The sequence below is a fragment of the Rosa rugosa genome, chromosome 1 (assembly GCF_958449725.1).
Source record: "Rosa rugosa chromosome 1, drRosRugo1.1, whole genome shotgun sequence".
Taxonomy (NCBI): Eukaryota; Viridiplantae; Streptophyta; class Magnoliopsida; order Rosales; family Rosaceae; genus Rosa; species Rosa rugosa.
The window spans coordinates 51,237,721-51,309,066 of record NC_084820.1 but is presented as its reverse complement, the minus strand read 5'-3'; the positions used below and the strand labels follow the sequence as shown (position 1 = coordinate 51,309,066).

General features: G+C 39.6%; 4 protein-coding genes and 2 long non-coding RNA genes across 6 annotated transcripts; 5 read left to right on the top strand and 1 right to left on the bottom strand.

The window, feature by feature from the left end:
* Positions 1 to 59: 59 nt before the first annotated feature.
* LOC133740411 (uncharacterized) lies at positions 60 to 13,255 on the top strand. The gene is made up of 7 exons (XR_009861209.1): positions 60 to 399; positions 696 to 733; positions 844 to 911; positions 1,097 to 1,204; positions 1,310 to 1,365; positions 1,446 to 1,589; positions 12,931 to 13,255. It is a non-coding gene; the product is annotated as an uncharacterized LOC133740411 (long non-coding RNA).
* Positions 13,256 to 34,179: 20,924 nt separating this feature from the next.
* LOC133730095 (mediator of RNA polymerase II transcription subunit 6-like) lies at positions 34,180 to 36,764 on the top strand. The gene is made up of 5 exons (XM_062157771.1): positions 34,180 to 34,574; positions 34,949 to 35,142; positions 35,328 to 35,332; positions 35,420 to 35,489; positions 36,368 to 36,764. Exons 1-5 carry the CDS (start codon positions 34,333 to 34,335, stop codon positions 36,646 to 36,648), a joined length of 792 nt encoding a protein of 263 aa, XP_062013755.1. The 5' UTR covers positions 34,180 to 34,332; the 3' UTR covers positions 36,649 to 36,764.
* A 923-nt stretch (positions 36,765 to 37,687) lies between these two features.
* LOC133740403 (LRR receptor-like serine/threonine-protein kinase IOS1) lies at positions 37,688 to 42,092 on the bottom strand. Its single transcript, XM_062168352.1, has 13 exons — positions 41,958 to 42,092; positions 41,311 to 41,848; positions 40,732 to 41,207; positions 40,494 to 40,626; positions 40,297 to 40,368; positions 40,114 to 40,185; positions 39,954 to 40,034; positions 39,611 to 39,765; positions 39,245 to 39,477; positions 39,026 to 39,152; positions 38,843 to 38,911; positions 38,566 to 38,755; positions 37,688 to 38,409 (listed from the first exon to the last, which is right to left on the bottom strand). The coding sequence occupies exons 1-13, from the start codon at positions 42,037 to 42,039 to the stop codon at positions 38,001 to 38,003; spliced, it is 2,637 nt and encodes an 878-aa protein (XP_062024336.1). The 5' UTR covers positions 42,040 to 42,092; the 3' UTR covers positions 37,688 to 38,000.
* Positions 42,093 to 52,948: 10,856 nt separating this feature from the next.
* Positions 52,949 to 56,267, top strand: LOC133725328 (mediator of RNA polymerase II transcription subunit 6). The gene is made up of 5 exons (XM_062152542.1): positions 52,949 to 53,297; positions 53,636 to 53,810; positions 54,066 to 54,135; positions 55,474 to 55,583; positions 55,767 to 56,267. The coding sequence occupies exons 1-5, from the start codon at positions 53,056 to 53,058 to the stop codon at positions 55,926 to 55,928; spliced, it is 759 nt and encodes a 252-aa protein (XP_062008526.1). The 5' UTR covers positions 52,949 to 53,055; the 3' UTR covers positions 55,929 to 56,267.
* Positions 56,268 to 61,804: 5,537 nt separating this feature from the next.
* Positions 61,805 to 65,101, top strand: LOC133740393 (inositol oxygenase 1-like). The gene is made up of 11 exons (XM_062168343.1): positions 61,805 to 62,031; positions 62,218 to 62,323; positions 63,351 to 63,432; positions 63,542 to 63,746; positions 63,838 to 63,897; positions 63,989 to 64,041; positions 64,127 to 64,249; positions 64,341 to 64,410; positions 64,510 to 64,588; positions 64,714 to 64,795; positions 64,898 to 65,101. Exons 1-11 carry the CDS (start codon positions 61,989 to 61,991, stop codon positions 64,925 to 64,927), a joined length of 933 nt encoding a protein of 310 aa, XP_062024327.1. The 5' UTR covers positions 61,805 to 61,988; the 3' UTR covers positions 64,928 to 65,101.
* A 482-nt stretch (positions 65,102 to 65,583) lies between these two features.
* On the top strand, positions 65,584 to 66,396 carry LOC133740389 (uncharacterized). Its single transcript, XR_009861187.1, has 2 exons — positions 65,584 to 65,911; positions 66,002 to 66,396. It is a non-coding gene; the product is annotated as an uncharacterized LOC133740389 (long non-coding RNA).
* The last annotated feature ends 4,950 nt before the right edge of the window (positions 66,397 to 71,346 follow it).

The window sequence follows — 71,346 nt, the reverse complement described above, 5'->3', positions numbered from 1 at the left end:
CATGACTTCTAGATGTTTACCGTGCCAAATCTATAGATAAGAGAAAATCATCGGAGGAGAAGAGGTTTTTCATCGGAGGTGATGTTTTATTGATGTTTGTAGTTTTGTGGTTTTGAATCGGTGGATTTTGTTGTGGTTGGGTTTCAATTGATCTTGGTTTTTATGTTTTGTTGAGGTAATGATTTTGGTTTCTATGTGTTTGGGTATGGTTTTGTGGTTTTCAGTGGGTGGTTTTTGTTGAGGTTTGGATTGTCAGTTTTTATAGATGTTTGGGTGTTTTGTTGTTTGAATGGTGATGATTATTTTGTTCTTATTGTGTAGGTTTTATGCAAAGGAGTATTTGGCTTGTTCTTTTGGTGTTGTTAGTTGGTTTTACTTGATTGTGCTGCTGTGAATCAGGTATTTAAGTTTTGTTTTATGATTATTGATGAATCTTCTGTTCTTTAAATCAGAGGAAAACAGAAAGCGAATAAGCTCGATGAGAGTTTCTTCTATTGAGTTGGAATGACTTGGAAACAAGGAGATTGAGCGATGAGCTCGCTAGCTATGTCAAATTAATGTCTGACAGGAATTGAAGTACTATAGAAATGTAGGAAATAGATTCTATATATATATATATAGAGCACATATATTAAACCTCTTTCTTTGGTTAACATAAATGATCTCTCTTTAACTTGACGTCTTCATGATTGTAGGTTTGGATTTCTCACTAGAACAACATCACTGCAAGAAGGTGATTGTTACTTTGATAATTTCAATTATTGGTTTAGCAATTGATTTTGGTTTTTTTATTTTATATATATATTTTTTATTTATTTATTTTTTATTGAATTCTGATTCCAGGTTTTAGGAATTGATCCGTTGCCATCTCACTATGTGGACTTGCTGTTTACAGTGTTATAATTATAGATGTGATTCTACTTCCTCTTTATTTGTTTGCTAAGGCTGTTTTTTTTTTCTTTTTCCCTTTTGGTTCTTTGTTGAGGGTTTTGTTTTCTTCTTTATCGTTAACAGTTAAGTATATATTGCTTGAATTAGTTATATGTATTCATTTAAGAAGCATTCTTGCTTACATGTATGTTTTGACATGTCTCAGGAGTGACGAACTCAGTTTATCATGGGGCTTTGCAATTCAGGTTTGAGCATATAAGCTTGGTGTCTATTGGCTTGCTGGTGAAGTTTTCAGGGGCTTAAAATTTATCAGGTATATATGAAGAAGCTATATTGTATGCTACTTGGGTGCTGAGAAGTGAAAATTACAAAATACGAAAACTTTTTTATAGTCTTATGTACAATTGCATGTTTACAGGGTCTCGAACTTGATATTGACCGGTTTGATCTCCAGAAAGTAAAATTACCGGCCAGGTAAATATATTTGTTATTGCCTCTTCTATATATATTCTTCCACAATCTGATTTTAGTCTTAATATAGTTATTGATCGTAGGTTGGTAAACATGAACATGAAATCCCTATATTTTGGTAACAGATGGATTCAAGTTGAGAACTTGAGATCTAAACATGGTCTTTGATCTTTCATTCTTTCATATAATGCAGTTCAAGCTTGATATGCTGGACTGTTTGAAGAAAGGTATGTTATATATGTTAACCTTATTCCATATTCCCATTGCAGTTGTCAAAATGTTTTCTTGATTATTGTGTCTTACTGCAAGTAATATAGTTTGGTTTTTTATTACGTCCTTCAATTTTATTCTTCTTTAGTATGAGTCATGTGATTACAGATAAAGAAAATCACCATAATACATTTATATGCTATTTACTTCTGAACAGATGATGAGGAAGATGGTACAATATCTGCGTTACATGATCTAGAAGCTAAAGAGTCTAACTGAGTACATACATATTAACACCTGAGTTTCAATATGTTATATCGGGCCACACTTTAACACCTGAGTTTCAATATGTTCTCTAAGCTTCTTTCCAAAGCTGTTTTCTTCCATAGGAACTACTTGGATACTTACAATTTCTCTACCTTCATGTGGAAGAATTTATCATCTCTGATTTATATTGAGTTTGGGGGGTTATGTGCTGGCTTTTATACTTCAGTTTTTTATGCTCTTGCAGATGATATGAAGACATTGGTGTGATGCCAATGGTGTCCTCCAATTTGGCTGAAAGAAGGTAAGCTTTATTTCATTTTCTTAATATCTTTGTCAATCTGCATATTAAGCTGGATGAGGGTGTAATAACCTCGATTTTCAATCGAGCAATACTTGGCGGCAGTTTTATTCAATGAAGTATTCATTTCGATTTGGTGGAGATTAATTTTACGTCAAATCTCAATTGTTATTGTTGTAGCAAGGATTAATCAAATTTCCCCTACATTAATAATCAAATCCTATATTTCTGGTTTTAACACAAAGTAGTGGCAATCACTTTGTTAAAAAAAAATGGAGGCGTGCTATGTGTTTCAAGCATTAAGTAAAGTAGTGCGACACTAGTTTGCTTTTTATTATACAATTGTATAGGATTGGTGGTATACCGGCTTTGGAGGAAGAAGAAAAAAATTCATTTTTCTCTCGTTCTCTCTTTCTGCCGAAACAACACCAGATTTTTCTTCAAGCTTGTTCTCTCTCCACAAGCCATCGATCGACCCCAGACCACGTCCCACGCCTTCGCCTCCTCCTTGCGCAGCTGCCAGTGGTAGCCTTTCGCTGTCTCTTGAGCCGTACACGGCGGTGGAGCACGAGGCCGGTTTGAGCGCGTTTTGGTTCCAAATCGAGATATCTCACGCTACCGGCCACCGATCCTTGCCAAACTTCATCCTCGTGCTTGCCTCAACTTCCTGAAGCTCCCAGAAGCAGCCTTACACGGCTTCGTGGCCCGTAGCAGTGGCTGCAAGTCAACCCCGACCAAGAACGAGACCGGAACTATCGATCCAAATATCTTGAGCTACAGGACGTCGTTTTGAGTGATTCTTGAACCAGTGAGTTCTTCTTGAGTTTCTTAACAACTCTTCAGAAGGAATCGAAGCCTTAAATTGAAGTTTTGACGTCGAAATCGAGCCTTGCCGGATTCTGCAAAATTCTGGAATTTTTCCGACCACCGAAGCTTTCGATCGGTATATCTCGAGCTACAGACCATATTTTTCTGTGATTCTTGAACCAGTGAGTTCTTCTTGAGTTTCTTAACAACTCTTCAGAAGGAATCGAAGCCTTAAATTGACGTTTTTACGTCGAATTGGAGCTCGCCGTTTTCTGCAGTTTCTCGCCGGATTCTGGAAATTTTCCAGTCACCTCGACTGTTCTAGGTGATTGACGGTTTGAGTTAGTGGACGATTGTGGATCGTATTTTGAGCGGAATTGAAGACGCAGCGGGATTATCGAGGTGAGTAAACCTCACGTGGTTCATATTACGAACCGAGTACTTTTAATTAATTTATTTTTTGTCGTCATTGTGAACTATAGTTGGTATTAATGGGCATTCCTGTGTGAATGTCTATCTATATATATATTATTTATGTGAAATAATATGTATTGTTGAAATTGTGAGATATTATGTACTGTTATGGTTGTGTCGAGTTTATTGTTGAAAAGCAACAATATTGTGAGAGGTATTAAATTTATTGTTGAGAAACAATAAATTGTTGATTTGTTGAGATATATTGATCTGTGGAGATCAATAGGTCACGGGGGTGACCATGGCATCTATTAGTGAACCACGCCCTTGTACCGGGTAGGTGGAAACTAATAGCATTAAATCGTGAACCACGCCCTCGCGCCGGGTAGGTGGAAACGATCAGTTAGAGCTCTAGTCTGTCTGCCAAATGTTGAGTGACCTTATGAGGGTAACGGGGAGTGACTCATAAGTGTATAATATTTATATATATATATATTTATATATATATGAGAGTGAGAAAGTGAAGTGGTTTTGTGGTGATCATTGTAATTGTGATGTTTCTACATTTCTATACTTGAGTTAAAGGAAATGTATTTTATTAAATCAACAGTTCTTCTTGTTTACTCATACTGGCTGTAAAAAGCTTACCGGGTTTTGTGTTGTTGCAACTCCCGGTACACTATTCAAATTGTGTAGCGGGTAATCCTACAGGACAGGAGAACCAGGACGGTGATCGTGCGGTTAGAGCAATTGTTAGAGTTTTACAGCAATTGTACGTTGTGAGGTGTGTTATGCTCATTTGAGCTTTACAATATTGCTTGTGAGAGTGAATTGTAATAATGAACTCGAAGTTTCGAGATTTGGATTTTGTAATTGTAATTATTCATGTTTCGGATTTGAATTTATTATTCAAAATTCGGGGTGTGACAGTTTGGTATCAGAGCGTAAGGTGCATATTTGGTGATGTGTCAATACCTTCCGAGTGATGGCCCGTCTGCAGCGGATCCCCATCGTGTGCTCTTCGGTATTGGCTAAGTCATTGGGTATGCGTGAGTGTTGGGAGTTGTTTAGACCGCTAGGTCGTTTTAGGAACGTGAATACCTTCCCTATAGTATTGACTTGGTTAATATGAATTTGTATTTGACTTATACTGTGTTTTAAGTGTTATACATGTATTAGCCAAGCATACTATACTCCTTAGGTGATGGATATTCGAAGGGGTTGTACTTAGAACCTTACAGTTGCCTTCTAAGTTCGTATTAGAATAAGTTTAGTTTCCGCGAGTTGTGATCTTCGAGGAATGGAAACCTCCGGATTTAACTCTGATGAGTCAGTGAGGATTGTTTATGGAAATGAGTTTCCGTTTGTATGTAGAAGTGTTTGGTTGAAGGCATGGTGTGAACCTATGCTTGTATCTGATGTGGATACGAGTATTAATTGATAGTAATTTTGCCTTCTTAAGTTGGACATACAGATGCATTTGAATAGATTCTAGACTCATGTGGAGTTGTGAGTAGTGTTGCGGTTAGGGAAGAAATTATTGTGGTTAATTCTTCCATGTGCTTGTAAGTTGTTGAGCAGAGTTTGAGGTGCGAGAACGGAGTTTGATCTCGTGTTTGAGTGATTGAGACGAACGACTATATATTTGAGTTCTCTCCGAGTACCTAAAATCTTAAGGGCTATTTGAAGTGGGACTAGTGGTAGTTTTAGTATTTCTAAATTTAAATCGAGATCCGAGGAACATGTTTTGTATACGTGGTTGATGTTGCGAGCATCATTTTGATTGATATTTTGCTTTTCACAAAGACAACTGGATTGGAAATTCTCCGTTTGGACACCTTGGTCTGTTGACCTGACTATGACTTGTGGACATAGTTTTATTTAAGTGAAGGAAATTGATTTTGTGAACTAGTTTTCTTAAGTTTTGGATCGTAGTATGGAGTTGGACTGAAGTGAATTTGAGGTTGTTTGTGTTTTAAGTTTAAGTAGGCGGGACACTTAAAGTTTTGAAATGGAGTTTGATCTTGGTCGGTAAATAATGGGGAGATTTAGAGTCAACTCTCTGTAAATGTTATTAGATGAGGGTGTGTTTCTGTGGTGATGGATTTTAGGAGAAATGGTTAAGTGCAATTTTGGGTATTGATTGTAGTGACATTGTTGGGTATCCATAGTGGTTCAAGTGAATTACTATGCGATATGGAGTTTGATTCGGTTTCTAAATCGTAAATTCATAGGGTATGAATTGTGGTAAGTTTAATGGAGCAATTAATAGAGGAAATGGTTGAGATTTTATAAGAGTTGTAAGAGTAACTCTAAAGACGTGGGTTTTTCCTAGCTAACTCAGGATGTGTTTAGCTTTATAAATCCCTAATCCTATCGATGAAATTGTTATGTTTGGTTTGACTCAGAGGATACTAGCTAGACCTCGATGCGACTTAATTGATTGTTGGATTCTTTTTGAGTGATTGTTTTTATTGCATCATTATGAAAGATGTGTGCAGTAGAGTTGTTTATGGTTTTGAAAATAGTATTGGGTGACCAAGGTTCGATCCTTGGTGTTGTTGTTGGTTAAACAAAAAGAAAAGAAAACATGCACACCATCTTATTGATTTTACATTACAAAAAAAAAAAAAAAAAAAAAAAAAAAAAAAAAAAAGGAAAACGAGGACCATGCTATACTAAGCCTAGTCAGCAGCTCCGGATGGATTGAGGCTGAGCTCAAGAGAAACGTTTGAGCCACTGTGGTAACCGCCTGAGCCACCAGAATAGTAACCAAAAGCGCTACCTTCCTCGGAAGTAGCCTTCAGGTTACCAAAGACGTCCTCGCCGTGCACGGGGAACAGAGGAAGAGTTTGAACCTCCTGGTGATCTCCTCCTCGTTGTTGCAGGGATGTTTGTCCTCCTGTTGTGCCAAAAGAGTTGTACTGGTATTAGTGTTGAAGTGTGAGGAAGAATATGAAACAAAATTTAAATCAAGAAATCCTTCATTACCAGTAGAATAGGTGGAACCAAAGTTGAGATCAATGGATCTACCATCATCAGTAGAACTAGTGGACCCAAAATTGATGTCAATGGATCCACCAGCTGGCCCAAAATTGATGTCGATGGATCCACCAGCACCAGTAGAACCAGTGGACCCAAAATTGAGATCAATGGATCCACCAGTACCAAGAGAACTAGTTTCCATGGGCACTGGAGCAGCCTGATTACACCTATTCATCTGCTTCTCTCGAGCCCTGACGTTCTGGAACCAAAAGTAAATGTTCTTACCCTCAACATGTCCATACTGGTTCAGCTGGAGGCAGATCTCGTGAATGTGCTCTGTAGTTGGGCACTTAAATCCCTTGACGTAGTAAAGATCCTTGAGGATTCTTATTTGTTCTGGAGTAGGAATCCACCTGGTACGGCTTCGCCAGAAATCCATGTTGGCACTACTTCCAGCTGCTTGGGTGTTTCCTCCCTCCTCTGTTGGTTGCTGTTGTTGTGGTTCCATTTGTTGCGGGGTTTGGAGCTCCATTAGTTGCAGAGTTCGTGGCTCTTGGGTCATGGAGTGAGAGGATGTGAAAATCGAGGAATACATGGTTTAGTGTTTGAGGGAGATTTTGTTAGAAGGATTGGAGTTGTTGAACTGGTGATTGGAGATCTGAGATTCTCAGAGGAAAGATGAGATCGAATCTTCAAATGGAAGAAAAGATCTGAGAAAGAAGGATTGAAGATTTGGAGGAAAAGATTGAAGATCTGAAAGTTCAGAGGAAAGATGGGATTGAATCAACTAGATGGGAGAGAAGATCAGAAGAGAAGGATCGAAATTGATGAAGAAAGGATTTGAGAAGAGAAAGGCTGAAGAGTTGAGAGAGAAAGACTTGAGCTCGGAAGAAAATTTCTTTTCTTTTGGAGTGAACAGTTTTTCTCCAGAATGCACCTATTTATAGAACAAGGTGAGCAGATCTCCACCGTTGGATGAACGATCTCAGAATTTGAATCCACGCGTTGGATTAAAGTCGCCCCGAAACCCGGAAAAGCTGTTGGCGCGTGTTGAGCGTGTAAGGGGACAGGCCGAACCTCGAGACGCTGTGGCAGACAGCTTTAGCCGAAAGTGATTTGTTTTCCTAAATCACGGAAGAGACGTGTCGTGGCACGTGGAGTGTACCGACAGTTTGTTGTTATTCTATCGCTTATGATAGAATAAATAAAAGAAGTTGCATGGATAGTAACGAGAGCAGCTGGTGCTCTAGTGGTTGAAGAGCAAGGCTCTTGTACAAGAGGTCAGAGGTTCGAACCTTGCCTCTCGTTTATTTTTATTATGTTCGCTTATGACATAATAAGTATAACATTTGTACACATTATATTAAGCACAGCTTGTGCTCCAGTGGTTGGGGACAAAAGTTTTGTGCAGCAGGTTGAGGTTTCGAACCTTGCCTTCCCCGTTATTTTATTTATGTCGCTTATGACATAATAAATATAACACGTGGGCATATATTAATGAAGGCAGCTCTTGCTTCAGTGGTTGGGAGCAAAACCTTCGTGTTCGAGGTCGGGAGTTCGAACCTTACCTCTTACAAATATTTTTGGATCTCGTATATGCTTGATATACGGACGTATATACGGTATGTACGGTATACATACGTATATATGGTCTGTACGGTATGCATACGTATATACAGTTGTACGATATGCATACGTATATACGGTCTGTACGGTATGCATACATATATACGGTATACCTACGGTATGTACAATTTCATACCGTAGCCGAGCTGGAAGTCGGTGGGCCGATTGGTAGGCCCAAATAGTAAGCCCAATTGTTCGGCCCGAATGGTAGGCCCAAATGTTAAGCCCAATTGTTCGGCCCGAATGGTAGGCCCAAATGTTAAACCCAAATTGGTTCGGGCCGGTTCAAAATGTGAATGGTTCGGTTCCTTCAGCCCCATTGGCCAGCCCTAATGCTTAGCCCAAGGATTGAGCAAGCCCACGTCATCATCACTGGGTGACATATTTTATTGGTGTACTTTTGGGGATGATTTGTTTTGAGTGATGCATCTCTATTGTTGTGTAGAATAGTGCATGCTTAAGTTTTACTATAGAGATTTACCGTGATGCTAATGGAGTAGCGAAACGCTTTGTGGGAGTCTTTACTGTGCTTGTATGCCAGTACAGGGTGATGATCTATGTGAGGATCTATGAGATAATCTCTGTGAAGATCTAAGTGATGATCTCTGTGATGATCCACGTGATGATTTTGTGTAATTGATGTGGAGTGATGTTGAGCAGTTGTTTTTGTGAATTTACATCGTGACGAAAGGATTTAGTGGCCATAGGAATGTATTTTTATACAAAGGGCTGTGGCTTTGTAGATTACTACAGCTTTCGAAAGGATGGAGATTCGATGGTTAGGTCAACCTTAATCGTGAGGAATTGACTTGCGCGTAAATTTCAGGACGAAATTCCTTTAAGGGGGGTAGATTGTAATAACCTCGATTTTCAATCGAGCAATACTTGGCGGCAGTTTTATTCAATGAAGTATTCATTTCGATATGGTGGAGATTAATTTTACGTCAAATCTCAATTGTTATTGTTGTAGCAAGGATTAATCAAATTTCCCCTACATTAATAATCAAATCCTATATTTCTGGTTTTAACACAAAGTAGTGGCAATCACTTTGTTAAAAAAAAATGGAGGCGTGCTATGTGTTTCAAGCATTAAGTAAAGTAGTGCGACACTAGTTTGCTTTTTATTATACAATTGTATAGGATTGGTGGTATACCGGCTTTGGAGGAAGAAGAAAAAAATTCATTTTTCTCTCGTTCTCTCTTTCTGCCGAAACAACACCAGATTTTTCTTCAAGCTTGTTCTCTCTCCACAAGCCATCGATCGACCCCAGACCACGTCCCACGCCTTCGCCTCCTCCTTGCGCAGCTGCCAGTGGTAGCCTTTCGCTGTCTCTTGAGCCGTACACGGCGGTGGAGCACGAGGCCGGTTTGAGCGCGTTTTGGTTCCAAATCGAGATATCTCACGCTACCGGCCACCGATCCTTGCCAAACTTCATCCTCGTGCTTGCCTCAACTTCCTGAAGCTCCCAGAAGCAGCCTTACACGGCTTCGTGGCCCGTAGCAGTGGCTGCAAGTCAACCCCGACCAAGAACGAGACCGGAACTATCGATCCAAATATCTTGAGCTACAGGACGTCGTTTTGAGTGATTCTTGAACCAGTGAGTTCTTCTTGAGTTTCTTAACAACTCTTCAGAAGGAATCGAAGCCTTAAATTGAAGTTTTGACGTCGAAATCGAGCCTTGCCGGATTCTGCAAAATTCTGGAATTTTTCCGACCACCGAAGCTTTCGATCGGTATATCTCGAGCTACAGACCATATTTTTCTGTGATTCTTGAACCAGTGAGTTCTTCTTGAGTTTCTTAACAACTCTTCAGAAGGAATCGAAGCCTTAAATTGACGTTTTTACGTCGAATTGGAGCTCGCCGTTTTCTGCAGTTTCTCGCCGGATTCTGGAAATTTTCCAGTCACCTCGACTGTTCTAGGTGATTGACGGTTTGAGTTAGTGGACGATTGTGGATCGTATTTTGAGCGGAATTGAAGACGCAGCGGGATTATCGAGGTGAGTAAACCTCACGTGGTTCATATTACGAACCGAGTACTTTTAATTAATTTATTTTTTGTCGTCATTGTGAACTATAGTTGGTATTAATGGGCATTCCTGTGTGAATGTCTATCTATATATATATTATTTATGTGAAATAATATGTATTGTTGAAATTGTGAGATATTATGTACTGTTATGGTTGTGTCGAGTTTATTGTTGAAAAGCAACAATATTGTGAGAGGTATTAAATTTATTGTTGAGAAACAATAAATTGTTGATTTGTTGAGATATATTGATCTGTGGAGATCAATAGGTCACGGGGGTGACCATGGCATCTATTAGTGAACCACGCCCTTGTACCGGGTAGGTGGAAACTAATAGCATTAAATCGTGAACCACGCCCTCGCGCCGGGTAGGTGGAAACGATCAGTTAGAGCTCTAGTCTGTCTGCCAAATGTTGAGTGACCTTATGAGGGTAACGGGGAGTGACTCATAAGTGTATAATATTTATATATATATATATTTATATATATATGAGAGTGAGAAAGTGAAGTGGTTTTGTGGTGATCATTGTAATTGTGATGTTTCTACATTTCTATACTTGAGTTAAAGGAAATGTATTTTATTAAATCAACAGTTCTTCTTGTTTACTCATACTGGCTGTAAAAAGCTTACCGGGTTTTGTGTTGTTGCAACTCCCGGTACACTATTCAAATTGTGTAGCGGGTAATCCTACAGGACAGGAGAACCAGGACGGTGATCGTGCGGTTAGAGCAATTGTTAGAGTTTTACAGCAATTGTACGTTGTGAGGTGTGTTATGCTCATTTGAGCTTTACAATATTGCTTGTGAGAGTGAATTGTAATAATGAACTCGAAGTTTCGAGATTTGGATTTTGTAATTGTAATTATTCATGTTTCGGATTTGAATTTATTATTCAAAATTCGGGGCGTGACAGAGGGTCAGGAATTGTGTGAATGTCACTCTCCTTCAACTTATTGAGGTCTATGACTTTGTTTATAGGCTAAAATGTTTTTTATACGACTCTTTGTTTATAACCTGTGAAACTCTCGGTACAACTGATCTCTGCATTCATCAATAGGGGTGGCAGTTATTGAGTTATGTCTCTTTTGTTTCAAAACTTCTTCATTCACTAATGATATCAAGCCCCTTTAAAGTTTTAGACAAAAATATATTTTTTTAAAAGCGAAAACAATTTCAAACGGGACCGAAGTCTATCTTAACTAATGAAAAATGTTGTTTTCCAGTACAAATGAACGAGAGCTGAGCTCTGTGGCTTTAAGCATTTCTTAGAGTTAAATAAGTTGATAGTTGCTCGGCCCCATATGGCTCTAGGCCTGTCATGCACCATTCAATGAAGAATTAAGAATATGTGGACATTGAGTTTACTTGCTCTGTTTTTGGTGAGATTTGGATTTGAGTTTTGGCTTTTGGGTATTGGATGTGTTTTGGTTCTGATTTGGTTATGAATTGGGTGCATGGGTAGAACAGAAGGGCTTGCGTTTTGAACCGTTCGATTCAAAACCATATGGAAAGAATGCGGCAGAGTGCTCTGGTTAATGATGGGGTGAGTTTAGAAAACCACAAGGTTTCGTTCTAATTGAGTTTGGGTCTACGTCATTGAGCAATTTAGTTTGAACTTGCCGAAGTTGTGTGGTTATCAAAGACTAATGATCATGACTTACTATGTAGCTATGTAGTCTGAATTTGAAATTAGTACAGTGTCTGAATTTAAATTTAGTTGTATGGCAGTTGTGACCAAGTGACTAGATAGCTGATCAAAATTGCAATTTGATCTTTTTGTTTTTTTATTAGTTGTTCATTCCAAATTGTGTATGAAGATGCATTTAAGCATGAAAGAGAGAACATAAATTTTGATTGAAGTATATGATAAACTGATAATATAGTGATATAAGGAATGTAAAACAAAATGTCAGTGATACTGCAGTCATAATCTGGCTGAAATTCATTTTGTTGGGATTACAAATTTACAATGCTGTTTTGGATATATACCCTCTCAATATGCAGTTATCAATTGTATTTCCTTTGTTTTTTTTAATTCTATTTCTTGATAAATAAATCAGCAGATGAATCAGTAGTTACATTTGCTTGGACTTAGCCATTTGCTTTTGTATTGTGATTAGTTACATTTGTTTGAATTTCTTTTCATGAGTCACTGAAACGGATTGATTAAACTAAATCGGTCTTGCAATTTAAAATGACCTTACTTGGTCTTGCAACCTGGTCAAACACTCCTTTTATTCTTTTATTTCTCAGCCTTTCAATTTTCTTGCAAGTGCATCAGATGAAAAGGAAAAAAAAAATAGATTAAGACAAATGTACTGCAATAGTCTCTGAACCATAGACCCATTCTACATCATCTTAAGTTTTTTCCACTGCAGTGTACAGGTTTGCTGACTGCGGTGCATAAGGACTACTCTACTATATATATGATATCAGAAGCAGGTGTCCAATCCCAGCCTGAAGGTATGGATAGTTTCTTTTCCTGTTATCTTTAGTTAATGTATTGCTTGCTTTGTCTTTTCATCAATCTTAGTTCTCATTGTGAAAAAAAGTATCTATTTAAGTCATTCATCTCATCTCCATGAACTGATGTAATTGCATTGAACTTTTTTTGACTAATGCTTTTTGTTTACTTAGAATAGTGTAAATTGAGAATGAGTGTGTGAAGAGTAAATTATTTTGTACTGGTCTATATATATGCATACAGAACATTTTGTCACTTCATAAACCAAAGAGCAACATTTTTTTAATCAAATGTACAATTTCCCTCGCTACTTTTGCTACCAAAAGTGAAAAGCTTTTCCAGAAGATTCATTCTACCGGCTTAGACAAAGTAACCAAAAGAAATGCATTTGCTTGAGAGAAGAAAAGTGTTTCATTGAGTGCCTTTGAATTTTTTATTTTTTGGTAATGGTTTTTCAATTTAATGCTAGGATATGTCTGCTGGAGCAAAGGACAACTTCCAAAACCAGTTTTGGGCTGGAAACCAAGATAGTGGCAGCATCCATTCCTTTTATGATGTCGCTGCTAATCCAGATTCGTATGGCAAAGGCACCAGATTTTTGAGACAAGTAGAACAATGTATAATGTAGTTTTACTATATCTAATGTATCTATAACGTAATTTCGATGTAAATTCAACCATATCAATAGTATACCCGCAGCACCGCGCGGGCATTTTGCCTAATAGGAATATAAATGTGACATTTGAAATACCATGCAACCACTAAATCAAAGTCAAAATATGTTGTTGGAGCTACTTAAGAACAACAGAATTTAGGAAAAATCTATTGTTATATTCCCACTCAAACAACAGAAAATTGTGGTCTCACAATCAAAACAAAGACAAAAATATATAAACTTCTGTTGACTCAAAATAAAAACAACGACATATAATTGTATTTTAAATGAATGTACAACAACAAATAATTGTTTTGTGTTAGTAGTTTAACTAACAGTTAACTGTTAGTTATTTTCCCACTCAAACAACAGAAAACTGTGGCCTTACAATAAAAACAACGACAAAAATATATAAATTTTCGTTGACACAAGACAAAAACAACAACATATAATTGTATCTTAAATGAATGTACAACAACAAATAATTGTTTTGTGTTGGTAGTTTAAATAATAGTTAATTGTTATTAGAATACGAAACAAACAACAGAAAACTGTTGTTGTAAGTCATTATAAATAACAGATAACTGTTGTCTGAATTCTCTAACAGACAACAGATGACTTGAAAACCTTCTGTCGTCTGATAAATAAGACGACAGAGGAAATCTGTCGTCTGATGCCCCAAGAGACGGCACCGTACTAGACAACAGAAATTTTTTTATCAGACGACAGATCTCCTCTGTCGTCTGATTGCTTTTTTGGCATAGTGCGAAACTGAGGCGGTTGATACATCCTGCAATATGGTCTATGTACTTCTCGCGAGATATGCTTTGCCAATCGCCGCGTAGGAGTGTGTGGAGAATGAAGAAGGTACCAATCAGTCTCTGCAGATCACGTCGGCTGCAATGACACCTATAACAGAGGTAGTGGTTCTTGAGACTGAAGACGCTGATGGTAAAGGTTTCTTTATGAGCTTCACAAGACCAACACCCGCGATGGTTCAGCACATGCGACCTTTATATATAACAGTGGAAATTGCTGGCACTAAGGTCACCAAGGTCATGGTCAACACAGGGGCCGCTGTCAACGTTATCACCACAAGAACCATGCATTTACTTGGGATCAAGAAAGAGAAGATCCAGTCTACATCCCTCACGCTGAAGAACTTCGCGGGGACAGTCACAAAGACTTTGGGCTTATTGTTTCTACGTATCAAGGTAGGACCAGCAGAGGGAGTCTATGCTTTCTTCGTGACAGACTGTTACGCGGCCTATAGCGCCATCCTAGGGCGCGACTAGATTCACCGGAGCTATTGTGTTCCTTCAACTCTCCACCAGGATCTGGTGATGTGGAATAGGGTAACAGATCAAGCTGAGGTGATTAAAGCGGATCCTCGTCCATTCCCAGTTTTCGCGAACTATGTAGATGCCAGGTACTACTTGGAGCCAATTACTCCATTGCAGGTCAGTGGCATCGATGACAAAGGCCGCCCCACAGGGGTGACGCCCTCTGAATTGGCACAGTGAGGGCTTACGCTCGCAAAGGAAGGCTTGGAAAGGCCTGGCCACGCTGTGCCTAAACCCTTAAACGATTAATGGATTACGACCTTCCAGAGGAAGGGATAGAGGCCTTCCACTCGCTGTACGAAAGACTATCCTCGTACCTGGTGGAAAAAGAGGCCTATGATCGTGTCGCGACCTTGGAAATTGTCAACGAGGAGTTCTCTGACCAAGAACAAGAAGACGAAGAAGAGATTCAGCTGGCTCCAGCAGCGCTGGATGACACCCCTCCAAAGGTCAAGGACCCTACAGAGAAGGTCAATCTTGGAACAGCAGCTGAGCCTATGGAAGTAGCTATCAGCGCTTACTTAGAGCCTAGCGAGAAACAGAGGCTCATTAACTTATTACTAGAGTTCAAAGACTGCTTCGCGGAGAAGTATGAAGACATGCCCGGCCTGTCACCGGACTTGGTTTTCCATCAACTACCAACACTCCCTGACAAGAGGCCTGTGAAGCAAGAGCCGAGAAGGATGAACTCCGAGACCCAAGTTCTGGTCAAAGAAGAAGTAGAAAAGATGCACAAGTCAGGCATTATTTGGGTGGCCAAATACAATCAGTGGCTGTCCAATATCGTGCCAGTCCGTAAGAAGAATGGTAAGATGAGGGTCTGCGTGGACTACAGAGACCTTAATGTCGCTACGCCTAAAGACGTCTACCCCATGCCGGTCGCGGATATGTTGGTAGATGCAGTAGCAGGACATGAATTGTTATCCTTCATGGACGGAACTGCAGGGTATCACCAGATTCCGGTTGCGGAGGAAGACAGACACAAAACCACATTCCGTTGTCCAGGGTTCGCGGGCGTTTTTGAATACGCGGTTATGCCTTTTGGACTGAAGAATGCTGGGGCAACGTATCAGAGAGCCGTGAACCTGATTTTCCACGACATCCTGGGGAAGATTTTAGAGGTTTACATCGATGACATGGTCGTCAAGTCCAAGCAACGCGGGGATCACATCACGGATCTCAGGAAAGTCTTCGAGCGAATGCGGCTGCACAAGCTCAAGATGAACCCCGCCAAGTGAATTTTCGGAGTTCAAGCAGGGGATTTTCTGGGCTTCATCGTCCATCAAAGGGGTATTGAGGTCCCTGAGGATAAGGCAAGCGCAGTCATCAACACATCTCCCCCGCGAACAAAGAAAGAGTTACAACGATTACTGGGTAAGATCAACTTCCTGAGGCGTTTCATATCTAACTCTGCAGGTAAAATCCAGCCTTTTTCACCACTACTGAGACTACAAGGACAGAACGAGTTTGTGTGGGAACCTAAACACCAAGAGGCTTTTGACAAAATTAAGGCCTATCTGGCGAGCCCGCCAGTACTCGTTCCACCTAGAGCTGGATTTCCATTAAAGCTGTATATTTCAGCAGCTGAGGCTTCCATTGGCAGCCTACTCGCCCAGGATGATGAGGAAGGTGTCGAGCATGCCATTTTTTACCTCAGTAGGACACTGACGGATTGCGAAACCAGGTATACTCCCATGGAAAAATTGTGTCTCACATTGTACTTCTCAGCATGCAAGTTGCGACACTACATGTTATCCTTTACCACTTGCATTATCGCTCAAACCGACCTGGTTAAGTACATGCTATCGCGACCTATTCTGAGAGGTCGTATTGGCAAGTGGGTACTGGCCTTATCCGAATTCTCGCTACAATACCTTCCACAGAAAGTAGTGAAGGGACAAGCCATCGCAGACTTTCTAGCACATCACCCTATGTTAGATGTCCCCACAGTGAAAGAGTTAGAGATAGCGACCGCAAACATAACTCGATCAGATTTGGCGCGCATTCCAGAATATCCTATATGGTATCAAGCCACAGTCTCCCTTCAACACTGGGTATTATTTTTTGATGGCTCAAGAAGTGAAACACTAGCAGGGGCAGGGATTGTTTTGGAAAACCCAGCGGGCGATCATTTTTCTTATTCTTTCCAATTGGAGTTTAAGTGCACCAATAATCAAGCAGAGTATGAGGCCTCATCATTGGCTTAGAGGTGTTACTGGAGCTAGGAGTAAGAGATGTCCAAGTACGCGGTGATTCTTTGCTTGTCATAAATCAACCCCAAGAGAAGTACAGGTGTGTGAGTTGCTTGCTTGTACCATATTTGAATCGCGCCATTGAACTTTTGGAGCAATTCGATGACGTGGATTTGGAGTATATTCCTCGCGAGCGCAACTTTGCGGCCAACGAACTTGCTCAAGGCATTACTTTGAAATATGGGGTTCGCGAGCGAATCCTGAAGGTTGAACGACGCACGCTGCCTTCTTGGCTCGCGCGACCTGACCCTCCAGACGATCCAGTCGTCGCAGTCCTCGAACCTATTGATGTAGATTGGCGCATCCCTTTGATTGCTTACCTAAAGCAACCAGACTCCACTGCAGACAGGAAGACTCGTTTTCTTGCCTTAAATTACTTCCTTAGAGGCGATGAGCTGCGCCGACGCGGCGAAGATGGCATAGACTTCCGGTGTGTGTTTGGCCGCGATGCAAAGCGTTTGATGCAAGAAGCACATGCCGGCGTATGTGGAGCCCATCAAGCGGGTCCAAATATGCGTTGGCTAATCAGGCGACATGGGTATTATTGGCCCAGCATTTTGAAAGACTGTATCACGTTCACGAAAGGCTATCAAGATTGCCAGGCTCATGGACCAGTTCAGCATATTCCCAATATTCCCATGCAGCCTATTATTAAACCTTGGCCTGCGCAAGGCTGGGCATTGGACTTGATTGGCATGATTCATCCTCATTCGTCACTCCAACACAAGTTCATCATCGTCGCTACGGATTTCTTCACTAAGTAGGTGGAAGCTGAACCTTTGAAGGAGGCCTCTGGAGCAACCATTCGTCAATTCATCTTTCAAAATATTATATGCAGGTTCGGCGTCCCCGAAGTGTTAGTATCGGACAGGGGGGCAGCATTTATGGGCGGTGACGTGGAGCAGCTCGTCAACGACTTGGGCATCCAGTTTATCCACAGCACACCTTATTATGCTCAATCTAATGGTCAAGTAGAGGCCAGTAACAAGATTATCATCACCCTACTGAAGAAGATGCTTGTTGAAAACCCTCGCTAATGGCACGAGACATTGTATGAAACGTTGTGGGCCTATCGCACTTCAAAGCGAACTCCTATTGCCACAACGCCCTATGCACTCATGTTTGGTCACGACGCGGTTTTACCTTTGGAGATCAATGTTCACTCCCTACGCGTCCAAGATCAACACCATTTGATCGGTGACGACTACGTCCAGGCCATGTGGCAGGAACACGAAGACCTTAGCGGACAGCGCTTAGAGGCTTTGGACAACTTAGTGATGGAGAAGCAACACATCGCTCGCGCCTACGATAAGAGAACTCGCGGCCGCAGTTACAAAGAGGGCGAGCTCGTTTGGAAGGCAATCCTTCCATTTGGCGAGAAGTTGACCGGTCATGGTAAATGGACCCCGCGCTGGGAAGGGCCCTTTGTGATTCATAGAATTCTGGAACGTGGGGCTTTTCACCTCAAAGATTTGGATGGCGACCTCCACCGCAACCCTATCAACGGAAGGTTCTTAAAGAAATTCTACCCCAGCGTTTGGGAATTTGAAGATCCCCCAGATTCTTCCGTTGCTGGGACAAGGGGGGCAAACATAGTGTCCCTTGGCTCGCTTCATCCCTTGTAGTTAGACCTTTTTTTGTGGCCGCAGAAGAAGAACGATCGGCCTCGAGTGGCCTTTCGCCCTTCTTCGCTTTGCTCCGCGCAGGGAAATCTGAGGAGAGGGACTCCCCAGAATGTGGAACCCCGCGTTAGGAGCTCCTCGTGTTCTTCAACCTACCCAAAACCAAGGATGTTCCATCCAGGCTTTCATAGACCAAAGACACGAGGTTGCCTGAGATTAGGCCATAAGGCCTACCCAGGCAGTGAGATTAAGCCATAAAGCCTAAGATCTAGAGGCTAAGGGCGAGATCGTAAGGAGAAGATTTGAGAAATAGAAGGAAGAGGAGAAAGGCTTGCAAGGTCATTTCTGGGTAAGCCATGTTTGTATAAGCTTTCACTTCTTCACTTCTCCAAAGTACAGATCTTTATAAGGGCCTGCCTCAGTGGCCTCAACCCTTTGATATGGGCAGTTGAAGAAGATTCAACGCCATCAATGGGAATATCAATTGAATTCAATGCTGAGATCTCGAAAATGAACGGAATTGAATACGCGTGGACGAGAGAGCGGTCTCCAAGGAGGTAACTGCTCCTTTTCGAGATTATCTTTTGGAAACTGTTTTTGTGCAGTTAAAGCAAAAATTGAACAGAGTAATATTTGGGCCAACAAGGTGGGGTAAATAATTAACTTATTGGTAGTAATATTATTCATACAAATCAATGGGCCTAATATCAGAGGCGTAAAAGTCCCCGGCCCGCATGAGTTAAGCGGAGGAAAAGTTCATCCAGGCGAAAGCTAGTATCCGCGGCAGCTTGTGCGGCCTGTTGGGCTGCTACACGAGCTTGGGCCAGTTCTTGGGTCAGCGTCTCGAAAGCGGCAAGGGGCTGCTCCAATTGAGGCTCCGCATGGGCAAGCCTAGCCGTCACATCAGTTAATAGGGCATGAAGATCCTGAATCTGGGACCGCAGGTGGTTTCTCTCGAGCGTCAGATCCCTGATGAGATTAGCCCGGTCACCCAAGAAATCACGCGCAGTGTCCGTCTGTTGAGCAAGAGTCTAGTAGTGTGTTTCAGTCTGCCTGGCTTGCGCGGTCCCGACCGCCCTCTCATTGAGCCCTTGGGGAAGATCCTGTAGCAGCTGATCAACCTCTTGAAATTGGTCTTTAGTGATAGCCCCCTAGCGGAGAAGTACCCTCAGATACTCTGATTACACGTATTTTTATACGTGTAATTATATCTAAAATACTAAAATTAAACTAATCCTCAAGTCAATTGATATGTAATTAATCCACTTTTATTTATTTTGTAGGAAATAAGCGGAGTTGTAGATTTCGGAAGAAGTTGTGCAAAAATGGAGCAAATTGAGTTATGGACAAAAAGACAAAAAGTCAACATTAGTCAACCATAGTCGACTCGAATGAGGAGATGGAAACCGACCACCCTAATATAATTTGGGCGGAGGTGCGTCAAGACCGGAGCAAAAGAGAGAGAAAAAAATAGAATAATATTGAGAGGGATTAATTAAACAATGTTCAATTAATTAAAGTTTAATTAATTAAACAATTGTTTAATTATAGAAGGAGGCACGTGGGCTGTGCAAACAGAATGAAGAGATGGCTTAATTAACATAATCATCTCCACCAATGAGCATGTGACACGCAGCAAGAAGAAAAGAAAGACCAGATTTCCTTCTTCAATCCCAGCCACCCACACCGACCATTGCCTTGTCTTCTTTAATCACAGCCGTCCATTACTCATCCAATTTCTCTCCTCACGACCAGCCACTCCTTTTAATTGAGGGATTCATCATTTCTCAAACCGGAGAGAAGACAGAGACGAACAGCGCCGCACCAAGTAAAAGAGGCAGCCCTTTGGGCTGCTCTCTCCCACTTCCTCTTCCTTTTCTTTTTTCTTTTCTCATATTCTCACTAACAAATCTTCATCAATTTATTTATTTTCTTTTTCTTTTCTAGCATTGCTAAGGCTTGGTGCCTTAGATTAGCATTTTTATTTATTTTCTTTTTCTTTTCTTTGTTTGCTTAGTGACTTTAGTTCCGACCACCCAAGGATTGTGGGTTAGCCACTAATCCCCGTGGTACGATAATCTTGGGCACAATACTTCCCTATCTTGACAACGATACGTACGCTTGCGTAAATGTGTACCAAGTCATACTCCAAAACTCTCGCGGGCGCGCCAGGAATCAGAATATCAGGGCCCAGGAGGCGACGAAGGCCTTCTCTGGCATCATCTACGACCCCAGGAGGGGTCACTTCGAGCACACGAGCTAGCCGTTCTAAAGTGGACGGAGGCGGTTGCTCAGCGACAGGAAGGGCCTCAAGAGGCTCCGCGACAGGTACTGCCTTTGGCAATGGTTCAGGGTTTTCCCCTACTTCCCCGGCTTCAACGGCTTGGGGGGCATGGGGGGCTGGTTCCTGATCAACCACATTGAGAACAGGTTCAGCAGGATTCTCGGCCGCTATCTCTTTGGCTACCGCTTCCTCGTTTGGAATAGCATTTGGATCCTAGAAGGAGACATTGTCAGAATAACTAAGCCAGGGGTTAATGGTAAAACATTTTGTTAAGAGAGGTACCTCTTCAACAGGTGGCTCGCGGAGAGTTGCTGTTGGAATTGGTTCTTGGGCAATCTCACCGGAGGCTGGAACTGAATCAGGCGCTGCTTGTTCCAGAAGGAGGGTTGCCATTGGTTGCTCGTGGGAGGTGTCTGGGAGCGACATTCTTTCTTCAACCTCAGGCGAGTTGTCATCCATGACCTGTATTGGGACCAGAACCAACTGCATGTTGTTTGCAGCATCAATTGGAGAGGGAGGATTGTTAGAACCATTTGTCTCTTGGACTTGTGAACCAGACGCACCTTCGCTAGCAGCGGAGGATCCTTCCCTAACTTGCCTTGATGACCTACGACGAACCTGCAGAGGAGGAGCGTTATAGAGTTATACATAACAAAACACAACGTCAATGCTCATTTTAGATGAGTATTACCAGTCGATCAGCGACTGGTTCATCTTCTGCCCATGGATCAGTCCGGGGATCAGCGCGACTGCGTTTGACATCGTTAAGCGGTAGCAATCTGTCAGGATTAAAGTAAACTCAAAATAAGCTTCGAAGAAGATGTCAAAATTATGAGATTTTAAGACAAAATCCTTACAGTTTGTGGGTCGTCATCATCAGAGGAAGAGTCTTCGCCTTCTGGCTCTGTTACTTTTGCTTTTTGCTTGGCAGCCTGACCCGTGGCTGGAGAAGCGTCCACTGCACGATTGCCCGATGACGGTACACGTCCCTGCTGTAAATTTCGAGTTAGGAAAAAAGAGTCGGAGATGAAAGTAATTAAGAGAACAAAGAACATTCCAAAGCAATTACCTCTGGAGGGGGCTCGCGAATTACGATCCCAGCATGGACTGAACGCGGGTTGCGGAGCTGGTTCAGGTGGCGGAGAGGCTGCTTCGTCTTCAGGAAAGTGAGCGAGTACCTTAGTATCAGTGTCATAGGGATATTTCAACTCTTCAAAAATGGTCGCGAAGAGCTCGTCGTCCCTTTGCCTCCAGCAATTAACAGAGACTTCCTTCCACCATTGATCATAATCTTCAGCAGTCCCATCCACGGGGACGATGTTATTAGCCCAGTCAGGAAGATCAACCAGTACAAGCATGCTTTGTACTGGCGGAGGCCCAGTCAAGGGGCCAATTCTGTGCCAAGAGGTATTGTAATTCCAGGCATCATAGAGGGGGAATGGCACCAATTGGATAAGACCAAATTGGCGAGCGAAGTGGTTGAGAGCATAAAGCTCATAACTGAGTTCGAAAAGCCAAGCGCGGGTGATCACTATAATTAGGAGCCCCAGGAAGGAACCCATTTTCAAGAGGAGTAGGGAATCTCCTATTGAGTACTAAGTCGCAGTAGGGCATTTCGTGCAGGAGGTACAAATATGAGAAACACTCAGAATAGGGTGGGGATGTGTACCTCGCCTCGCGACAAAGCCATTGACCAAGAAGGGCGTCAGCCGGTGGTAGCAGTGAAATATCGTCGCGGCGGAAGAATGGAAAGTAAGTTTGAATCCAGAAATCAAGGATCCAAAAAGGGCCAGAAATGCTAGTCTCGAAAGGATGTATAGTGGCATGGTATAGAGTACGGTAGAGGGCACCCAACACTGGTTGTCCTAACCCCACGCGGCGGCCTTTGTAGAGGGTTGTGGCCAGAAAAGTCTAAGGACCAGTGGGCTTATTGGCGGAGATACAGAAGATGAACTTGCAGAGCCAATACTCCAGAAAAGCAATGCCACCAGTCGCATTGTGCTCTTTGCGGTAATAGCCCAGCCACCGCGGGTAGGAGCTGTTATGAACGCCGCGACCAGTTTGGGCCATGGTTGAGGAGAAGATGACAGAGTCGAATTGGCCATGCAGATAGGGCTCACCATCGATGGGCAATCCAGTAATGGTAAGAATATCCAATAAAGTAATACTCATTTGGCCAAATCAAAAATCAAAGGTGTTGGTGGCAGTATTCCAAAAGCAAAGGAAGGCAGCGAGTGGTGAGCGATTGCCACCGCGAGGAAGGCGAAAGCATAAATCAATAGTTTGGGTAATACCTACCGCGTTCCAGCGAGCCAAATCTCGTGCTCTCACTTCGCGATACTAGAAAAGCTCATCTGCGCTAATTTTGGATGGCTAATGCCCTATTTTTGCTCGATGTTTCTGCGCACCCCAACTACTGAAATCTCCAGGGGTCCTTCAGAGGACCTGAATGGGTCGACGGATAGGCAGGCTATAGAGGAAGATAGCGTCGGCAGGGATGGAATCTCGAGGTGCTGGACCCAGTCCGGCGTGACGATTGGGAAGCCTGCGAAGCAGAGGTCTCTTGACGGAAGTATGGATATGACAGCAGGCACCGATGTTGGTTCCCCAAGTGTGAGCAACGTTCTCAACGAGTTCTTCTTCCTGATCGATAATCATTTTCTTTGGGGGAGCCATTTCTGGGTTTCTGCGAGAAAGATGATATGGGAGAGGGTTTCTGGGTTTAGGAGACTAAAAGAGTTTCTGATGTGACAGGTCTGAAGTGGCTGCGGGATTTAAATAAGAGCTTTTGTGAGGGAAACGATGCGACGAAAAGACGTTTTGCCAAGCGAATAGACGCAACCCTCATTAATGACATCGTTTCGGTAATCAGACATGTCGTTTTAGTCCCATTCAATCAGTTACATTCTCACGGGCCCGATTTCGGGGCCTGGGGGGCAATGTTTGAGCCCAAAAGTAATTTTGGCAAGATCCTTTAGTGGATTTAGCATAGCAGGCCGATACCTGCAGCCCAAAAATAAGTCTACTGGGAATTGGGTTACAGCTTCGCCCATTCCGAAACCCATAAGGAAAACGAGCCCTTATTGGAGTCAGGTAGCGGAGATTGAATAGGAAACTTCAATCAATAATCCTTCTATGACAAGGAACAGTCGAAACACTAGGTATAAATACCAGGTTTCAGGGACAAATCAAAGACAACTCTCAAATCAATCAATCCCTCGAATAATCAAGCCTCCCCGGAGCAAACCTTCAACCTAGTTGAAACCCGGCGACCGTGCTTCCAGTCCTAGTCTCTCCAAGAGCCGACTGTTAGTGCTACTGCCACCGATACTACCAGCGAAGCAAGGGTAACGCCCTCGCAACCCCGCGAAGCTAAAGTCACGCTTTAGCAAAAACCTGTGCTTTCTCCAAACTTCCCAGTGATTGCTCTGCTTAGTCTACAACACTAAGTATCTATTCGGTGTCGCGAAGAGATCACAACCAAAGCCCTTATCCGTAAGGCAAGAAGTCCTTTCTCAGAAGGCAGAGAAAAGAGCCTTGTGACGAGGTTGGTGCTCTCCTCGTCCACAACGCTTGATCAAGAAGTCAGGTCAAGGGATTCTCCGACGACTGCACCCCACGGTGCTAGCACGCCTGCGCACACGCTCAAAAGAGACAGTTTGTACCGCACTGATTTTCGTGTCAAACAGAAGCAATTAGGGAGGAAATAATGATTTCGTCGTTATTTATTTGGCGAAAAATTATCTAAAACCCGCCAAATTCAAGGGCGACAAAAGTATGGTTTCCTTGCTAAAAGTTCGTCTTTTACGAGGAACTATTTCCTCGTCAAAAGAAGCAATTAGGGAGGAAATAACGATTTCGTCGTTATTTGTTTGGCGGAAAATTATGTAAAACCCGCCAAATTCAAGGGCGACAAAAGTATGGTTTCCTCGCTAAAAGTCTGTCTTTTATGAGGAACTATTTCCTCGTCAAAAGAAGCAATTAGGGAGGAAATAACGATTTCGTCGTTATTTGTTTGGCGGAAAATTATGTAAAACCCTCCAAATTCAATAGTATAGTTTCCTCGCTAAAATTCAGTCTTTTACGAGGAACTATTTCCTCGTCACAAGAAGCAATTAGGGAGGAAATAACGATTTCGTCGTTAAATTATGTAATACCCGCCAAATTCAAGGGCGACAAAAGTATGGTTTCCTCGCTAAAAGTCCGTCTTTTACGAGGAACTATTTTCTCGTCAAAAGAAGAAATTAGGGAGGAAATAACGATTTCGTCGTTATTTGTTTGGCGGAAAATTATGTAAAACCCTCCAAATTCAATGGCGATAAAAGTATAGTTTCCTCGCTAAAAATTTGTCTTTTACGATGAAATATTTCCTCGTCAAAAGAAGCAATTAGGGAGGAAATAACAATTTCTTCGTTATGATTTTGGCGGAAAATTGTGTACAACCTCCAAATTCAATGGCCACAAAAAGTATGGTTTCCTCTCTAAAGTCCGTCTTTTATGAGGAACTATTTCCTCGTCAAAAGAAACCATTAGGGAGGAAATAATGATTTCGTCGTTATTTGTTTGGCGGAAAATTATGTAAAACCTGCCAAATTCAATGGCGACAAAAGTATAGTTTCCTCGCTAAAAGTCCGTCTTTTACGAGAACTATTTCCTCGTAAAAAAGAAGCAATTATCAAGGAAATAATGATTTCGTCGTTGTAGATTTTGGTGGGAAAAAAATTATAATTAAGGGGGGGAATTGGCGGTACTAAAAAAAAGCCTACCATATTCTTTTTTGGCTTGGCACCAGAAAAAAAAAACATAAAACATAAAACAAAAACCAATATTATAAATAGATGACGACCAAACCCAAACATAAGGTTTCTCTCATAGCAGCTCTCTCTAGAACTCTCCTCTGTGATTAAACATCTTACATCCTATTGTTTCCTTTTTCTTCCATGAAGATGAGATTGTAAGATCTGAAGAACTGAAGGAGCATGCCAAAATATTTGAAGAACTGAAGGAGGATGCCAAAAGAATGCAAGAATTGATTGCAAAATTTCCAGCTTAACACCAATAGTGTAGTTTCTTTTATGTTAACCAAACAAGATTTCTTGATTGTTTTGAGTTAGTATTGATGGTTTATTTCTAGATTGTTTCGAGTTAGTAATGATGGTTTATTTCTAGATTGTTTCGAGTTAGTAATGATGATTTATTTCTAGAACATTTCGAGTTAGCAATAATTTTACACTACTTTAACACACACACACACTTGTTTGGAGGCCACCGATTTCAAATATATATAGCTCAGTGGTTAGAGCACCCACTGCTTAAGATCCAGGTCATGGGTTCGAGTCATCATGGGGGTAGGAGTGAAATCCTTTGATCCTCTTTTCAAAGTAATGAAGAATATATATATATATATATATATATATATATATATACACACACAGACACACATTGTCCTTCTCAGGTAAGGACCTTCTTACCTAAGTTTAGGAAAAGATTTCCTTATTTGACCACTTTTCGATCACATATTCACATCTTAACCGTTCAGTTTTTAAGTATATATGAGTAGATCATCTCTACAAATTTTCAGCCAAATTGATGATCGTTAAGATATCGAACTCGATTAAATCAATGAATGAACCGAATCTGTCCAACCTAAACCGTTCGTGTTTATAATTGTAAATCGCAATTTTGAATGTCTTGACGATCATCAATTTGACTGAAAATTTGCAGAGATGATCTACTCATATATACCTAAAAATTGAACGGTTAAGATGTGAATATGTGATGTATATGTATATGTGTGTGTCTATACACACACACACACACACACACACACACACACATAGATATATATATATATATATATATATATATATATATATATATATATATATATATATATATATATATATATATATAGAGGCCGTAACCACTTACCCAATTTTAGCCTAAAACTTGCCCACTTACTCCACTAAGAGTTTTTTACTCCCATTTACCCAATCTAACATCTATTGACTGTATTGCCCTCATTTTAATTAACAACTACTCCCCTCATACTCTCTCTCTCTTGACTCCCCTCAGCCTCTCTCTCCTCCCAGACTCTCTCTCTCTCTCTCTCTCTCTGTGTATTGTTCAACCACGACTCTGAGATCCCCACCTCCGGCAGCCAGCCTCAGAAACTCCACCTCATACTCCTTCACCGACCTCTTCTGCTCCAAATTACAGACGGCGGTGATGAGCGTCTCCGGCCGGAAAAACCTCAGACTCTCATACCTGAAAATCGACCACGACTCACTCGCCGGGTACCGAGACTCGTACCAGCACATCCAGGGGCTCGCATCGCCGCGGAAGCGAGTGGCGGCGATCTTGACTCAGTCGGCGGCAGGGATGTCGAGGTAGGCGAAGTGGTGCTCGGTGGCGGTGAGCCAGTCGACTGCGTTCTCGTTGCCGGCGCTACCGTGGAAGACGGGGAGGTTCTCGAGGGCGATGAGCTTGTGGAGATGAGACTGTGAGGTCTGGAGCTCGGTTTGCTTGGTGGAGATGGAGAGTGTGGAGATTTGAAGCTCATGGATCTGTGATTCAAATTGCTCTATGGAGCTCTTCGATTTTGCTTCACCGTAATCAATTTTTTTTTTTTTTTTTTTTTGGTAAAACTGGACAGAATGCCCAGAAGGAAAGAAAAAAGAAAACAGAAAAAAAAAAAATTAGGGGGCAATAATATGATTACAGGGTATTATTAGGGGGCAATAAAATCAGATGCCGAAATCTGGTCACCAGTCCGGTAGCCGGATTCGGGATTCCGGTGACCGGTTGCAGGATTCCGGTTACCGGTCGCCGGAGTCCGGCAAGGTCTCCGATGACTTCTCTCTCTAAGTGACAAAGAAGGAGAGGGCAAAATTCTCCCAAAAATAAATAAAAAGGAATAAAAAAATACTTAATTGGGTATTAGGGAAACGATCTCTTATAGGCTCAATAGTTAGCACGTCCTGGCTAGGCTCGAGAATCATATCCAGGATTCCATCGACCTTGAGATGCTGGCGGACATCACGAACCCACCTGTGATATCCAGAGCCAGTTGTTCCCAATGGAGCAAAGTCAAATTTCTTCAGGTTACTCATCCTGAAAGAGAACAAGAAATTAAGGTTAGTTTCGGAGCGTAAAAGGCTACCATGAAAACAATAGAATTTCTGAGCGTAGTCGCTTCCAAGAAATCCTATTCCAAGAGATATTGGATTAGATCGAAACATTGATGTAAGTAGTCGATCATAAATTCTCTACAAACTCTAAGTTCGGAGATCTCAACAAGCTCCAAGCTTGGAGTGAGCACGAACCCCCACAGTTCGGCTTAATAAGGTCTCCCCTATGATGAAGAAAAGGGGGTAGAAGAAGGGAGGTTGCAAGTCCCCGAGAAAAAGAAGAGAAAAAGAGGAAAAACTCAAAAACGGGAACTTTTAGTAAAACATACCTCTTGGGATTGTAGAACGTATTTGGTCCTTGTCGTAGGATTTGAGACGAGCTTCAGTCCTAGTGCAAGCAAGAAGACTTGTAGGATTGCAGCGTGGTCGTGGAGTCGCGGGGGTCGCGGAATCGAGGGGTCGCAGAGTAGCTAGGTCACGGGGTCGCGGTGTCGCTGGGTCACGGTGTCGCAGGGTCGAGAGGTCGCGTTGTCGCGGGGTCTCAGGTGAGCGAGCATGAGAGCAGGCGAGCGTTCGAGGGTGCTGCAGGGGCAGCGAGGCTAACCTGGTAGGGTTAGAGTTGAGTTGCGACGCGGGGGCTGCTACCGGGCTCTGCGGGCGGTAGTTGCTAGGATTTTGAAGGCTACGATTTTAGGGTTTCAGGGTTAGGGCTTCGTGCTGATAACGTGTTTTAGGGAAACGATATTTGAGAGAGAATTTATGTCTATCTCATTGATAATAGGGCCTCTTTAAATAGAGGATTACAATGCATAGAATCCGAATCATACATTGAATAGGAATATCTAGATCCTTCTAATTTAACCCTATTACCATTAGGTCAAGAAACCTAGGGTTTGGGCAAGACACACAAATAGGGATTTACTTGAACAATAACAAGGTTATTGGGTCATCACCTGCTAGCCCATTTTGGTAGGGACTAGAGGGCTCACGAATCTAATTATGTAGACAACAAGGAATAAGATTTCACGTATGTATACCTGCCAAAACGTGTTAGGGCTTAAGATATCATTATCGGACCAGATGATATTGGAGGATCCGACGGATCAAATATCCTAGTTGCTAGAAGCCATCATGGCATCATGCAGCTAATTTTCTCAAACTTGTCTACAGAAGATGCAGTCCATATGACTATATGAGCTTCGCGTCAAAGACATGGCCAATTCTCTGGAACAATTACCCATATGATAAACCTAAAGTAAGTTTGGACTCTTCATGTATGCAAAGCAATCTTATCTTTCAATTTTTCTAACCTTATCTCACATTCTTCTAATGCCCATCAACAACATCAAGGGTCGGAGCAATATGTTGCGACATTTATTTGTATGATTATCATGCTTATCAGTTGTATCTCTCATTATGTAAAATCTAATAGAGTTATATTCTATCATTTGTAATCACTTGTACTGATTACAACTATTCAGTTGAATATAAATACATGGTATTGTTCATCAATTAAGATGTAGTGTCTAACAACAAACTCCGTAGAAAAACTTGATCACAAACTCAATACTACAATCACATCTCTTCTTTCTAAACCTTTTATGGTATCAAAGCTTGTAGTGTCTAACAAGTAACAACAAACTCCAATTTTTTTTTTTCCAATGGCCACCGCCGGTTCAACCTTCTCCTCCCCCACCTCCGCCCAAACACTCACCGATAACGGTGATCATTCTCTCAATGCATCACAATCTTCCAATGCTGGAAGTGACTTTTCCTCTGGCAGTGTATCCCATTTTCTATCCATCAAGTTAGATAGAACCAACTATCCTCTATGGTTGGCTAAGATTTCTCCTATTCTCAAGGGTCTCAAACTAATGGACATTATGGATGGCACTAATCCTTGCCTTTCATGTTTTCTTGCTGATAGTGAAGATGAGCTCTCTAACATCGTCAATCCCAACTATGAAAATTGGATTTCTCAAGAGCAGACTGTGTTAAGTTGGATCAATGGGTCTCTCACTCCCTTGTGATTGCAACGGTAGCCTGTTCCACATTTGCCTTTTCAACCTTGAGGTCCTTATCAGGAGATATGCATCTCAATCATAGAATCCAGGTTTGCAGCTCGGCAGAGATCTCTTTTGTACCATCCATGGTAATCTTAGCATTTCTGACTATCTTGACAAGATAAATTTCATTGCAGATAATCTTGCTCTTGCTGGACATCCTATGAGCAATGAAGATATGGTATTTATTATTATGAACAACGTTGGTCATATTTATGAGAACACAGTGAGTTTTGCTCAAGCAAGTGATACATCCATCACGTATGATTCCCTTGAAGTCTTACTTGTATCTGCGGGAACGAAGGATGGATGATCAACATCAAGCTGCTCTTGATCTCAACTCTCAACTGACAACCCTAACATGTCTCAAATTCTGGTCGTGGCAGATAGGGCTGGGAATGGGCCTGACCCGTGTAAAATTTGAAGAGCCCGGACCCAGACCGAACTTTTCAGGGCGGGCCTAAATAATGTTTTTTAATTTTTGGGACCGAGTTGAGCCTGGACCTTTTTTCCCGGGCCGGGTTTTGCGGGCTTTCGGGCCCAAAAGGCTAAAAAAAAAAAACAACAGATCGATTATCGAAGTTCCAAATTGCAGATCTAAGCTCCACTGCTCCAAACCCAAATTGCTCTGCCCAGATCGAAGCTCCAAGTATGTGTTTATGGAAGATGGGAATCAAGCTCATACTTCGATCCGATCCTCTTGCTCAGGCTCGGAAATCAAACTCAAACTTCGTAATCGAATCAAGTTTCCAAACTTTTACAATCTGCACAACTCAGATTCAGCATCAACTTCCCCGACTCAAATTCAGCTTCCAAATCTTTGCAAGCTTCCAGACCTTTTGCGCATTATTTTCCTGGCAAAGCTACAGAAAATCTAGAGAGATTGAGAGAAAGAGAGAGAGAGAGATGTGGGTGATGGAATGGAAGAGCCATTGTTCCAATGGAGTTTTGCAGATTTTGGAGTTGAGTGACAAAGGCAGACTAGGAATTCTCTCTAAAAGGAATTCTCTCTAATGATCTACCATTGATTTGATGGGGAAGGAGGGCTAGAAAGAGAAGGGAAAAGGAAAAAACTGCCAAATTTTTTTAAAGGGCCCGGACCGTTCGGTCCAGTGCCGAGCCGCGATTCGGGTTTTCGGGCTAAATGCCCAGCCCTAGTAGCAGAGGCTGAGGTCATCATTAGACTCCATTTTTTGGAGGAAGTAACTCTAATCCTCCTTCTAGATTTTGCAGTTTGGGCACGCCAACTACATTTGGTGCTCGAGGACATGGTATTTCAAACGGTGGAACCTTTATTCTTGGTCATCATCCTTCCACCAGCAATTCATCATCTGGCAAAATTTCTTGTCAAATTTGTAGCCGCATTGGTCATTCAGCTTTAGATTGCTACAATAGGCAAAACCTTTCCTTTGAAGGTAGAGGTCCCACCAAGAAACTCATTGCTTTGGTTGCCTTTGTATCTACACCGTCATCATCTACATGGTTGATTGATAGTGGAGCCAACACCCATGTTACCTCCGATCTCAATAATCTACAGTTCTTAAAAGAATACATTAGCATTAACCACATTGGTGGTATAGGTACAAACTCTAATTTACCTATTTCTCATGTTGGTTCCCCTCTCTTAATTACCGGTAATCAATCCTTTAAGCTAAACAATATTCTTCATTGTCATACTGCTTTTACCAATCTCCTTTCTCTCTACCAATTTTCTTCTGATAATGATTGTTATTTTCTAATATCTCCTACCATTTTTTTTTTGTTAAGGACTTAAAAACAAGGAGGACGCTATTTCGGGGGAGGAGTAGATATGGTTTATCCGTTGCGCCCTCAATCAGAACATGATCTTGATCCTGGTCGTCATTTTGCTTTTGTTGGTGTATGAGTCCCCGTAAAAGTATGGCATTCTAGCCTAGGATATTCTTCATTCAAAATTTTATATAGGATGTTGTCAAATAAAACTGTGCCCTTCTCGAGCTCTTCGTCGATTCATTTTGTCAGTCTTGTCCATTAGGAAAGAGTATTAAGCTTCCTTTTCAATTATTTGAGTCTGTATCAAATTATCCTTTTGGAGTTAATTCATTCAAATGTTTGGTTTTGTTCAACAATGTCAATTCAAGGATTTAAATATTGTGTTCTTTTTGTTGATGATTACTCTATATACTCTTGGATCTTTCCAATGAAAAATAAAAATGAAGTATACAATATTTTTGTGCACTTTCATAAATAAGTTGAAAAACTCATTTCCACTAAAATCAAAATGCATCAAACTGATGAAGGAGGAGGTGAATATTTGTCAACTGTTTTCTTGTCTTAAACACCCTGAGCACAATGGTCTTACCTAGCACAAGTATCGTCATATAGTTGATACAGGTCTTACACTCTTGGCTCATGCTCATGTTCTTTCAACGTATTGGGTTGAAGCCTATAACACTGCTATTTATATTATAAATAGACTTGCTTCTCCTGTTATTCAACATAGCACACCATATACTAAATTATTTCACCATGAACCACAATACAAAATTTTAAGGGTGTTTGGTTAGGCTTGTTTTCTATATTTAAGACCTTACAACACCTCAAAACTTCAAGCTCGGTCAAAGAAATGTGTTTTCTTGTGATATTCCTCCCTCTGTTGAAGCTAATCTGAAGTATTCTTTTGAACGAATAAAGGGTTTTTGTCGAGACTGCTAGATATGACAAGTTGTTCCTGAAGGAGATGGAAGAACTGAAGAAGTAGTAGCCATGTCGGGTTATCGATTTTCTCACTGTCTAGATCTAGGGTTTATGGAAGGGGATGCCAATAGGCACAGGGAGCCCGTGCATCACAGGCCTCTTGAAAAATGGGACATCCCATTTTTTCAGATCAGGTACAATTAGGGCTACGTGCAGCTAGTCTGTTGAAGGCTTGGGCGACTCCTTCTCCTCCTAACCTAATTGTCAATCTTATCAAGGTGGCGGGGTTGCCTATGGAGAAATACATCTTCCAATTTCTATGGAGGCAGCTGTTATAATGGTGGAGGAGCCCGAGATGGAGGAGGTGGTGACTCTGAGTGGTAAGAAGAGGCCAGCATGACTAGACTTTTTAGGCCTAGCAATAAATTTCTTAATCAGCTGGTGCCATCTTTGCAGGTGGATAAAGATCTGTCCTTGGTAATGAAGCAGAAACAAGCGAGACTTACCATTTCTCCTCAGAAGAAAAAATTAGACAGGCCTAAAGGAAGTAAGAACAAGGCCAAGTTGAACTGTGACATAGAGATACAAGAGAAGCGGCCAAAGAAATGGAAGTTATTTCCCAAGAAGACTGAAGACAAGTCCAAAATGGAGGATGCCAGTTCTCCAGATGAAGGAGGTATATTTCTTTCTACTCCTCGTACTGTTTAAGTTGATTAAGTCGCAAATTTGTTGACTCATTTATATTGCTTCAGGGCTCTAAGTTTTTTTGTATAAGGGCGTACGTAATTCTAAAAGGTGGGTGTACTGGGGTGTGCTGGGTAACTTATTATTTGTTATATGATAGGTTGGGTTGGTGTACTCTGTGTAACGACTATTTTTGACGACTCGTAGATGTGTGTTGTTATTTTACTACTTTGCTAAATTATTGGATCAGGTCAGATTGAGTTTTATTTGGTACTAACTAGATCTGGATTAAGGTCGATCCGCTTTAAATCCGGTCAATTGATATGTCTAATTTTGACTGATTCGTAATAACACACATACCCATTTTAGTCGGATTCGTAATAACGCGCATACCACTTTGGTTAGATTCGTAATAACGCACATACCACTTTTGCCGAATTCATAATACCGAACATACCACTCTGTTGAATTCGTAATATCACACATATTACTTTGGCCGGATTCATAATAATGCATATACTGTTTTGACCAGATTCGTAATAACACACATATTACTTTGGCCGAATTCGTAATAACAAACATTACCACTTTGGCCACATTTGTTATAACACACATACTACTTTGGCCGGATTCGTAACAACGCACATACCACTTTGGCCGAATTTGTAATAACTAATAACACACATTACCACTTTGGCCGGATTCGTAATAACGAAAATACCACTTTAGCCAGATTCGTAATAACGAACATACCATTTTATCCGCATTCGTAATAACACACATACTATTTTAACTAAATTCGTAATGACCAACACACTTTAGCCGAATTTGTAACGCAAATACCATTTTCGAGAATTTGAAATAGCATTTCACCATTTGTTTGTTTTTCCCCTAGACGACGCCGTGTGGAGGAGGTAAATTTATCCGCTGCCGGGTTCACCGTCTTTAGATCAATCCTGCGGTTTTAGAAATTTGAACACGTGTTCTCTCTGGTTATCTCTGGTTATCTATATAAGTCTCTACACCCAGAGCTCTCTGGTTATCTCTGTGTACCATTCTGCCCAGCAACCCCAATTTGGTTCTCTTTTCCAAGAGCATTGTGAGTGAGCCCAGAAGAGAGTGTGAGTGAGCCCAGAAGAGAGTGTGAGTGAGAAAGCATAGAATGGCCACGCCGCCGATGCCGCCGCCGAACATGGAGGGTGGCCCGCCGCAAGTTGTAGCACAGCCGCCGGGGACGGACATGACCGGAATATGCTTCAAGGACCAGCTTTGGCTGAGCTCTTATCCTCTCGATCGCAATCTGGTCTTTGATTACTTTGCAATCTCGCCCTTCTACGACTGGACCTGTAACAATGAACAGCTCCGTCAGCGCGCAATTCACCCTCTTGATATCTCTCACCTCTCGTAAGTATTCACCCTCTCAATTTTTGGATATGCTCTTCAAGTTTTGGTTTTTCTGTTCAATTTTGGTCTTTTACTTTTGGTAGGGTTTGTGAATTTGTTAGAAAATTTGAGTTAGTAGCCAGTGTAGTGTTTGTGAATTGTTTGGTTATGTGTGTTAAGGATTTGAAGAAGGAGATTGAAGATGCATTGTGTTATTAGAAGAGGCTTAATGCTATATTGGTTGGTTATATACTATTAAACTTGAGTGATGAGCAATTGGATTACATGTAGATGATAATAGGGAACAATTCATTATGTTGTGGTCTTGTCATTGCATTGACCCCAAATGATTGGGATGAAGCGGAATTCATGGTGGTTACTTGCCTGTTTTACAGCAAAATGACGGGGACAGGATACATGCTGACGGAAGTTACAGAGCCGCACCTGTTTGTTATCCGCAAGCAAAAGAGGGACAGTCCGGAGAAAGTAACACCCATGATGACTTACTATGTCTTGGATGGTTCGATATATCAAGCACCTCAGCTCTGCAATGTTTTTTCAGCTCTGCAATGTTTTTGCAGCTCGAGTTGTAAGTTGTCTTCTTAAGAATGGTTGAACAGTTCAAAACTTATTGATTGACAATTATGTCTCGTTGCCATAACAATATCATGAATAGAACCTGTAGCTTTTAAGTAATTTCTGATTTATGCTTCACAACCACCTAAAGAAGCCGGGCTTAGTTAATATCCCTTTGAGTCATTAAGTTAAGACTAGCAATGGTTTGCTCCGTGATTTTGCTCTGCTCGTTGAAATTTTAATGGACAAGCCTTTGTTCCATCCTGATAATCTGTCGGCGCATGTTGCAGGGACGTGCTCTCTATCATATAAATAAGGCTTTCACCACTGCGTCTTCAAACTTGGAGAAGATTGGATTTGGTATGTGATCCCTACTTTGTCCTATTTCTTCATTATATGATATGATCTTTTTTTTTTTTTTTGAAAGGATATGATATGTGGTGGAATGGGAATGGAAAGAATGGGATAAATGAATTCAGTATGCGGTGGAATTTGAGATAAAGATGAACATTGGGTTCTGTTATTTGCAGAGTGATGAATATGTGAAAATGATACATAATAAAATGATGGCTAATTGAATTTAATATGCGGTTGCGTTAGAGATAATACTTGTTTTTTGTTTATTGATGATAGATTGAACTCAGGAGAGCTCCATCGAAGTATTCCCCTGATTTGCAGGAACCCTTTTGAAATAATATTGTTTCTGAGTGAATATGTATTTTGCTTTTACAACCTCTGATAAGGAAATAACAAGTGTGAAAACTGTAACACACTTTTATATGCATTGTTTGTGCCTTGTCACAGTAATTGGGCTTTTATTTTAAGATGTCAGGGCAGTTGCTTGAAATAAGGTTTTCTTGGAGAATTCTCTGTGTTTTAGGAGGGGAGGGTACTACTGTGTCTTTGCTGTTTGAGTGATTAAAGCTGATTTATGTTGTGTCTATGAAATTTATATGGGGTTGCTTAAACATATGAACTAGATGCTTATAGAAAACTAGCTTTTGGACACCAGAGGGTAGTTTTCTGTATCTATTGTTTTTTCAGCTCTTTAGTGTAGTGTTACAGATGTAGATTTACGCATTGGATGGGGAGAAAGCTCTGCCGTAGCATTTGGGGGAATAGTACCAATTGTGATTTGCATGTGACTGCCTCATTTGTTGTGTTTTTCAAGAATTTTTGTATGAACTTGTTAACATCTGCAGGAAATTGACTTGGGCTCACTGATCATGACCATTCAGAATTTGAGATAGAGAGAGAGTTCTTGTGCGGCCTAGTTGGAATGAACGGCGATCTGATGAGCCAGTACATTGAGTTCGTCACTGATAGGCTGCTGGGTGCGTTGGGATACGGGAAGATCTATGATGTGCAGAACCCGTTTGATTGGATGGAGCTGATTAGTCTTCAGGGGAAGACCAATTTCTTCGAGAAGATAGTTGGGGAGTACCAGAAGGCTTCAGTCATGAACAGCATTAGTGGAAACAGTGGTAACCATGCGTTTAAGATGGATGAGGATTTCTAAACTTGGGTTTGTGTATTAGGGACTTCTTGTTTTTGTTTTTTAGATTTACAAGTTCTCTTTTTGTTCAATTTGTTATTCTGTGCCTTCAGATATATGATAAATGGAAAATTTCAATACTTTGTTCTAGTTTATTGGTATACATCTGATATACCTCCACAAGGAGAAAAATAAAGCATCATAGAATTCTTAGAATATTAGTTTTGTTACTGCTCTACGAGGATTTAGGACATTCCTGCGTTTGGGGTGCAATTGCCAAGATATTTTCGCAAATTAAGAAACCATGTAGCGTCGAGTTGTGGTGTTCATGTAGATAAAGGTTAACCTTTTCTAGCTTCACAGAATTCAATGAAAATGAGGGTGGAATATCTATTGTGATGCTTAGCATGTCGAATTAGTGTTAATGACCGGAGTTGGTTACTCGAAATATTGATCTGATCATCTTTTGATTCAAAAGTGCCCTGTAAGTCCAGCATCTCAAGAAACGGGAATTTATCAATAAGTTGTTGGATGTATTTGTTGTGCTGATGGTAGAGCCATAAGCAAACATAATGAACTCATTTAAATGACCATGCGCACAACAGATTGCTTGAAGTTCTAGTGACTGGCCGTGTAATATTGGCTACTCTAACAAAAAGTTTGAAGATTGGCTACTCTAATATTGTACCTATATTCCAAGTCCGTATCAGAACTGAACTCGACCTTCTTGAGCTTGGGAAAATCACAAATTAAGCTGAACATGCATGTTTTATGTTTTTGCAGTAACTTGATTCCAATATTTCAAGTGCAGGGCACCTAGAAAGGAGCTCCCCCCTTGGCCCATTCATCCCTACTCTCAACAAGCTAAGCTCTTTTAGGCAACAAGCTAGTTTCCTCTTGAATTAAGTCGTTCTTCAAAGCAAATGTCAAGTAAAAGTCTATTTTACCTAAGCACCCTCATTTGGGTAGCAATTAATTAAACTTCCCAACGAAGAAAAATGTCAAGGTAGTTTTTTCATGTAATGAATCAGAGAAATGTCATTCGACTACAGAAGACCAAATATAAACAACAACAGCAGAATATATTTCTTCCAATTGAAAGCTGATGGATGAGAATTGATAGTTTGATAGCCTCTCAGTTCTTTTATTCCTCACTAGCCTTTTAACATAGGAGTATCATAAGTACAACTTTCAAAACAAGATGATATGAAAATTGATAGTTTGATAGCCTCTCAGTTCTTTTATTCCTCACTAGCCTTTTAACATAGGAGTATCATAAGTACAACTTTCAAAACAAGATGATATAACAAGTTAATAAAAACACTTAAGAGGGGAAATGAAAATCCCCTGCTTGTGAAATCCACTTTCTGAACAAATTACCTCGCCGAAGGACTGAGTCCAGTATTCATGGAGAACACAAATGATGAATCGGTTGTTCCACTCATACGACTTTCATTTATTCGAGCCAACTCTGCTCCCAAGCACTCTTTGAGTCTTGTCACCGCCTCACTCATGTTTGGCCTTCCAGTTGACATTTCAGACATACAATCCCTTGCCAACTCAACAGCCTTCCACGCAGAGTTGATTTCAAAATCTCCTCGTAACTTAGGATCAACAATACTTTTGATATCCCCATTAGAAAGCATGGAGCTAACCCATTGACTTACATGACTATTCACTTGGGCTGTTCTTGATATCACAGGTCGGCTAGTTATTATCTGCAAGAGAACAACTCCAAAGCTATATACATCACTCTTCTCATTCAACCAGCCTGTTATGTGGTACCTGCAAGCCAAATCATTAGACTCTATCATAGTAGTTAAATCAATTAATGTATATATTTGTTTCAAACTTGAAAGTTTTATAGTGCCTTCAGTGTTGAAGATTTTTAATTCTGAACCAGAATTAATGCATAAATAAGTGATGAAGCTAGGAACTTACTCAGGGTCAAGGTATCCAGGGGTGCCAGCAACAGCTGTTGACATATGAGTGCCTTCGTCAGTTGGGAACATTCTGGATAGGCCAAAATCAGCCAACTTTGCGTGGAAATTTTCGGCTAACAAAATATTTGGTGTCTTCACATCTCTGTGGATAATAGGTGGCTTACTACCATTGTGAAGATACTCCAGTCCTACATTCCAAATTTTCTCTTTTATTATTGCAAATAGAATAGGAGAGCATTGAATAAATTGAACTGAATAAGTCTTCGCTGGCTAACCTTGTGCTGCATCAGCCGCTATTCTAAGTCGACTTTCCCAAGTCAAGAGAATTGCGTTGCTACCTTCACCTGTTCAGAAAAGATCAGAAATACCAAACTTTTGTCTTTAAGATTATACTCAAACTAGGTGGAATCTCATGCACAATGACAAAGCTTTTATTAAATAAGTGACCAAAACCATACCCAAGAGATGCGATTCCAAATTTCCATTGGCCATATATTCGTAGAGGAGAGCCATGTTCGTTCCTTCATTGCAATATCCAACAAGGCCAGTCAAGTTTCTATGATGAACTCTCATAAGAAGTTTGACCTGCAAATTGAGCGGTCAAGTCATATTTTGTTCCGACATGTGTATAAAAGAGCTCACTAGCTATTCTGCATGCAGGAGGTTTTAGGACATGCCTCTGCTTGAAATTGTTGGTATCCTTGAACTGATGATGGAGAAAGTACTTTCACAGCTACTTGAGTATCATCTACATAGCCATGGTAAACCAGTCCAAATCCACCTTTCCCAAGAATTGTCTGAAAGTTGTTAGTAATCGTCAGCACCTCTGAGTATGTAAATTGTTTCTTCTTGGACTCGAAATTTTCTAACGAATCCATTTGAATGTTGGACTCTGCCACTGCTGTTCCAACTGTGGAGGTAGATCATCAAGGGTTTCATTAGCCTATGATGACAACAATTTCTCTCTGTTTACCTAAGAACATGTATTCTAGTTTATAGGTAACCAAACTTTCAACTGTTAGTAACAAATATTACAGCTTTACCTTGTTTTCTTTTTCTTCTCATGCTAAATAATATGACAACTGATACTACAAACAGAATAGCAAATCCACCAACTGCTGCTATTATTGGAATGAGTACATTGTTTTTCTTCTTTTTGCATGAAATTGCTGCACATAAGTTTTCATTTTCTCCGACCCTAGCATGAATAAGGTTGATGCATATCAGTCATGGAAATGTAGTCGACAATATAGTATTTAATTTGTATAGTAGATCAACAACGCCTAACAATAGAAACTTTTCCACATCAAAGAATATAAGATTATAATCGAAAACAGAAGGAAATACTCTGAATATATTGCATAATAGTTTTGGACAAAAACAGACCTTAAGGATAGTGATCCACTTGTCGATTTTTCGATAAGCGTACTTGGAAGTGAACCATTCAGCTTGTTCTTTTCCAAGTTACTGCAGAGATAGAGCAAATTTATCAACTTATTCTAGATAACCAAGAATCTGCAGTAACAATTCAAATCAAAATACTCACAGGACTTTCAGGTTTGGCAATTTAGACAGAAACTCAGGTACTGATCCAGTTAAGCTATTGTTAGATAAATCCCTGAATCCAGCCATATACATGCATTAATTTATAAATTCAGGTACTAATTACTGTGGATATATGTGCACAAAAAGTCAGCTATTGCTAAGTTGTCGATCTTTGAATACTTACAAAGATTGTAACATGTCAAGATTGGATATATATGAAGTTATTTCTCCTGTCAATCCGCTCGAGGACAAGTCCCTAATAGCAAGTTTCAAGCAACTCATGAGTGAATCATGTTGACAGCTAGCTAAGTTAAAGTTGTCAGTTAAAAGCATGGTGATGCCTCTAAAAATGAACATATATAAAAGCTAGGATAAACTCACAAGGATGTGATTCTTGGGGGATCGTCCGAGCTACAGTTTAGACCTTCCCAGACGTACTCTTGTGGACCACATGGATCTCCCTGCCAATTTTTCTCAACTCCATATGTTGACTTTATGTTTGTGATTGCAACCACTGTTATTTCCACAGGCATTCATATATATGTAATAGTCAATTTAATCATCCATAAACAATAAACTAAAATAATCGGCAGAGCAAGTTGAAATGATGAATGTGTACCATCGTCTTGATTAGTTTCCGACTGTGAGAAATCTATGACTCTGAAGTACTCCATGGCATTGAGGATCGGTGGCAGTGTTGAATTCTCAGTTTTGAAGAGTGAGAATGTAAAATTTCCTCCTGTTAACGCTGCTGGGCTGTAAATAGTAATTGTACTCAAGTAACTTGGCACTAGAGGTCCATAAAAAAGCTTGTCATTCAGGGTGATATTGAAGGATCTGGACTCGTTGGCTTTCAACTTCTGGATTTCAGCAAAGTGCATATACACATAGTATTCAGAAGTTGCATCTGGCGGATTCCAGCCGATATACATGGGAGTACTAGAGTTCATCGCAGTGCCTGCAGTACTCATTACTATAGATGGCACTTGGTAGTCATTATGAATTAGGGAATCAACCGTAAGCGAGGTACTTAACTCTCCCCACAAATTGAAGTTGAAAGGCAACCAGATTCGATCAAAAACGTCATAGTCATACCTAAATTGAAAGCACTTTATCGGTATCTAATAAGCAAAACTAATTCATCGGAAATGAACTTTGAAGCAGTTAATTGGTTGATGTATAAATTAGAATGACTGACCTGTATGATTGATTGCTTTGGGAACCAACGTCCAAGCGATACTCAACTGCCAGTGAACCACTTTTGGTTATATAAGTTGTGTTTTTCAAAGGCCTCAGTTCCAATGCTGAAATGAATGGCGTTCCAGAGCCTGTGTTCACAAGACATACATGAATGTAGTCTAATGAGGGAATATGAATGACTTCTTTGATGGTACTCGCGGCTGCATTGGCTAGTGTGATTGAATCCCAGAAACTAGGTCCCATGTGCAGATCAAACTTTGGCAGTTTATTTAGCCCATCATAGTTCCCATACACAAAACTTGCTCTGATCAAATACTTAGTACCGCTTGTAATGTTCACTCTGTAACAGTTTCTGGTCCATTGAGGAAAGCTACGAACATGAGCTGCTTGCTGCTGATGAGTAGCTTTATATTCAGGCGCAATGCTTTTACTTATGCCAGTGTCAATAAAGGGTTCATCTGAAATGTAGTCAATGCCTGATCCTGGCTCAGAGTAGCTTGAATTTGTTGGTAGCCCACAGTCCAAGCTAATGAAGCCTGAGTTATCAGAAAGTTAGTGAGACATTTATTCACACACGTACAGTTGGTGAGCACATTAACAATCAAACTTTACATTTCAGGTTATATATGGATAATCAAAGCATACCTGTTTGATCATCTACCGCAAGAACTGAAAGTATAAGAACAAACCCAGAAAGCAATGCAAATGGGAAATGCTTGATTATCATCTTCAAAATATATTAAGCTCCGAACAAGTTCAATATTGAATATCAAACTTGTAATGTATATATATTGCTCAAGTAGTAGAGTACGTTGTAGAAAGAAGGAAATTACTACTAGAAACGTAGTCAATTCTTTGTGTCTGAAAGTAATAAAATATGGCAGATTGTATTGCAAGTACTCGACAATAATTCATGGTTTGACTTGTTAAACTCAATCCTGCTATCGTGATTGATACTTCATATGCACTTGCAGACTTTGTAATTACTCTCAGGTCAACAACCAAGTTGCAAGTGGCATATATGAGTTTACTTTGACTGAGATACTCAAAATCAATGCAAATGTTCATAGCTGTCATAGAACCCCTGCGAAAAAGAATCAAAGAAAAAGTCATAGAGATCCAAAAATAAGAATGAATGAACGAACATCTATTAGGGTTGTGTGGTCTGGTGCAAGCCAATGAAATGGAAAAAGAAGTCTCCCGTTAGAAAAGAAATGCAACAATATAAAAAATATAAATATACAAGTGTGGATTAAGATTAGGAGGGAGAGAATCACGTGGTGTGGTGTGTTGGTCGAACGGCCTAGTCTGGAACTCCCAGGTCTAACGTTCGAATCCCAGCTCCATCCCGTGGCCAGCAGATTTGAGGGATCCTTTGGATTCGTGCGTCTGCGGTGCAGTGGATTAGTCTAGCTTTCGCCGCAGTGTCGGTGCAGGTGTCCTGGCGCTGGGATATCATTGCATGGGTGTGTGAGTTACTAACAGCTAGTAACCTGATCAAAAAAAAAAAAATGATTAGGAGGGAGAGTTTCTAATGAGAACCATTAAAATGAGAACTTCATGGAAACTTTAGGATTATGAGTATTCCCCTAATATTATCAAAAATTGTTGAAATAATATTGCATATCTTGTTGTTGTCAAAGTAAGTTTTTAATTTCTTTTTTCTAATTTTCTACTAGAGGTAATATTTAAGCACAATATTTTTTTACGGAAATAGGTCAGCCATTTTATTAAAATTCAACAAGCAGTACAAAAACGAAACACCCCTTTGGGGTCGACAAAAAGAATCGTTCATTATAACCTCATGAAACCCTATTCTAGAATAATAAAATCCTGAGTACACCCACCTTTTAGGAAATCCACGCACCATTATTCTAACAAAAACCTAGAAACCTCGAACCAGACATAAAATAGTTTCAACTAAGGCTCTGGTTTTTGCGACCCAAACAAATTAAACAATACTATAGGCCATGAAGACCCAGCCCCATAGCACAAGGTAATCCAGCCCACTTGAAACCCTGGACCGATAATATTTAAGCACAATATTAGTATTACGCGATTCCATCAGACGTACGAATAAGTAGATTCCGTTTCAGAACAATTAGTATCAAAACCTAATTTAGTAGAGATATATCATTTGAGTTAGAAGAATTATCAAACTGACAATTCCATGATGCGATAGATCAAGTCTATCTCAAAGCAAAAGAGAAAAAAAAAAAAAAAAAAAAAGTTCTTTCAATTTTATTTTAGCTATAGAACTCACACGATCACACTACCAAATGTTGGGACCAATATTCTCCCATTGACAAATGAACGGTCACCAACTGCTTGGAAATTTCATCAGAAACTACCTTCACCAAAAACAGAGTTGATTAGAAAGTACTTATAAGTGAGAAGAAGAATTAATTAGGTAGATTATTTGAGAGTATCTCGACTATGATAGGGACTAACCATATGCATGCATGCTCCATAATTTAAGATGCATCACTTCGTCAAAGTACTGGTTTGTTGGATTTCCCTTGGCACAATATCTTTCATGGGTTGAACATATAATCATGATTGCCCAAAAAAAAAAAAAAACATATAATCATTGTTAAAAAGTCCAAGTCAATCTATGCCGTGTTGCCGCAAGTTTTGGGGTGGAACTGCCTAATTATTTCATACGAATAAACTATCCGAACAAAAGGATATATATCGAGCATGCTTTAGTGACCCCTAACAAGACTTTTTGACGTTGAGCATGCTATATATTACGTTAATTAATTCTACATGTTCATTGTGATCAAGGCAAGGTGGAACTCATGAAAACTGTTGCGGCACAGGCAGTTAAATTACTATTAGTTGATCGAGTAATGTTAATTTACATCGATTTTTTTTTTTTAAATTATATCACCAAGAGACGGCGCCAATCAGACTGGGCTGCATAGCTATCGTACTATTGACTCTTGCCATTATGCCAATGCCTATAAGGCAAATGTAAGGTAAGAGCTGAACGTTATACGAAAAAGAAAAATTAAAACCAACATATAATAAAAGAGATAACAATTGATTGAAAAATGAGAAACAAGAGAGATAAGTCGACAAAACTGAACATGCAATAGAGAGCGCGACGTGAAATTTTGGAGCTGTTTTTGGATCATTAAAGTAAAATTGAATTATTTAGGACACAACATTAAAGACGTCGGCTGTGTTGTTGAAATAGTCTCCACTCTCTAAAAAATATCATTTACATGTTGAGTGTCCTTATAACTCTTCAAAAACTCCACATAAATTATGTGTCCTTATTTGGTGTCCTTGTATCCCATAATTGTAGTAATGAGTTAACCAATCATCTTATAAGTCTTGACTGGGTTGGTATTCTACAGTAGCTTTAATTGATGAATAAAGCTAATAGGTGAATTTAAATTTTTTTTACCCCAACTATCATCCGTCACTGTCACCAATTCATAACTTCACAATTATGAATGAGAAACTTATGTCACTAGACCAATTAGTACCGAACATTTACATCATAATTGATAATAATAACAATATAATAATAAGGATTAATTTCAGTTTACCCCCTTGAAGTTTGGGGGTGTCATCATTTCACCGCCCCCCCCCCCCCCCGCCCCCGCCCCCGACTTTCAATTTCACTTTTTTACCCCCTAAACTTTTCAATTTTTGTCTTCAGTGCCCAATTTCTGCTTCTCCGTCCAATATATATATATATACAGATCCTATCCAGAGCGGAGCTCCGCTTTGAAATTAACGTGTGAAGTTCGAGTTTTGGGTCACTTTTCGGTCGCATATCCACATCTCGACCGTTCAGTTTCTAGGTACTAGTGTATAGATCATCTCTGCAAATTTTCAACCAAAATAATGATTGTTAAGGTATCTAACTCGGTTAAACCAATGGACGGACTGAATCTGTCAACCTGAACCGTACTAGCTTTAAGGCAGTTATCAATGCCTTAACGATCATCATTTTGGCTGAAAATTTGCAGAGACGATCTATACACTAGTACCTAAAAACTGAACGGTCGAGATGTGGATGTGCGACCGAAAAGTGACTCAAAACTCGAACTTCACACGTTAACTTTCAAAGCGGAGCTCCGCTCTGGATAGGATATGTATATATATACATATATTAATATCTTATTCTTAATTTCCAAGGCTTATTTTATATATAGCAAAGAAATTAAGATATATATATATATATATATATTACCTAAGATAATATTTAAATCTATCACCTAAGAAGAGTATAAATAAAAAGTTTGTAGCAGTTGCTTAATGGGCAGCTCGTGCTCCAGTGGTGGGGAGTTGAGCTTTTATGAAAGAGGTGGGGGGTTCGAACCTCATGTCTTCCAAGGTTTATATATTTTGTATAATTATTCGGCCTCGCCTAAAAAGAGTATAAATATAATGTTTGCAGAAAATATTTAATTGGCAGCTCGTGCTCCAGTGGTGGGGAGTTGAGCTTTTATGAAAGAGGATGGGGTAGAGGTGGCAAACGGGCCACTAAGCACGAGCACGGCACGGGCCCGGCACTCTTAAAAGAGGCCCGGCACGGCCCAAGCCCGTTAGTGGCCCGGCACGACCCGAGCACGTTAGAATAACGGGTCGGGTTGGGCCTAAGAATATTGGCCCATTGGCCCGGCCCGGCCCGGCTCGAGCCCGTAATGGGCCCGGCACGGCCCGAGCACGACATATTGTGGGCCGGCCCGTTACAAACACAAAATTTCATTTTGTTTTTAAAAATATTAAAAAACTACAATGATGAGATTTGAATATGAGACATTTTTATTTAAAATCTCATGACAATTTCACCAATGCTTTCTTTTATATTGTCAAAATAATGAAACAAAACATTATATCCTTGTTTTGACATAAGTATTTTTTCTAAATATTAAATATATGTTTATTAATAAAGACTAATCTCATAATACTACAACTATAGAATGAAGGAAAAAATAATAGATACTAAATCTTCATTATAATAATAAAGATTAATCTCACAATAATATACTAAAAACAATATATTTTGAGTTTTTTTTTCTTTCTTTCTTTTCTTTCTTATAGTGGAATATAAAAAATTATTAGAAATCTAATCTTAAAAAGCTAAGATTAAGAAAAACGTTGTAGAACTTAATTTATTTTAATTTTCTAAATAGTTAAATAAAATTAATTTTTATTTGTTCAAATTAAGATTTTAAAATCGTACTTTATAGTGGGTAGGCACGAGCACGGCCCGTTATTGACCCGGAACGAGCACGGCCCGGCATGATATGGGCTCGGGCCATGGGCCGGGCCGGGCTTAATGTTTAAGTAAATGGGCCTGGCACGAGCCTGGCACGATAATAAATGGGCCGGCCCAAGCACGACACGAAGCACGACTAGGCCCGCTTAAAATGGGCCGGCCCGTTTGCCACCTCTAGGATGGGGGTTCGAACCTCGTGTCTTCCAAGGTTTATATATTTTGTATAATTATTCGGCCTTGCCTAAAAAGAGTATAAATATGAAGTTTGTAGATATTACATTGAGGGTAGCTCTTGCTCCAGCGGTGGGGAGTTTGCCTGTCGTGAAAGAGGTTAGGAGTTCGAACCTCACCTCTTTCAAGGATTATTTTGTATAATTATTCGGTCATAAAATGACCATTTTAGCCCTCAATATTTGGATTTAACGAGAAGCAGAAATTGGGCACGAATTTTGTATAATTATTCGGTCATAAAATGACCATTTTAGCCCTCAATATTTGGATTTAACGAGAAGCAGAAGTTGGGCACAGAAGACAAAAATTGGAAAGTTTAGGGGGTAAAAAAGTGAAATTGAAAGTCTGGGGGGTGAAATGATGACACCCCCAAACTTCAGGGGGTAAACTGAAATTAATCCTAATAATAATTAAGCTCATTAACAAAACTAATTAAAAGGTTGCAACCAAAACAAACGTTTAATTAAAAGGCGTCGTTCAGCTTAGCTAGTGAACCAATTTAATGAAACACAGAGTTTCGTGTGAGGTTGGTTTTTAGTTTTGTTGTCTGTTTTGCTGATGAAGAAAGAAAGTCAGTCTCTTCTATTCAAAATTTAGAATATCTAGTTATGGATAATTGAAGTTAAAAATTCACAACTCCAATTGCAGGAAAGGCATACGCCTCACGAGGCAGCCAATGCACGCCTCACATCACACTTTCGCTTTTGAAAACAATGCTTAGATCTATACATGGAGGACCCATTTTGGTTTAGGCACAAGGCATCTGCCCACTATTTGTGTACGCAGAGGCGCTCTAGAAGCCCACTATTCACGAACCACTTGATTAATCTTAGGATTATACTTCGCTGACCAGGTATGGTCAGCTTTGGCTGACCATATCCACTAACTGGATGACATGTGTCCTTCTAAGCCAATTAAGCCTTCCCCACGCGCTCGATCTCATCGCGATGTTGAGCCGCGCGACGTCAAACCCGTTTGTGGCGCTATGCTTCAAAATCCGTTCTCCCGGGTGACGACATCGACCTCAATGGAGGTGGAGGAACCGTAGTCCTGCTGCGAAGCAGGGAATAGTACTCTGAAGGAGGATTTGCCGTTGCCGGAGACGTGCCGTTTCCGGAGACAAGTATGGAGGGATCTTGATCCGTGGTGTAGGCTTTGATTGAGAGGGTGGGGAAGGGGTTGAGGAGGAGGAATGAGGTTGAGGATGGTCAAGTTGGTCGCCGATAGAGACTGGAGAAGAGGGAGACGGAGTGCAGGAAGAGGAAGGAGGAGAACAGAAAGAGAGGCAAAAAAAAAAAGACACGTGTTGGATCGGGAGTGTGACATGCAGGGGTTGGATAGGAAGGGCTGACCAGGGCTGGTCAGCCAAGTATTGTCCTTAATCTTACCAAGCTCTTTGTTTTGCTGACTCTGCAATTAGTACAAAGTACAAACTGTTAATTAAAGTATTTAACTGTTAAAAGTTCAAAAATGGATTTTTTCACCAAAAAACATGTATTATAAACTTATAACAAGGTTCCTTTCCAAAAAAAAAAAGTTTTAATAAAATAAAATAACAAGGGTATTGGGTCATCACCGGCTAGCCCATATTGGTAGGGACTAGAGGGCTCACGAGTCACGAGTCTAATAATGTAGACAACAAGGAATAAGATTTCACTTTACATACCTGCTGGAACGTGTTAGGGCTTAAGAGATCATTACCGAACCAGATGATAATGGAGGATCCGACGGATCAAATATCCCACTTGCTAGAAGCCATCATGGCATCATGCAGCTAATTTTCTCTCACTTGTCTACAGAAGATGCAGTCCATATGACTATATGAGCTTCACGTCAAAGACATGGCAAATTCTCTGGAACAATCACCCATGTGATAGACCTAAAGTAAGTTTGGACTCTTCATGTATGCATGTATGCAAAGCAATCTTATCTTTCAATTTTTCTAACCTTATCTCACCTTCTTCTAATGCCCATCAACAACATCAAGGGTCGGAGCAATATGTTGCAACATTTATTTGGATAATTATCATGCTTATCAGTTGTATCTCTCGTTATGTCAAATCTAATAGAGTTCTATTCTATCATTTGTAACCACTTGTACTGATTACAACTAGTCAGTTGAATATAAATACATGGTATTGTTCATTAATTAAGGTGTAGTGTCTAACAACAAACTCCAAGTTTTTTCTACGATCACAAACTCAATACTACAATCATATCTCTTCTTTCTAAACCTTTTATGGTATCAAAGCTTGTAGTGTCTAACAACAAACTCCAAATTTTTTTTCCAATGGCCACCACCGGTTCAACCTCCTCCTCCCCCACCTCCGCCCAAACACTCACCCATAACAGTGATCATTCTCTCAATTAATGCATCACAATCCTCTAATGCTAGAAGTGACTTTTCCTCTGGCAGTGTATCCCATGCATTTTCTATCCATCAGGTTAGATAGAACCAACTATCCTCTATGGTTGGCTAAGATTTCTCCTATTCTCAAGGGTCTCAAACTAATGGACATTGTGGATGGCACTAATCCTTGCCCTTCATGTTTTCTTGCTGATAGTGAAGATGAGCTCTCTAACATCGTCAATCCCAACTATGAAAATTGGATTTCTCAAGAGCAAACTGTGCTAAGTTGGATCAATGGGTCTCTCACTCTCCTTGTGCTTGCAACGGTTGCCTGTTCCACATTTGCCTTTTCCACCTGGAGGTCCTTATCAGGAGATATGCATCTCAATCATAGAATCGGGGTTTGCAGCTCCGCAGAGATCTCTTTTGTACTATCCATGGTAATCTTAGCATTTCTGACTTTGTTGACAAGATAAATTTCATTGCAGATAATCTTGCTCTTGCTGGACATCCTATGAGCAATGAAGATATATATGGTATCTATTATTAAGAACCACGTTGGTCCTCTTTATGAGAACACAGTGAGTTTTGCTCAAACAAGTGATACATCCATCACGTATGATTCCCTTGAAGTCTTACTCTTATATGTAGGAATGAAGGATGGATGATCAACATTAAGCTGCTCTTGATCTCAGCTCTCAACTGACAACCCTACATGTCTCTAATTCTTGTCGTGGCAGAGGCTGAGATCATCATTAGACTCCATTTTTTGGAGGACTTTACCCTAATTAATCCTCCTTCTAGATTTTGCAGATCGGGCACGCCAACTACATTTGGTGCTCGAGGACATGGTATTTCAAACGGTGGAACCTTTATTCTTGGTCATCATCCTTCCACCAGCAATTCATCATCTGGCAAAATTTATTGTCAAATTTGTAGCCGCATTGGTCATTCAGCTTTAGATTGCTACAATAGGTAGAACCTTTCCTTTGAAGGTAGAGTTCCCACCAAGAAACTCAATGCTTTGGCTGCCTTTGTATCTACACAGTCATCATCTACATGGTTGCTTGATAGTGGAGCCAACACCCATGTTACCTCCGATCTCAATAATCTGCAGTTCCTAATTAAAAGAGTACATTAGCATTGAGCCATTGACCAAATTGGTGGTATAGGTACAAACTCTAATTTACCTATTTCTCATGTTGGTTCCTCTCTCTTAACTACAGGTAACCAATCCTTTAAGCTAAACAATATTCTTCATTGGCATACTGCTTTTACCAATCTCCTTTCTCTCTACCAATTTTCTTCTGATAATGATTGTTATTTTCTAATATCTCCTACCATTTTTTTTTGTTAAGGACTTAAAAACAGGGAGGTTACTATTTCAGGGTAGGAGTAGATATGGTCTATCCGTTGTGCCCTCAATCAGAACATGATCTTGATCCCAGTCGTCATTTTGCTTTTGTTGGTGTACGAGTCCCCACACAAGTATGGCATTTTACGCTAGGATATTCTTCATTCAAAATTTTATCTAGGTTGTTGTCAAATAAAACTGTGCCCTTCTCGAGCCTTTTGTCGATTCATTCTGTCAGTCTTGTCCATTAGGAAAGAGTAATACTCCTTCCTTTTCAATTATTTGAGTCTGTATCAAATTATCCTTTGGAGTTAATTGATTCAAATGTTTGGTCTTGTTCAACCATGTCAATTCAAGGATTTAAATATTGTGTTCTTTTTGTTGATGATTACTCTAGATACTCTTGGATCTTTCCAATGAAAAACAAAAATGAAGTATACAATATTTTTGTGCACTTTCATAAATAAGTTGAAAATCTCCTTTCCACTAAAATCAAAATGCATCAAACTGATGAAGGAGGTGAATATACTTGCCTTGCTCTACGACAATACCTAGCTAACAATGGCATTTGTCAACTGTTTTCTTGTCCTAAACACCCTGAGCAGAATGGTCTTACCGAGCACAAGAATCGTCATAGAGTTGATACAAGTCTTACACTCTTGGCTCATGCTCATGTTCCTTCAACGTATTGGGTTGAAGCCTTTAACACTGCTATTTATATTATAAATAGACTTGCTTCTCCTGTTATTCAACATAGCACACCGTATACTAAATTATTTCACCGTGAACCACAATACAAATTTTTAAGGGTGTTTGGTTATGCTTGTTTTCTATATTTAAGACCTTACAACACCTCAAAACTTCAAGCTCGGTCAAAGAAATGTGTTTTCTAGTGATATTCCTGCCTCTGTTGTAGCTAATCTGAAGTTTTCTTTTGAACGAATAAAGGGTTTTTGTCGAGACTGCTAGATATGACAAGCTATTCCTGAAGGAGATGGAAGAACTGAAGAAGTAGTAGCCATGACTGGTTATCGATTTTCTCACTGTCTGGATCTAGGGTTTATGGAGGGGGATGCCAATAGGCACAGGAAGCTCGTGCATCACAGGCCTCCAGAAAAATGGGACATCCCATTCTTTAGGATTAGGTACAATTAGGGCTATGTGCAGCTGGTCTGTTGAAGGGTTGGGCGACTCCTTCTCCTCCCATGCTAATTGTCAATTTTATCAAGGTGGCGGGGTTGCCTATGGAGAAACTACATCTTCCAATTTCTATGGAGGCAGCTGTTATAGTGGTGGAAGAGCCTGAGATGGAGGAGGTGGTGACTCTGAGTGGTAAGAAGAGGCCAGCAGGACTAGAGCTTTTTAGGCTTGGCAAGAAATTTCTTAATCAGCTGGCGCCATCTTTGCAGGTGGATAAAGATCTGTCCTTGGTAATGAAGCAGAAACAGGCGAGACTTACCATTTCCCCTCAGAAGAAAAAATTAGACAGGCCTAAAGGAAGTAAGAACAAGGCCAAGCTGAACCGTGACATAGAGATACAAGAGAAGCGGCTAAAGAAATGGAAGTTGTTTCCCAATAAGACTGAAGACAAGTCCAAAATGGAGGATACCTGTTCTCCAGATGAAGGAGGTATATTTCCTTCTACTCCTCGTACTGTTTAAGTTGATTAAGTCGCAAATTTGTTGACTCATTTACATTGCTTTGGGGCTCTAAGTTTCTTTGTATAAGGGTGTACGTGATTCTAAAAGGTGGGTGTACTGGGGTGTGTTGGGTAACTTATTATTTGTTATATGACAGGTTGTGTTAGTGTACTATGTGTAACGACTATTTCTGACGACTCGTGGACGTGTGTTGTTATTGTACTGCTTTGCTAAATTCTTGGATCAGGTCGGATTGAGTTTTATTTGGTACTAACTAGATCTGGATTTAGGTCGATCCGCTTTAAATCTGGTCAATTGACATGTCTAATTTTGACCGATTCGTAATAACGCACGTACCCATTTTAGCCGGATTCGTAATAACGCGCATACTACTTTGGTCGGATTCGTAATAATGCACATACCACTCTGGCCAAATTCATAATAATGCACATACTGTTTTGACCAGATTTGTAATAACGCACATATTACTTTGGCCGAATTTGTAATAACAAACATTACCACTTTGGCCGCATTTGTAATAACGCACATACTACTTTGGCCGGATTCGTAATAACACACATACCACTTTGGCCGAATTTGTAATTAGTTATAACACACATTACCACTTTGGCCGGATTCGTAGTAACGAAAATACCACTTTAGCCGGATTTGTAATAACAAACATACCACTCTGTCCGCATGTGTGTTATATACTATTTTAACTAAATTCGTAATGACCAACATAACACTTTGGCCGAATTCGTGACGCAAATACCATTTTCGAGAATTTGAAATAGCATATGGTAGCATTAATTCACCATTTGTTTGTTTTTCCCCTAGACGACGCCGTGTGGAGGAGGTGATTTACTTTTCCAAATACATTGTGAGCCACAGCCCAGAAGAGAGTGTAAGTGAGAAAGCATACAATGGCCACGCCGCCGATGCCGCCGCCGAACATGGAGGGTGGCCCGCCGCAAGTTGTAGCACAGCCGCCGGGGACGGACATGACCGGAATATGCTTCAAGGACCAGCTTTGGCTGAGCTCTTATCCTCTCGATCGCAATCTGGTCTTTGATTACTTTGCAATCTCGCCCTTCTACGACTGGACCTGTAACAATGAACAGCTCCGTCAGCGCGCAATTCACCCTCTTGATATCTCTCACCTCTCGTAAGTATTCACCCTCTCAATTTTTGGATATGCTCTTCAAGTTTTGGTTTTTCCGTTCAATTTTGGTTTTTTACTTTGGTAGGGTTTGTGAATTTGTTAGAAAACTTGAGTGTATTAAGGATTTGGAGGAGGAAATTGAAGATGCATTGTGTTATTAGAAGAGGCTTAATGCTATATTGGTTGGTTATATACTATGAAACCTGAGTGATGAGCAATTGGATTAGGTGCACAGATAATAATAGGGAACAATTTATAATATTGTGGTCTATTGTCATTGCATTGACCTTAAATGATTGGGATGAAGCGGAGTTCATGGTGGTTACTTGCCTGTTTTACAGCAAAATGACGGGGACAGAATACATGCTGACGGAAGTTACGGAGCCGCACCTGTTTGTCATCCGCAAGCAAAAGAGGGACAGTCCGGAGAAAGTAACACCCATGATGACTTACTATGTCTTGGATGGTTCGATATATCAAGCACCTCAGCTTTGCAATGTTTTTGCAGCTCGAGTTGTAAGTTGTCTTCTTAAGAATGGTTGAACAGTTCAAAACTTATTTGATTGACAATTACATCATGGTGCCATAACAATATCATGAATAGAACCTGTAGCTTTTAAGTAGTTTCCGATTTATGCTTCACATCCACCTAAAGAAGCCGGGCTTAGTTAATGTCCTTTCGAGTCATTAAGACTAGCAATGGTTTGCTCTGTGATTTTGGAATTCAAAAAGCATAGTTCCATCCTGATAATCTGTCGGCACATGTTGCAGGGACGTGCTCTCTATCATATAAATAAGGCTTTCACCACTGCATCTTCAAACTTGGAGAAGATTGGATATGGTATGTGATCCCTACTTTGTCCTATTTCTTCATTATATGATATGATCTTTTTTTTTTTTTTTTGAAAGGATATGATATGCGGTGGAATGGGAATGGAAAGAATGGGATAAATTAATTCAGTATGCGGTGGCATTTGAGATAAAGATGAACGTTGGGTTCTGTTATTTGCAGAGTGATGAATATGTGAAAATGATACATAATAAAATGATGGCTAATTGAATTTAATATGCGGTTGCGTTAGAGATAATACTTGTTTTTTGTTTATTGATGATAGATTGAACTCAGGAGAGCTCCATCGAAGTATTCCCCTGATTTGCAGGAACCCTTTTGAAATAATATTGTTTCTGAGTGAATATGTATTTTGCTTTTACAACCTCTGATAAGGAAATAACAAGTGTGAAAACTGTAACACACTTTTATATGCATTGTTTGTGTCTTGTCACGGTAATTGGGGTTTTATTTTAAGATGTCAGGGCAGTTGCTTGAAAGAAGGTTTTCTTGGAGAATTCTCTGTGTTTTAGGAGGGGAGGGTACTACTGTGTCTTTGGTGTTTGAGTGATGAAAACTGATTTATGTTGGTGTCCATGAAATTCATATGGGGTTGCTTAAGCATATGAACTAGATGCTTATAGAGAACTAGCTTTTGGACACCAGAGGGTATTTTTTAGTATCTATTGTTTTTTGAGCTCTTTAGTGTTACAGATGTAGATTTATGTATTGGATGGGGAGAAAGCTCTGCCGTAGCATTTGGGGGAACAGTACCAATTGTGATTTGCATGTGACTGCCTCATTTGTTGTGTTTTTCAAGAATTTTTGTATGAACTTATTAACATCTGCAGGAAGTTGACTTGGGCTCACTAATCATGACCATTCAGAGTTTGAATAGTGGTTTGTGGCCCTTGGACCATTATAGCTGTAGAGGGTCATTCTCAGCAGAGTGTTACACCTTTCTGGGATGATTTCTCAGTTGCTTGACAGGTTTAAGTCCTCATATACTTTGTGGTGTAAAGGAATAGGTCTGAGTAGCACACACAACAATCACCTATTGCTGTGCAACATCTACTTTCAAGTCATGGGAAAGTGTTTCAGTTGTGATTTCTTAAACATAGTATCAATTACAGTATTGTTCTTGTTTCATGAGAGGTTTGCTTCAAGGAACATGATCATCTTGATCGTAGGCATGTGTACGCAAGTCTTCCGCATGTCATGCATAATTAAAGGACAAAAATGTTTTCTGTATGTGTTGATGCATCATCTCCTATTTCCATATGTTGGGTTGCTTTTTTGTGCCCCTGAATTTGATGTTAATGGTTTTAACTTTTGATATTTGTGATGCAGTTGATCCAGAAAATGAAACTGCAGCCTCTGAATCCAAGGCTAGCAAAGAGACAATTGACGTAAGGGAATTTAATCGAGTGAACCAAATTCTTCAATCGTTATTGCGCAAGGTAATTATCAAATAACTAAAATGAGTGTTTTCCCTACTCATACTGCATTAGTAAAGGATTTGGCTGAATTTCCTGATTCATGCATGATCATGTGCAAGAACATAGTCTGTGAAACATGTAGTTATTTTCTCATCACACATGCATCACCAAGAGTAACTGTTAGTTTTCACTCTGTTTATGCAGCTACCACCAGCCCCACCACCGCCACCATTCCCAGAAGGCTATGTTCCTGTACCCACTGGAGAAGCCGAGAACGGCTCAGAAACTCAGCAAGCCGGAGAGCCACAACAACCTCCGGTGGATCCCATCATTGATCAAGGGCCAGCTAAAAGGATGAAATATTAGATTAGACGTGGTTACCAACTTTACATCTTGTTAGAGTACCAAATGGTCCAGGAGAGAGACATTTCAGCATATTTGAGAAACATGGGTATATGCTTAGCTTTGTGCTTGCTTTCGACCGTTGGTTAGCAAATCATACACAGTGGAACTTTAGACATAATAGAAAGTTATGGATTGTAGTGCTTCTAATCTAGTTGTAGTCTGATTACTCATGCATTACAGAAAATGGTTTCCCTAAGACTAGGAAGTTCATTTCTTCATGTCATTTGCGAACAAAGCAGTTGTAATCATTTGGCTTAATGTCGATTTCAATCTTCATGGTAACATTGTCGTTTGTGAATATTTGTTTATTGTTCTTCCTTTTACTTTGAACAAGTGGTTATAGAATAAACCTCCGCACTAGGAACATACTTTGGACTAAATGAGATGTCTTGTTTTCAACAAGTGTCATTAAAAAAGATGATATTTGTTGCACAGTTATAGAGGAAAAAGACATGCGTGCCGACCATGAAAACATGAAGGAAAGGTGCCTCCCTCTCACGGACTGAAAATTTATATTATCCAACCTTGAATTTATTCTATAATACAAGCATTTGATGACAGCTTTGTTTTGTTAAACTTCTTTCTTTTGGCCAATTAAGACTAACGAGTCTCTCTTGTGTAGTTAAATGCTAGTGTAATTTTCCGTTATGAGCTGTGCCCTAGCCAAATATATTATTCTGACGAGTTCCTCTCTTTTCTTCTCTATTTGTCGATTTCCTTTTTTTCGCAGCGCCCGTTGCATGTTTGTAGTCAATTGTCCACCCGTTTACATTTCCACTTGATGGATAGAGGCGAATTGATGGCTAAACAATGACAATGCCTCAATTTTTTTGTCTAAACGGACATTGTCTCGACCCAATCACTTTTGGATATTTTTTCCTACCTATTACATGCACTAAGCAGCAATGACAATCTTTTCTCTAGTTTCTTTGATAACATCCATGAATCAGATAGCCAACTGTATTCCATTCTGATTAACAATTGAAAGTTGATCAGTCATGCTTTAGTGGTTAGTTAATTGGTAATCAATTGTGTACTATTGTTCTTGTATTTAAAATGGTGAAAAATAATGAACATTCTAACTACATTTTTATTTTTCATCATTGAATTTAAATTTAATGACAGTTTAGCACGATTAACCACATAAACGGAAACTCTTAAACAAAAAATGGCAATGATCTAGATATTCCCGATTGTTGAAGACATCCCAAAGCTCAAAAAGTTTTGCTTAGCTGGACTAATTTTCTTGTTAGAGCAATTCCAACAGGTTCTCCATATTTTAATTTTATTTATTTTAGGGAAAAATGAGTCTCTTTTGCTCCAACAGATTCTCTATAATTATCCCTATTTTAGGGAAAGTGAGGAAAGAGAAAACCAAATTCCCTATATTTATAGCAATCTCTAAAATTTTAAGGAAGAATTGTGGAGATTTTAGAGATTGCTGTAAAATAAGGAATCTGTTGGAGTTAGAGGAGAAAAAGGGGCTAAAGTTTTGACTTTTGCTTCCCTATAATACAAAAATTATAGGGAAGCTGTTGGAGTTGCTCTTAAACCTCGTTTGTTTCGCAGAATTGAGAACTCAGGAAAGGATTACTTTCCTTTGTTTGGTAACCACAAACTCCGAAAATACTTTTCTGACAGAGGGGAAAGTACGGGGGAAAATCATTCCACTAATTTTTCCTTCTCATTTCCCAGCATTTATTACAAAAATTTTGGGCAACAATACCCTCTCTTGCATAAAAAATTGGTGTATTTTTAAATTTTTATGATGTTGTTTTTATTTTAAAATACAAGGGTATTATTGAAACATGAGAAAATTAGAAAAAAAAAACCCAAAAAATGAAGCTCATTTTAAGAGAAACCCAATCCTATGTTTTCTTTTAATCTACACCCATTCATATAATTAAACCTACCGTATAGGTTTTAAGTCTATAATTAAGTTTTTTTCTCGTTTTTTTAGTTTGACTATTTTACCCTTCTCGTCGAAGAAGGAAAATATTCCTCAAATATAGGTGTTTTTTTTTTTTTTTAATTTGAATATGGTATCAGTTATAAACACAAATTAGAATTTAATACCATCAATTTATTTTTCCTGATTTAAAAACGATTAATTGCCTTAATTATTGTATATATCTTCCTTTCTGATTTGACCTATATATTTGCCATTTTTTAATAGATATGTTTGTGTAGATAATCCTATTATTAAATATGTCAACGTGATTAATTGCCTTAATTATTGTATGTAACTGATGCCATATTTTAGGAGATATGTTTGTGGAGATATTCCTTATTTAAAAAGATTAATTGCCTTAATTATTGTATATCTCTTCCTTTCAGATTTGATCTTTATATTTGCTATTTTAAAGTAGATGTGGTTGTGTAGATACTCCTATTAGATTTCGTAGATTTCTCAATCTGATTAAACATCCTTTTGTGGAGGTATTCCTATCATGTAGTGATTAAACATCCTTTTGTCTTTTGTCTCGTATGAAATTTCAGCTATTACTATGGAAGTTATGTGTTTTAGTTGTGTTGTTGTATTCCATTAGTTAAGTTTTATGAAATACTCTCACACGTCACCACTCAATACACAGTTCGTTCACTTGCTACTTTGGGTATCTCTAGATGAACCATAGGTAGAATTGTGTACTTTTTCCTATCGTGCAGGTGTCAAATATCGTATGAGTTTTCACATTCGCAAGTGATTTAGATACCTATCATTTATGAGTTTACATTTTGTGTCTATCAATCAGGGAATAACTTAGGTACAATAAACCGTGGGTAAAATTGCATAATTTTGTCTACTATTCAGGTGCTACATATATTGATTAACTTTGGTAGCATAAACCCTAGGTAATATTGAACAAATTTTCCTACCATTCAGGTGTTTAACATCTAGTGGGTTTTAATATACGCAACTAATTAATTTAGGTACCTATTATCCAGAAAGTTCACAATTTGTACGTAAATCGTCCAGCGAATGCCTTATGCACCTTCCAAATGGCATTCCTGTCCCTCCCAAACTCCTTTCACAAAGATGAGCCTAACCGTCATTGTTGTCACTTAAGAACCTTCCCAAAACATGTGCTCTCTGCTGAGTCATGGCACTTTTTTTAAAGGTAGACTCTAATTCAAGACCTTCCGATAATCGCTTGATAATGTACGTCACAGGCAACCCACCAACCTCTGATTGTGCAATCCATTTATATCACAAGCTTGTAGAGATACTGACACCGGCTTTGAATGTACAGATTAGACTCTTCAATATGGAGATTACGTAACCTCCAACCCAGAGGAGAATTTTCAATTGCTGAAATCAAGGGTTGAGTAATTTTGGGCGACGTCTATGGGCAGCCGTTTCATGATCGACTTCCATTCTGGATTTTATTATCAATCCTATTTAATAGGTGAATGGAGAATTTGATAGTGGCAGCTTTAGTAATTCTTAACAACATTGGATTTTATTATTTATTCTATTTAATAGGTTTTTTTATTTTGCATAAAAAAAATTAATTGATTTGGGTGTATATTAAAACACTCTTATGGTTGGGTTTATTCTAAAAGAGGTGTGTCAATTTGGGTATAAAATCAAATTCCCCTTGAAACATTGATACATTTTTACTTTCCTTTCCTGTACCAACCAAACACCGGAAGGGAAATCAAATGGTCTTTCCTAAATACTTTCCCTGCTTTACCAAACAGAGGAAAGGAAACCTGACAAGAACTTTAGTTTCCCTTCCCCATGGGAAAGAGAAGGGAAACACTAGATTATTTCCTCAAAAAGCAAATCAGATCACTTTCAGAAACAACAGATTGATGATTTGATGTATATACCAGAAAACCCATATTCTAGTAACTAAGCCCTTAGATTTTGAGATCCCTACGGGCCTAAACAGATGATTCATGTTATATAAACATAATAGTGTTTCTAATCTTGTAATCAAATGAACGTCAAACTCAAATGATAAAGAACAAAAAAAATAGGTACAATTATTCCAGATGAACAGATAAAATAGAGAGAAGATCGACCTTTGAACTCACTTTTCACCAGACACAACAACCAATAAGAACTCATATTCACTGAAACAGGTATTCTATCATTTGTAATCCAATAACAATCCCACAAAATTGATCAAAACATACATAAAACAATAGATAATCATAAATGAAAAACTTGTATCTTGTTTGCTCAGATCTAAAGAAGAAGATAATCATATTCTTGATGTATCATCTTCTTCCTTCAGGAGCAGAAGAAAGGAATTCGAAGAGAATATATTAAAAAATAAAAAATAACAAAAATAATTCTGTAGAAGATTACCTTTGTTAGTAGAAGACTTCGACAAATTGCTTAAAGAAGACGACGGCAGTTGTAGGGAGAAGAAGGGTTATGCGATATCTTATATGCTGATCCAATAGCGGGAACTATGATCCCGAAAAGAATAATGGCGGGGAAATTTAATTTTTTTAGAGGGGCAATTTATGTAATTTTGCCTTTGACAGGGAGAAATGGAATTAGAATACCACCTCTAACTAGGTAATTCAATTCAGGCTTTATGAGGGAGTCAATTTCCAGTCAAATCTCATTTTTTATTTCCTTTCCAATCTCTATTTACAACCAAACAACACATCTGAATGGAAAATGAAATTAATTCTCATTCCATACCATGTTTTCCTGCCATCCAAACGGGGCCTAAGATTTTTCCTTCTCATTTCCCAGCATTTATTACAAAATTTTGGGCAACAATACCCTCTCTTGCATAAAAAATTGGTGTATTTTTAAATTTTTATGATGTTGTTTTTATTTTAAAATACAAGGGTATTATTGAAACATTGATACATTTTTACTTTCCTTTCCTGCACCAACCAAACACCGGAAGGGAAATCAAATGGTATTTCCTGAATACTTTCCCTGCTTTACCAAACAGAGGAAAGGAAACCCCTGACAAGAACTTTAGTTTCCCTTCCCCATGGGAAAGAGAAGGGAGATGATTTCCCTTCCATAAACCAAACAAGGCCAAGAGTGGCAGATTCCAAGGAGGAATTTCTGAGACGACACTGATCTTCGTTTTAGGGTTTTGCTTAACTGAACTAATTTTCTTTATTTATTATTTTGGCAAAGCAACTAATTTTCTTTGTTATAGTGGCAAATTCCAAGGATGGTTATCCAATGGAGTAATGGTTACACGGCAAGGTTTCTAACTGGAGAGAATCTTGCGTGGGGCAGCCGCACGGCCACGTGGTGGGGCGGACCAATCATTGTCCAGCAGTGAGGTGTTTTGGGTATTGCACTTTAGGGAGCAGAGACAGTTTCGAAAAAGAGAGAAAATGTCTTTTATTCTAATTAGTTGGCCCTAAAGCCACGTGGTGAGGAAACCCTTACCTAAGAATTTCTCTTCTATAACTGGCACTGTTATACTACTCGATTTGCAACAAACCAAGCCAAACCACTTTGTTGACATTTGACTCCTCCTTCTTTCACCATCTGAACTCACCGTGAAACCTTCTGACTCACCCCTGCAACTTCCACACGCGTCACCACCTCACTGAACAAAGATCCACGAGCCTCGCTGCCGACTCCACACGTGCCCCTCCCGGCGTGGCACTAGCAGAAATCGACGGCGGAAATAGCCACCCTCGCCTAGTGAGGACAACTGACGGCCCGCGGTGAGGCAGTGACGTAAGGTGACAACTTGACTCGGGTGCGACGTCGCCTGTGGGGCCTTTGGATCCGGGGAGATTGTGATGTCCAGCGCAATGCTGAGTCACCCCTGACAAATCGACGCGGGCCCCAACGGAGATTTTAGTATTATGCTTTTGTCATGTTGATAAATATAAAGCAAAGAGAGTTTTTAAGTTTTTCAGGGAAGGACTCGAGACCTCCGAATTCCCAGGGAAGGACTCTCCGGCCGATTATAAATACCAACCCCTCAAAATGCCACCACACCCCCAAACTCCTTCTTACCCCAGATTTCGTTTCTTGGTCTCTTTATTCTTCTGGGATCGAAGTTTTGATTGTTCAAGATGACCATCCTCATTGAGCAGCAGGAGCACCAACCTGAGTTTGGTATACGTTACATGACATTCTCTTCATGCATTTTACTTTCTTTTAGTTTTTCAATATCTTGAGGATTCATCTGGGATTGTTTGGTAAGATGCAAACTGTTGCAGGATATTTGTGGGTTCTAGTGGAATGAGAATATATTGCTGGTATGATGAATTAATCCTCTGTTTTTCTGTGTTGTAATTACAGGAGTTGAAGGTGGAGGAGGGAAGGAGGTTGTTGTGGATCAAAAGGAATTGGTCTTGGATGGTGGATTTTTGGTGCCGCATACCAACTCCTTTGGACAAACTTTTAGGTTATTATGCCTCTTTGCATAGTGTCATTTTTGGTTCATAATTTTACGTTTTCATGTTGCCGCATAACTGAGTTTATATAAAGATCTGATGTAAGCTGCAATCAGATCTAAGCTGCAAAATCCTTTTTAAGTTTTTGCAGTTTTTGTTTTAACCACTATGCTATAAACTCTTTTTAATAGGGACTGAATCTGACCCCTGTGTTAATGATTGAACCTATACCGACAAAAATACCTTGCAATATGTATGAGGCTGTGTTAGAAGTACAAGACAAAATAGGAAATATGACACAAATGGAAAGCTGTGGGATGCCTAGAACTGAAGCAATTTTAACAAAGTGGTCAGTTTGGAAGAGAGCGTGACTTTTGGGGTAAAACTAATGAAAACTGGACACTGTATGTTGGGTCAAAACATTGCAAACTCTAGTTTATCAGAAACTATTGTGTAACATGAGTTTGCATAGAAGGACTTCAATTTGAGATTTTGCTTTTACTTTCTCATCTACTACTTGCATAAATCAATAGATATTTATTTTTGTCATCTAGTGATAATATATGGGCATGGGTTCTTATCAGGTGGCACAAATTTCTAGCAATAAAAAAAAAAATTCTTGCTAGAGGTCAAGGCTCTCTGTCCTCCTCTATGCATCATTTTCATTATAATACAACAAGTCAGGTGTACGGATGAGCCTCTCAGCTTGGCTGCATTCCAAAATCCTTCAAAAAAAAAAAAAAATTCATATTCTAGTAATGTCATTTTCCTTGAAAGAGTCAGATCAGGGTTGCAGAAAAGCAAAAGCATAATGAACATGGGCTTTATGGAAGCCCAATAACCCAGTTGGGTCATGTCCACTTTTTATGTCCCTTGATTCTGTGTCTCATGATTACAAAAATCTGTTCTCTTGGGCTCCCGTCTTTGACTAAGCTCACTGTTGTTTACATATCTGTGAAGTTCAGTACTTCGTTCTTTCCTCTCTATTTAATCATCTATTAAATTTAGTCTAATAATTTTTAATGGTTTGCAAAATAGGGATTATGATGCAGAAGGTGAGAGGCAACCAAGTGTGGAGAAATTCTACAAGATCAATCACATTAACCAGACTTATGACTTCGTAAGTGATTCAATTTCCCTTGCTATTCATTGTAGTGACACCATTTTTATTTCCTATGTTTGTGAAAGTATTAAGCTAATAGCAAACATATACACAAAATGTAATATAGGTCCAGCGAATGAGAAAAGAGTACAGAAAATTGAACAGGGTGGAGATGAGCATATGGGAATGCTGTGAACTTCTCAATGAGGTTGTAGACGAGAGTGATCCAGACTTGGACGAACCTCAAATTGAGCACTTATTGCAAACAGCTGAAGCCATTAGAAAGGACTATCCCAATGAAGATTGGCTACACTTGACTGGCCTTATCCATGGTATTAATAACTTCACTATGTATTATTTGATACTCTGTTTCGCCTTCATATAAAGTGAAAAGCTTATTTGATCACTCATGATTTATCTCAGATCTTGGGAAGGTGCTTCTTCTTCCTTGCTTTGGGGAGCTTCCTCAATGGGCTGTTGTAGGTAATTGCTAAATAGCATCAAATTCCACTATATTAAGAAACTTTCATATATTTTCCAACTGCAGAATCATTCATCATGATTCTTGTAACAGGTGACACTTTCCCAGTTGGTTGTGCTTTTGACGAGTCCATTGTTCACCACAAGGTACTTCTATTATAAATTTACTTTGCATTAATTATTCCGGAAATGCATGTATATATAATTCAATTGAATGATATTGTTATTGCAGTATTTCAAGGAGAATCCCGACTACAACAATCCGGCTTACAACACTAAACATGGAGTTTACTCTGAGAAATGTGGACTCAACAACGTATTGATGTCATGGGGGCATGATGACTACATGTATCTGGTATACATACAAACCTCAGATCATGTAACACTTTCGCTCTTTGTTAATTATCACCATTAAATCGTTAATGGAAAATATATGGTATTTTCAGGTGGCCAAAGAAAATAAGACCACTCTACCTTCAGCAGCTCTTTTCGTCATTAGATACCACTCATTCTATGGTAATGTTATATAATAGAGAAGTATAATAAGTTCACCAGAAAACTTAACCCTCATCCTCATTAACTAATTGTGAAGAAAATTTTGGTATGATTATGCAGCTTTACACAGGGCAGGAGCCTACAAGCACTTGATGAATGAAGAGGATGTCGAAAACTTGAAATGGCTTCATGTATTCAAGTATGAACTATGAATCTACATCTTTCTCTTCATATCGAATTCCTATTGATTTACCTTTTTTCAGTTTCTCAATTAATCCAAGTTCTTAACCCTGCTCGTATTTTTTTTTTTTTTTTTCTGTGTAGCAAGTATGACCTTTACAGCAAGAGCAAGGTTCGGGTTGATGTTGAGAAGGTGAAGCCGTACTATCTCTCTCTCATTGAAAAGGTAAGCACTAAGCACGATCTGAATTCATTTCTTTCACAATCCTCTTCGTGTTTTTCTTAAATTAATTACTAATTTAATTGACTTGAATTGTATTGGTTGCAGTACTTCCCAGCTGCCAAGCTAAGATGGTGAACTTCATGAGGAATGGATATGAGCAACTAGCTACAAAAAAATAGATGACATTTGGAGTTGTAGTTGCTTGTCTTTATTGTTTTTATAAAGCTCTTATGTATAATCTTTTATGTATGATGTATTTTAAATATTGTGGATTGCTTCAATAAAATGCCATTTTGATGATAGTATCTCCTGATGAAACTGTCTGTAACAACTTAACAATCCTCTTTTCATTATTCTTCTTGGGTAAATTCAAGTTCATTTAGATTTTAAATTGAAGGGCTAAAAATGATTGGATAAACATCCGATAAACACCAGTTTAAGCAAAGAAGCATCTCACCAAAAAGAAGGGAGGAAAATGAAGCATCCGATAAACATATGGGACATAGCCTCTCAATTCTTTTGTCAATTTAGGCGGCTTGGCCTAATATCGTAGCTCTGTTCTCTTTAGTCAATTTAGGCACATCCCTCAATTTCCTCCCTTCTATTTAAGGAGTTGACAAGTCAACTATGATCTTTGGGAAAATTGGATGAGCCTCAAGCTTCAATGGTGCTAAAGTCAACTTAACTATATCGTTAAATGACGAAAACAATTTGATTAGAATTCAATTCGTGACAATTATAAGCTATTTAGTTTGTTAAAGATATATGAAATCTATAAAATAAATCGATGAATAATATGTTGTAAATTAATGGTGAACAGTTGAAGAAGAAGAAGAAGATCTAGAATGTCAAAGTATACATGTTGCCGCAAAGTGGAAAATCAACCTTCCCATTCAAACAACGCCTTCGACCCGTCCCCTTTCATTCAAACAATGACCTATATATCTATGTCCTGGCTTGGTCTATTATCCTTACCATCACAGCAAGTTTGCTAGCAAGAATTTGTTATACAAGAAATGTCAGGGGGTTCTATGAGGTCTGCTCTGGTGACTCTGTTCATCTTCGCAATGGTTCTGTCTCCGATTACAACATCCGAGGCTGCACGGTTCACGTTTCTAGGTAATTCCCAGATACCATTTACATTATAGCAATGCACAAGTTTGTGTTTTATCTTAGGGAATGTTGATCTTGAATTTGTTTGTTTTGCAGATACAACTCCCATATGTCCTGCTTGTGTTTGCTGCGCACCTGCACCACGGGGCTCTTGCTGCGATTGTTGTGCTACACCGATTGAAACTCAGTCCGAGCAAGGGTCTCCATGAGACGGCAAATTTGCATAAATTATGAATAAGAGTAGTATATGTGTATATATGGGGTTCATGTGGTGTTGAAGCAAAAATAATCACCATTTGTATGTAGAAAGTTGAGACATGGGTTTATAGCTCCTTGGGAGACTATGTTCTATCAAGGTTTTGATGTTTATAGTGATCCCATGAGATTATTAATTGTATTCTCTTTAGGTTTAAAGTATTGACAAACAAAATTTGAACTTGAGACCTCCTTCAATCTTATAAAGAGAAATATCACTATATTGTTGTAAATAATTATGGCTAATATCATGTAAATAGATGGAGAGTCATATATGTCTTTCACTATAGATTATTGATTGATAGGATTGTGAATAGGAGTAATTGACGTTACTATTAAACGTTGCCTATTTGTATACATCATGTACTCCTATATAAACCCCCTCATGGTGAGATGAATACACACATTCTATTCTCTACGTCTAAACTCTCTCTCTCTCAAATTCTTTTACTATAGTTTTACAACACGTTATCAGCACGAATAGTTCTACCATTGAGACAAGATTGAGGATCATCAACCAAAGCCCTAGCCAGGAAAAAACCCCCCCCTGCCGCAGCCTCCCTGCTGCCCCTGCCGCAGCCTTCCTGCAGCCCCCACTGCCCCTGCAGCATCGTCGCACGCCTGCTGCCCCTGCAGCACAGCAGCACGCTAGTTCCTGTGCAGATCAGCCTGTTTTCACGCCCCGAAACCTCTTGATCGTGACCTCAGATCAAAATCTTTCCTTCATCAAAGTTGTTCGTCTCTGCCTCTTCTATATGACCTCCAAATTTCAGCCTCATTGGAGTCGTTTTGAGACCTGTACACCATTCGAAGTGGGAGCTGTTCAGAAGAGGTGAATAACTCTTGGATTGGCTGAGAAGACAACCTTCTCAGTTCTGCACACATAAGCTGAAGATTCATCCGTCCTTCATCAAGTAATGTTTTCCAAAATCTAATTTTATATTCATATTTATTGAGTCTATTGATTGAACATGAAAAATCCTCCATGATGCATGAACCCTAAATTCTGATTGTTTTATTTGGAATATATACTAAATTCTGATTGTTTTATTTGGAATATATATACATGTTCATGTTTTGGATTGTTTCTTTGGAAAAGAAAAAAATTAGGATACTTTGGCTGTAGCTATTTCTAGCACTGTCCAATAAAGTCTGCTATTTCTAGGATTCGAACCCAGCCACAGTGTGTACCAGCCCAGCATGTTGTCCACTGTGCCATTATGGCCAATTAGTAATTATCACCACCATTTAATATTAATACTGCCAGAAGCAGATTCAACTCCAATTAATTGGTGATTGATCAACCCGTGATTTGATTTTGATTGATTTTATCCAAAGCAATTACCATAGTAATTTATGCTCATTACCACAATCACTTCATTATCACATTGAGACAATTCTGAATTATTGCGTGAATTATGATAGAAGAATTATGGGCTTAATTTTTGGTTTCACAAATTTGAATTATGCCGTTATAATTCCTTATGCTAGAAGCATTTGTCAATTTATTACCTATACGAAATGCCAGAAGCATTAATGGGGTTTGAACCCAATTCCTTAGGTACATAATCGCTGCATTAATTTATTTACGTTATGATTTAATAACATATATTGAATTTAATTATGTTATAATTGTGAATATTAAATGAGGCTGAGTCAGAAGCTCAAATCAAGCCCAAAGTCACAACAACAAATCTGAGCCAGAAGCTCAAGCCCAAGTTGCAAGACCAGAACAGAAGCTCACCACATGTTGCCATGACAAAAGTTATGAATCTTCTCAAACTAGGCTCATCCAGTTGGATGCGATGTCTAGGCAAGGTTCAGATGAGGCCGTGTACTTAAGAGAGCCTCGCTCCACCTAAACCTCATCTTTCCTTACCTGGTCGTATTCAATTGGAGTTACCGAAAGGGTTGAGTAATAATTTTTCATTCCTTGGCAGACCAGTTTGAGCCCAGCAGGCCCACTCTCCCTCAACAGGACCTAGCAGCCCAGCAGGTCTCACACACCATTTGACTTACGCATGAAAGCCCGGGTCACAAGCCCGCAGACTAAGCCCGATAGACTTCACTATCAAGCCCACTCCTTCTTTGGTCCAGCAGAATCAAAAATAAAAGGAAAAATGATTTGATATTGTAAACAGATTCACCATATCTAATATGTAATTAATTGCCAGAAGCATTTATTCACATAATTGTGTGATAATTAATATGTTATAGCATGCAATTAATATCTCAATTGATTTGTGATTTCCATTTATCCAATTTGTGAGATATTATTTTAATTTGCCCTATTCAATATTATTGAGTTACTTGTCTAAATTTTCGCACTAGAATATATGTGTAGAAAATGCAGGTACCTAATGAACTAGAAGTTCTAAATAACCAGTAGTTCATACATAAATCGAACTTGTAGTTTCGATAATGCCATTTAAGAAACTTGAAGTTTCATTCATAAATTCACCACACATGATAAAACCAGTAGATTTTACATGTCTAATCTGATTTTTCATGCCATGTTATAGAACTTGAAGTTCTCATTACTTGCTTATGGATGATATTACCCAAAGCACTAATATTATTTGTTCCTTTCCTGTAAGAAATGTCAAATCTCAACATGTTTGACTTTGTTGCTTTGGAGGTCTCCAGAAGAAACTATCTAAAGTGAACTCAAGATGTGAAAATTCATCTGACTGCAAAGAAGATGAGATCAACAATCAATGCTAACAATGTTGTCATTGAGGCTTTTAATATGAGTGCCATAATTTTCAAAAAAATGAAACATATGGAGAAAACACTCCAAGTTGAGTATCAGATGAAGATGATACACAGACTCTTTCGTTCGCTCTGGAAGAGCACTTTCACCATCAGATGACCATTTTCTTGCATGAAGCAAGACATGATTGGCAGAACGAAATTAGCCCATATGACCGTTTGCCACTTGGCCAAAGCCCAAGAGGCCCACGTGGTAGAAACCATGATGCCATAACTCAGCAAGCCCGAGTTGAAAGGAACACTGGTCCGGCCTGTCGCCACCAGAATCAGCATGATCTTTATTATCGATGTGGAGGAATTGACTGCTGGTCCCGCACCTGTTGTACGATAACCGAAGCAGTAGATGAGTATTACGCCGATCACGGAACTCGAAATACCAACTTTATTGAAGAGTTATTTTCTATCGATTCCGCACTAGAGATCATGGATTTACAGGCAGTTACTGAACATACCGAGAATTAGAACTCGAAGACATGGGTATAATTGGCCCCTTGTGCCATATCTATTTCATCTTAATGAATGAAACATTTTTGGATTTTGGTGATTTATGTTTTCAATTATTTTGGATTATAGAAATGTGGTTATGTTCGAATATATTTAATTCAATAAATATATTTATACATGTGATCCATTGAATTAAATAAATGAATAGGCATATTCTGTGGGGAAGTTTGTTGTCTGGTTAAAAGTGCTATTACGCACACCATACTCCCAGATCGGAGATGTTTTTCAAACTTATTGTCTATTCATACCTCTGTGACAACCGTATCAGGCCAATCCAACCTGATAGAGGGTTATGGCAAAACCCACTGTATGTTGTCCAATGGTACTGAACCTACCATTAATGAGGCCTTATAATCTCTACATTCCAGAAGAATGTTATTGAGTATTAAGGATATTTGAACCAACGGTTATCACGTTGAAACCACTGAGAAAAATGAGTGTAATATCTTTGCATAACCTCCAAGTGTGTGGCCAGAAGCGTACATGGGAGAAAATTGAAATCTGTTAGCTAGAAGCTAACTAATTCAAGCAACTACTTGCTATGGCATGACCGTTTGGGACACCCAGGTCAAAGTATGATGCACCGTATCCTCAACTCATCGCAGGTGCATCCCCTTCTGAATAAGGGTCTTGTATATAATGACACACTATGCCATACTCGTTAAGAATATTTAATACTAGACCATCATATGCAAAGACTAGTACATACACCACTATTTTTCTGCACAGAATGCAAGGGAAATTTGTGGACATATCCAACCACCATGTGGACCAGTTAAATATTAATGGTTTTGGTTGATGTATCGACAAAGTGATCACATGTTACACTATTGTCCATAAGAAAACACTGCTTTTGCTAAACTCTCACCCAAATCATGAAATTGAGAGTTGACCACTCGGATTATCCCATAAAGTCCATAAGACTTGATAATACTGGAGAGTTTACATCAAAATCTTTCGATGATTATTGCATATCCCTTGGGATTGAGGCTGAACATATAGTTCCCTATGTTCACACCCAAGATGGTCTCGCAAATAGAATCTTGGTAATGCGCACCAAGCTTCTAATTTCTGCATCGGGCTATGCAATCTTGCATGCAGCTATGTTGGTCCCGTTGAGGCCCACTGCTACCAACCTTACTCCGCGTTACAGCTGGTGACTGGGTACGAACCTGATGTTTTGCACTTACGCGCATTTGGGTATGCAGTCCTCCTGCCAATTGTGCCGTCACAACATACAACGTTGGGTCCTCAACAAAGGATGGGCATACATGTCGATTATGAGTCCCATCCATTATGTGCTCTTTAGAGCCCTTGACATGCGATCTCTTTACCGCTAGATTTGCGGATTAATTGTCACTTTGATGAGACAGTCTTCCCGCCGTTAGGGGGAGATAAGAACGTCACCGTTCCTGATGAACAGCGTGAATTAACATGGAATGTCCCCACAATGTCTCATCTTGATCCCCAGACTGCATGAAAATAGTGAATTGCGGACAATTCTAGATCTATAGAGTATAGAATACAATATGCCAGACACTTTCTCTGATCTAGCAGAAGTGATGAGATCATATATACCTGCTGCAAATGTGCCTGCAAGGATAGAAGTCCCTGTAGGATGTGTAGTCCCAGATGGACGAGGTACGACCATGGCGGCTAACCAGTCATATGTCCCTGCCCAGAAGCAAGGTACACCATCAGGTTCGAAGGATTCTTATCCCCAGAAGAGGGTAAACTTGGCACAAACGAATCCTCTTGACATCGCAATCTCATCTCATGAGATAAATCCGGATTATGGGTCTGTCCTAGAAGAGACGATGTTGGGGGACGCTCCAACATTTGAACCCACTCCCGAGAATAGAGAAATCTCGGTAAAATTGTGAGATTTGAAATTGAAATGAGATTATCAT

Bases quoted from the DNA above. Each gene is read 5' to 3' on its own strand.
- LOC133730095 (XM_062157771.1), top strand. From the start codon at position 34,333: ATGGCCACGCCGCCGATGCCGCCGCCGAACATGGAGGGTGGCCCGCCG. The intron at 34,575-34,948 runs GTAAGTATTCAC...CCTGTTTTACAG, and splicing joins CTTGATATCTCTCACCTCTC to CAAAATGACGGGGACAGGAT. The intron at 35,490-36,367 runs GTATGTGATCCC...ATGACCATTCAG, and splicing joins CTTGGAGAAGATTGGATTTG to AATTTGAGATAGAGAGAGAG.
- LOC133740403 (XM_062168352.1), bottom strand. From the start codon at position 42,039: ATGATAATCAAGCATTTCCCATTTGCATTGCTTTCTGGGTTTGTTCTT. The intron at 39,478-39,610 runs GTAAAGCTGTAA...CTACCTCCACAG, and splicing joins GAGAAGAAAAAGAAAACAAG to TTGGAACAGCAGTGGCAGAG. The intron at 38,756-38,842 runs GTTAGCCAGCGA...TTTGGAATGTAG, and splicing joins AGCGGCTGATGCAGCACAAG to GACTGGAGTATCTTCACAAT.
- LOC133725328 (XM_062152542.1), top strand. From the start codon at position 53,056: ATGGCCACGCCGCCGATGCCGCCGCCGAACATGGAGGGTGGCCCGCCG. The intron at 53,298-53,635 runs GTAAGTATTCAC...CCTGTTTTACAG, and splicing joins CTTGATATCTCTCACCTCTC to CAAAATGACGGGGACAGAAT. The intron at 55,584-55,766 runs GTAATTATCAAA...CTGTTTATGCAG, and splicing joins TTCAATCGTTATTGCGCAAG to CTACCACCAGCCCCACCACC.
- LOC133740393 (XM_062168343.1), top strand. From the start codon at position 61,989: ATGACCATCCTCATTGAGCAGCAGGAGCACCAACCTGAGTTTG. The intron at 64,411-64,509 runs GTAATGTTATAT...ATGATTATGCAG, and splicing joins TAGATACCACTCATTCTATG to CTTTACACAGGGCAGGAGCC. The intron at 64,589-64,713 runs GTATGAACTATG...TTTTCTGTGTAG, and splicing joins AAATGGCTTCATGTATTCAA to CAAGTATGACCTTTACAGCA.